Source organism: Rosa chinensis, chromosome 4, assembly GCF_002994745.2.
Source record: "Rosa chinensis cultivar Old Blush chromosome 4, RchiOBHm-V2, whole genome shotgun sequence".
Taxonomy (NCBI): Eukaryota; Viridiplantae; Streptophyta; class Magnoliopsida; order Rosales; family Rosaceae; genus Rosa; species Rosa chinensis.
Genome location: NC_037091.1, coordinates 62,987,037 through 63,058,478, shown reverse-complemented (window position 1 = coordinate 63,058,478; position 71,442 = coordinate 62,987,037). Strand labels below are relative to the sequence as shown.

General features: G+C 37.2%; 5 protein-coding genes and 2 long non-coding RNA genes across 9 annotated transcripts; 1 reads left to right on the top strand and 6 right to left on the bottom strand.

Moving 5' to 3' along the window:
• Window positions 1-404: 404 nt before the first annotated feature.
• LOC112198402 (U-box domain-containing protein 11) lies at window positions 405-3,048 on the bottom strand. The gene is made up of 4 exons (XM_024339516.2): window positions 2,604-3,048; window positions 2,303-2,419; window positions 1,801-2,178; window positions 405-1,698 (listed from the first exon to the last, which is right to left on the bottom strand). The coding sequence occupies exons 1-4, from the start codon at window positions 2,919-2,921 to the stop codon at window positions 628-630; spliced, it is 1,884 nt and encodes a 627-aa protein (XP_024195284.1). The 5' UTR covers window positions 2,922-3,048; the 3' UTR covers window positions 405-627.
• A 21,331-nt stretch (window positions 3,049-24,379) lies between these two features.
• On the bottom strand, window positions 24,380-26,176 carry LOC112200080 (transcription repressor MYB6). Its single transcript, XM_024341094.2, has 3 exons — window positions 25,894-26,176; window positions 25,559-25,688; window positions 24,380-25,359 (listed from the first exon to the last, which is right to left on the bottom strand). The coding sequence occupies exons 1-3, from the start codon at window positions 26,021-26,023 to the stop codon at window positions 24,828-24,830; spliced, it is 792 nt and encodes a 263-aa protein (XP_024196862.1). The 5' UTR covers window positions 26,024-26,176; the 3' UTR covers window positions 24,380-24,827.
• Window positions 26,177-37,438: 11,262 nt separating this feature from the next.
• LOC112198155 (uncharacterized lipoprotein syc1174_c) lies at window positions 37,439-42,348 on the bottom strand. Of its 2 annotated transcripts, none has more exons than XM_024339223.2 (10): window positions 42,093-42,347; window positions 41,845-41,973; window positions 41,609-41,725; window positions 41,394-41,522; window positions 40,823-40,999; window positions 40,041-40,181; window positions 39,743-39,925; window positions 39,538-39,609; window positions 38,510-38,679; window positions 37,439-37,814 (listed from the first exon to the last, which is right to left on the bottom strand). In XM_024339223.2, the coding sequence occupies exons 1-9, from the start codon at window positions 42,213-42,215 to the stop codon at window positions 38,518-38,520; spliced, it is 1,233 nt and encodes a 410-aa protein (XP_024194991.1). In that variant the 5' UTR covers window positions 42,216-42,347; the 3' UTR covers window positions 37,439-37,814; window positions 38,510-38,517. The 2 variants fall into 2 exon arrangements, with proteins under 2 accessions (XP_024194991.1, XP_040374788.1); XM_040518854.1 differs by lacking the exon at window positions 37,439-37,814 and adding an exon at window positions 37,860-38,372 and having other exon boundaries at window positions 42,093-42,348.
• Window positions 42,349-43,729: 1,381 nt separating this feature from the next.
• Window positions 43,730-45,125, top strand: LOC112199742. Its single transcript, XM_024340716.1, has 3 exons — window positions 43,730-44,340; window positions 44,441-44,516; window positions 45,012-45,125. Exons 1-3 carry the CDS (start codon window positions 43,730-43,732, stop codon window positions 45,123-45,125), a joined length of 801 nt encoding a protein of 266 aa, XP_024196484.1.
• A 655-nt stretch (window positions 45,126-45,780) lies between these two features.
• LOC112198368 (multicopper oxidase LPR1) lies at window positions 45,781-49,243 on the bottom strand. Its single transcript, XM_024339476.2, has 4 exons — window positions 48,779-49,243; window positions 46,552-48,015; window positions 46,114-46,191; window positions 45,781-46,024 (listed from the first exon to the last, which is right to left on the bottom strand). The coding sequence occupies exons 1-3, from the start codon at window positions 49,004-49,006 to the stop codon at window positions 46,138-46,140; spliced, it is 1,746 nt and encodes a 581-aa protein (XP_024195244.1). The 5' UTR covers window positions 49,007-49,243; the 3' UTR covers window positions 45,781-46,024; window positions 46,114-46,137.
• A 14,656-nt stretch (window positions 49,244-63,899) lies between these two features.
• Window positions 63,900-64,468, bottom strand: LOC121052421. Its single transcript, XR_005809009.1, has 2 exons — window positions 64,423-64,468; window positions 63,900-64,211 (listed from the first exon to the last, which is right to left on the bottom strand). It is a non-coding gene; the product is annotated as an uncharacterized LOC121052421 (long non-coding RNA).
• Window positions 64,469-65,207: 739 nt separating this feature from the next.
• LOC121052420 lies at window positions 65,208-66,319 on the bottom strand. Of its 2 annotated transcripts, XR_005809008.1 has the most exons (4): window positions 66,085-66,319; window positions 65,899-65,990; window positions 65,603-65,729; window positions 65,208-65,506 (listed from the first exon to the last, which is right to left on the bottom strand). It is a non-coding gene; the product is annotated as an uncharacterized LOC121052420 (long non-coding RNA). The 2 variants fall into 2 exon arrangements; XR_005809007.1 differs by having other exon boundaries at window positions 65,899-66,319.
• Window positions 66,320-71,442: the final 5,123 nt, after the last annotated feature.

The window sequence follows — 71,442 nt, the reverse complement described above, 5'->3', positions numbered from 1 at the left end:
ACCCTATTACTAAACAAAAGCGAGGTGCATAATACATAGCGTTTGCTTTTAAGTTGTGGCCAACCATAGGAACAGGGTTGACAGTTTTAGGTATTAACTTCTTTTTAGACGATGTAGATGGTCGCTATCTTAAAGATAAGGATTTGATACCCCAAGTTCAACGAACAACAGCATCCATAATCAACAGGATTTTGAATATTGTCAGAGTACAGTTGTAAACGTGATCATCTTAGTGTCCTTTCCTCTACCTTATGAGATGTAAACAAAACTAGGAGAAAAATGAATAGCATATGATTACAGCAAAGAAACTCTGTCTATGAACCGGAAATTCAATTATCCATAGAGATTTGGATTACCGACAGAAAGGAATACGAAAGCACGTCTTGCGAGTGAAAGTAAAAGAATGATACAGCAAAACAATGTATTAAATTAAATGAGCATATTTCACTCTTAAAAGAAGGAAGAAACGAATATACAAAGCATTGAGATCGATTGACTTATTCATCTCAACCTCGTATTCTCAGTTTCACACCACAAAAAGGAACAGTGGAACATTCATTGAGAAAAAAATTGGAGGAACATTGATTAACAATTTGGAAATCAATGGCATTACCACTACCCGTGTTATTATAGCTGCTGCAACTTCCGAAGATGCTCCAGCAATGAACTAGCCTTCCTTTTGGCCCTCTCTGTTCCGCTCTTAGTGAGCTCTGTCAAGGGTATGACTGCACCAAGCCTACTTAGGCAGGCAAGGTTCTCGGTCTCTCTCTTGCACAATGCAAGCAAAATGGCAGATGCGTTCTCTTTGTTTCGAGGCAGGCCTGTCCGCAAAAGGTCTATCAAAACAGGGATTGTGCCGGCCTTTACTATAGTAACTTTTGCCTCTTGATGGTTAGCAAGAACTGACATAATGGTCAGTGCTTCATCAACCATGCAATTGCTTGAATCAGTTAGCATCTTTAGTAAAGCTGTAATTATCCCTGCTCTGATAGCTCTGCCCTTGTTGCCCTGATAAATGCACAAATTGAACAGCGCTGTTGCAGCATCCTTCCTCCCTCTTGTGCTCCCATTTTGAAGCAATTCCACCAAAGCTGAAATTGCTCCCGATGCACCTATAATTATTTTGTTCTCATCGGCAAGCGACAAACTAAAAATGGTCGCTGCTGCGTTCTCTCGAGCCTCCATGCTTCCAGCTCTGAGGACTTGGACAATAGAAGGAACAGCACCCGCAAGCATTATAAGCCCCTTGTTGTTTTCATATATAGAGAGGTTGAGAATGGAAGTCACTGCATTCTCTTGTGTTAAGCCATCTTCTACTGTTAAGAGATTGACCAATACCGGAATAGCGCCCGCTTCTGCAATTAGTATTCGGTTATCAGTACTTCTTTTGGACAGTGACCTAATTTCCGCTGCAGCTGATCTCTGCTCCTCAATTGATCGACCTGCAAGCTTGCTTACCAGAGCTCGAATTGTCGCTATGTCCCCACTAATGTCACGAAAGGATCCATCACTCTTCTTGAGTTTACCATTTGTTAATCCTGTCAGCTGCTCGATGTTGTTGTCAATACACCACTGAGCAACTAGACTTCTCAAGACATAATTTGGAGTCAGTGTCAAATTTTGAAGTTTTTGCTGAGTTTTTGGACATGTTGTATTTCCGCAGTCTATCCATCTCTGTATGTAAGATCTCTCGTATGTCTGCAGAACCAAGCATGCCAAAGATTGTTGAGTTTTGGGAATAAATCAAACTACCAAAGGCAAAGCTAGAACTTTGAGACAATCAATTCGCATCTAGCATACCTGACCAGTGGCCACAATAACAGGATCTCTCATGAGTTCCAAAGATATTGGGCATATAAAATCAGGGATGACAGTGGCGTCAGACTTCTTGTTCATATCTTCCTCACCATCAACATGAGTCTCATTTGTTGAGCAGACTGAAGGCGCCTCTGCCGCACAGGAGTTGCTCATCCTTTGCGATTTATGAACCAGATCATCAGCACTAAAGCTCTTGGGAAGACTGTCTATCATCTTTGAACTACTATTGTTCTCTATAACATGCACCCATTTTCCAGACTCTACCAGAGACTGAGGTAGACCATAAAAAGACATTTTCCTCGTATTCAAGGTCCCATATCTTTCTATGGCTCTTCTCAATTGTGCTCTAACCAATGCAACCTACCATATTTACCAAGAAACAATTTTTACTCAGAAATTATTTCTTGAATTTTGTCAGTGAAAAGGATAGCTCAGCCTAGTAAATGTAGTCAAAACAAGATCCTAGTGAATCAGTCAGTCTTACCTGTTCTTCAACTTCCTCTGATATTTCGAACTGATCATACGGTATTTCACCCAACGCCTTCTCCAATCTCCACGTCGCGCATTGAAAATGGAAGCTTATCCTCTTGCTAGCTTCATCCTGATCATAAATCAATTCAAAACATAAAGATTTCAGCCACAACTACATTTAGCTAACAACTGCAAAAATCGACTGCAACATAAACCGAAAACTAACAATTCAGCCAGCTATTAAGAAGAAAAAGTACATTCCCGTTGTGGTGCACAAAAAGCCAATCATATTGAACCAGAGAGAATAGACTTACGGCGAGCACAGGAGCGTCACAATTGGAATTGAAGCTAGTGGCCACCAATACAAGCCGCTTCGCGGCCTGAAGCGCCGTGACGAGATCGGAAACCCACGGCTGTGTGGAGCAGGAAGAAGAAGTGGAAGCATCCAAGGGTGGAAATTCGAGTCCTTTGAAGTTCCTAATCTCCTCGAACAAATGCGTCAGCAGCGCGATCCGCCGCACCAGATCGGTGCAGTCCTTCCTGAAGGCGCCGCCAACTCCTCCGCCGGCGGACTTTCCAGCGCCGACGACGTCGTTGACGAGTTGCAGAAGCTCCGACGCGCAGCCGGCCATGGGTGGCTGGTGCGGGGGTTTCACGTCTGGAGAAGAAGGGGAGTGACAATGCCCGTGGTGGTCATGGGATTATGAGACTGAAGCAGAAGAAGAAGAAGACAGAAAAACAAGAGGAAATAAACAGTTTGGAATTAAAAAAAAAAAAAAAAAAAAAAAAAAAAAAAAAAAAGGAGGACGAAGACGACGACGATCTGTAACAATGCGGCGGAAAAGACGGTTGTGCCCCCTTTGGGTTGTGAGCTGGCCTGCAAGCCTGGAAAGGCCGGGCATTATCCCCCGGCCGTATTATTATGTTATTATATTCTGCAAAAAATATTGTGCGCCTCAGAAAGGTAGGCTTTTTTTTTTTTTTTTTTTTTTTGAGAAATAAATAAATTGTGGCACCGTTTTTTTAAGTGGGCCGTGAGTAATAATAAAATTTATTCATTTTCTTGTGCTAGGAGCCTAGTGGATTGAAATAAGAAGATGATGATGATTGGCCCGAGTTGTTTGTGGAAGGCACCAAAGTTTTAGCACATTGTGGAGTACGAAACAGAGGAATCATGTGTTGATTTTTTACATTAGTTGAGCAATATTAGTGTGTATGTGTATAATGGGGGCGGATTCGTAGCCACTTAAATTATAATTCGGATTATACTCCAAATCTTGTCTATTAAATTTAATAACAATCAACGGTTGAGATTAAAGATAATTTTTTTTTAATAAAACAATATATAATATCAATTCAAATAATTATGCATTAATATTTTTCTTTCTCTCTCTCATACTTTAAATTCTTCGTAATTAATATCTTTCATAAACTACCTCGTTTTGGAATATCCAATAATTATCAAAACTAGGAATTTAAGCAACATACGGACCTAACATAAAATTCTTCTTCTTCTTCTCCTCCTCCACGAGGAGTTGAACTCTTTATCAATGAAGCATATTGTGAAAAATTCTGACCTAGTTGGTGACCATCTCTTCCTTATTGGCTTCTTACAAACAACTATTATTCCACTTGGTCATACTTTCGTTACTTCCCATATATTTTATTGTGCCGCTAGGATGCTATGGGCTTCTGATGATGGAAGTTCATAACAGTTGATTGCTTCCTTGTGAATGAAAAGTATGAAACGTTTTACTGGGTTAAGCAATGACCCTTTGTAAAAATAAAAATAAAAATAAATTCAGCAACAAACGTTTATACGCACTAATGATCGTCAAGATCAGTTAAATTGATTTAAATTGATATGTACTGATAGTATGATGAACTTGATTGTGCTATGTCAAATTTTTTTTTTAAATAGAAATTGATATTATTAGGATCAATATCCGGCATTCAGCCAATGGCTAGAGTCTAGTTGTACTTACAAAAAGATACCCAGCAAGAAAATCCGAAAACCCTAATCTGAGCTAAGCAAACTCATTACAAGTCAATGATAGGCTCGCTATAATTAGCGAACTTATAAACAAAGAAACTCCATGTCTTCTAGGGCAAAATTATTCACTAGCCTCCCATTAGTCAATCATGCAATTGTGGTACCAGCAAAAAACCACTTCCTAGCCAACAAATATATAGGAGCACCTCTTTATCCATAAGCTCGCTTGAAAAACACCAATCACATCCAAAATAATTACCAACTCTGAAAGAAGTCATGATCCGAATAAATTGACACTTGAAGACTATAAGTAGCCCTAAACATGCCCAAGTAGGTCTAAAACTCTTGGGTCGGGCCCACCTAAGTCTAAGTAACAAGTGAGGGTGGCAAGGCACCCTCCTTGATAACCCATAAGCTAGGCCCAGCTAGCCCAAGCTCATAATCAAACCTAGAACCCCAGGCCCAACTCCAAGCCCAGGAAGCCGCTCTGAGCAACCTCATCGGCGTTGTAAGTTCCAGCGGCCGGCTTCTCCACAAGGCCATATCCGCTCTGCTGTATCCACGCAAACCGGTCCACCAATCAGACTGGCAACAACCGATCTGTCCCAATTTGCTCAACCTCGAGTCGGTCAAAGCCTTCCCCGCCAACACCAAATCTGACCAAGCGCCAAACACAGATCGCCCAGCCACCGACACAACCACACCGCCGCGCTACCCTCGATCTATATCACGTCGATCATGTCAAACTGGCAGATCGAATCTGCTCCCCGACGCCACTAACAGACACTCCTCCGCCTTCGATCAGAGATCGGACCGGCCGACCAAACACACAACCACGCCCTAGATTGCCCTAACCTGCGACAAGAAGCCTTGTCGTCTCTAGAACCGCCTGCAACTGGGGAAGCTCTGGTCGCCGCACACTTCTAAACCCTAGGGTTTCTTGACATTGGAATATCCAAAATATTATGTTTTACTTCCTTACTGTCTAATCCTTGTGCTCTGTCAATTTGATGAGGAAATTAAAAGTGAGAAAGAGGTGTAGAAGAGATTGAAACTCAATCAATTTCCATCGTGCTCTGTCAAAGACTTCATCTAGATCAATTTTTTTTCTTTCCTCTGCAGTAGTTGAGTTTCAAACTTTCAATAGGAAAACAATTAATCTGTTAATTATATTCCAAATCAGAGTAGTTTTCATTTAATTTGATTATGTCTTACATAATTAGATTATATAAATTAATTCTATAAAAAAAAAAAAGATAATGATTTATTCTTTAGGACTCATCTCAACCGTTAATTGTTATTAAATTTAATGGACAAGATTTGGAGTATAATCCTAACTATAATTTTTTTTTTTAAAGAATCCTAACTATAATTTAGGGTGCCACGGATCCTCCCATGCATGTATAATTTATTTGATTTTTGCCTTATTAAATTAGTAATTTAAAAAATAGAGTTCATAACTGTATCAAAGTGAAATGCTCAATCCTACACTCATATTATTTAGAGAATAAAAAAAACATAACACTTGAACTTCGAGAATTAGAATTTGGGAGGTTCTAGTTAGACCTCCAAATTTAATATTTGGACCTCCATTTTTTTTAATTTTTATTAGATTTTGTCAACTTATATGAAATGACAAATAAGGATTTATAATATATATATATATATATTCAAACACATATTATTCTTGCCTCCAGGACAAACCTCTTCAATTTTTCTGTTTACTTGCAAAGTATATATATTCTTCCTCCATCATCTTCCTTTTTACTCTTTCTGTTTTCATTTAAAGAGAGAAAAAAGATGACGCCAAAACATTAACCCATGTTATTATTGAATCCCAAATATGATTGCAAGAACAACCCAATCCAATTGGAGTACCATCGACCGAAAAAAAAAAAAAAATTGTAGTTCCAAATTCATGGAATCATGGCTATAGTCTCCAAACCCACCTTACAAACAGAGACTTTTAAGATTCCAAATTCAAAGGTCCTTCTGACCTTCTCCAAATTGTACAAGAACAAAAATTACATCTTGAGAGACTACCTGATGAATTCTACTTCCGTCTTTCAAACTCCAACCCCATAGTTGGGAAATACATAAATAAAGAGGACATATCGACTTCCATAATCATTGAGTCAGATGAATATTTTGGTTAGAGAATGGTGGAAGATGATGATATAGAATATAGGTTTTAATAAAAGGATGGTAAAAAGGTTGTGGGTGGAGATCTAAGATTAACTTGCTTAGACCAAATTTCCATTCGATTGAGATCACTTGTTTCAACTTCACGTTATTGTATGTAGGTCATGATTATCAATAAAAAAATTTCTTCATGTTAGTTGTGTAAAGGTGTTTTGGTAAAATTAAGGAGGTCTAATTAGCTAAATAAGTATTCAAAAAAGTGATTTGGAGGTTTAATAAGTAGGAGAGGTCCAAATATCAAATTTGGAGGTCTAAATAAAACAACCCTTAGAATTTTCCTCTATCCAAAGAAAAGTTTATATCTTTAGACAATAAGCTAGTTGTTTTTTGAGCCACAACATTACTTAATTTATAAGGCACCACAAAGTCAAAATATATTTGACAAACAAATAAACATGGAATAGGTAAAAGTGAAATGCATCATTAATTACTATGAGCAAATTCCTAAATAAATTGATATGTGTGTTGTTTTATTTTTATGATTAAAATAAGATAAATTTTGCGATACATTATGTTATAAGAGCATTTTTAGCAGACTCTCTATTTTGGCTCCTTAGCTATTTTGGAGAGCATGTTTAGCTTTTTATCTATTTTAGCAGCTGCACCAGACTCCTAATATCTTTTAGCTATCTCACTCCTAAATATAGAGAGCGGGATGAGGCTCTCTATAATTTAAAACATTCATTTTAAGTTATTTTATGTAATTTATAAATACATTTAACTATGGGAGCTTCTATTCATACCTCCAAAATTGGCTTTTGGACCTCTTTATTTTTTCAAGTGATAGTTGACTTTGTCAACTCATGTCAAATTACCAATAAAGACACAAAAGGAAAAAAAAAAAAAAAGTATTTTCCCTTTTAGAGGTATGAAATCAAAAAATGGTCATCCTCATGCCATTTTTTCCCTTTTGTTTTTGTTATGGTCTTCATCCTTATCAAGCAGCGGAGAAATCAACAGACCCGTTCCTTACTTTACAGTTCCTAGAGTCAATTTCGGATATGCAATATTCTCTAACCTATTGAAGGGGGGTTTCAGCTTAGTTGTATCAAGAGTAAAATAATATTGTGCAATGTTCAAAAATTGATGGAGGTCCAACTACCGATTTTGGTACTATATGAATCGAACACTCTAAAAAAAAAAGTTTTTATTGATATTATTGGATGATGGGCATTATGGGAAAATTAGGGATATGTAGATAGCATATTGGTTATTTGTAAAATGAAGTTGAAGGTCTATTAAGTGGGGAGGTCTAAATACCAATTTTGGAGGTATGAATAGAAGCTCCCTTTAACTATTTAATATTCATTTAAAAAATAATATAAATTCAAAACTAGCTAAAATAGATAGTATTGATGCAGACGTAATTCTAAAGTGGCTAGCTAAAATGACTTTTTAGCTACTTTAGCTAAAATAACTTTTTAGCTACTTTAGCTAAAATAACTTTTTAGCATTTTAGCTACTTTAGCTAAAATTTGACTCAAAAATGACTATCATTATTAAAGATGCTCTAAACCGGTGTATGATTGAAAGTCTCAAGCTAGATTACCGGGCGAGTTCTGAGTTGAGTATGACCTTGACAAACATGAGTTGTTTGCCGGCTGATTAATAATTAGCCTTTGCTTAAAATTAGGGCTGTCAATTCCGACACGACCCGATAACACGACTCGAAACCCGCACGAAATAAAGCGGGTTGAACCCGCACGATTAAAAAGCGGGTCAGCCATGGGTCAACCCGCCATGACCCATTTAATAAATGGGTCGGCCACAGGTCAACCCGCCAACACGAAGTGAACCCGTATAACCCGATTATGCTATATTTTATCTTGAAATTTTAGACGTTGGGAGTATTTGATCATAGGATTAGACAATTTGAAATATTTTTCTTTATAATTATTGGATTTAATTATTTATGAATTATATATAATTATTTATATTCTTTGTCTTGTGGAGTTTTTAGCAAATTTAATCAATTTATGCATTTTTTTAGTTAAATTGGTCGCATTGTTAACCCTTAAATGAGTCATTTTGTCAAACACAACACAACCTATTTATTAAATGGGTTAAGCGGGTTGGAAACGGGTAACCCGTTTAATAAATGGGTTGGGTTTGGGTTTAAATTTTTGACACGATTATTAAATGGGTTGGGTTTGGGTTTGTATCTTGCAACACGATAAATACCTTGACCCGACACGAACCCAACCCGACACGACCCATTGACAGCCCTACTTAAAATACAAAATAAATTAAGCAACCAATAAGCTTATGAGAAAAAGTAGGATTAACTAATGGAGTTCCCCCAATTTATAATTAACGAACGACGTGAAGCCATATGGGCCGCTCTACTAGAAGAAATTCTATTCAATTATTCATATCTTGCCAAGTTAGGTTAAGTTGTCATTTGACATTCTTTCTCTTTGGCCTTACTTTCTTCATAAACACTTAAATTATGGCACTAATTTACTAATTAATACTTAATCACAAGTGGTAATGTTTTGAAGAGTGAATTGTAACTTAGAAAAATAGGATATATATATATATATATATATATATATATATATATATATATATATAGATAGAGTCCGGATCAAGGGACACATTATTTGACACAAATTTTTACACTTACTTTTATCCCTTAGATCTTAGTTGATCTAATGGTTGTTATTAAATGTGAGTATGATTTGGCAAGTGACATGGTAATAATATTATTTTGCAAATCAAAGAAAAAGTTTTACTTGAAGTTGAACTGCAGAAGAAGAATAACAAAGGATAGCAAGAATCTCAGGATTCATTGAGAAATTAATAGCACAAATCTTAAATCAAAATTGCACAGTAAAAAAAAAAGAAAAAAAAAACAAATTCCTGAACACTACACCATCAATACTCTATTAATTCCATATATGAACATCGCCAACCAGCAAAAATGCATGCAGTAGAAATAGAAATTCAAAAAACCCTCATTCTCAGAACACCCAAGCTGGGTTCATGTCAAAGACATGTGTTCCCCTCCAAATAAAAACACAACCTCTTCAAAAAAAAAAAACACCAAATCTGAGGTCATATCAAATTAAAAATCCACATCTCTTTACAAAAAAAAAATACCCAAGATCATCTTCTTCTTGAAGAAAGGGAAAAGAAGAGTTTATATATGGATGTAGTTCATACAAATCATAGTATTTGATTCCTTCCTATATATTCTAAAAGCAAAGAATTAGGATTTGCTTAGATCCCTAATCTCACTGCAAAGATATTAACTTGATCGATTGGTTTGCCCATTGGTTAAGGCATTCAATTAAGAAGATTGATTTGGTTATTTAAAAAGAAAGATTAGATGTGGATTTTGAATTTCATATGACCTCAGATTGGTGTTTTTATTTTATTTGGTTATTTAAAAAGAAAGACTAGAACACCTCTTTGCCATGAACATGGGTTTTTCTTTTTCTCATTGAAGAACACCCATGTTCTTCTGGAGGTGGATCACAACATTTTTCTTTGATTTTCTTTATATAAAAAAAATTGTTTAACTAAATTTATTTATCTTTTTGGTTGGACAATAATTTTATTGCCATGTCACTTGCCAAATCTTACTCACAATTAATAACAACCATTTGATCAATTTAGATCTAAAGAATAAAATCAAGTGTAAAAAATTGTGTCAAATAATGTGTCCCTTGATCCGGTTAACAATACATAGAGGTAGATATAGAAGGGTATGTACGTTGTATCCATGCAAAGAATGAACGAGGTGAAGCCAGATGTTCTGCTCTACGGCATTTATAGTTTTAAATTTTACTATATTTTGTATCTAACTAAAAGTTATAATTACCATCGACTATAATTACCATCGACTATAAATTGAGATTGGAAATTGGTCTACTCATTTCATTCCATAACCCCTTTATATAGGGAGAGAATTACAATGGAAAGAACAATTACAATGATGACATTAACTACTGATTGGTTCGTAATTCATGCTGATTGATGTTAATCGGTAATTGCTTGATTCCCTCTCCGTCAATCACTTTGACGAAGGCACACAATATGTTTTTCCTTTAACACTCCCCCTTGTGCCAAGTCAAAGACGAAATGGTGCATGAGTTGTTGCCTCACTAAAAACCTTGCCAAGTAACAATAAAAACCCTGTGGGACAAAAATACACCTTGGTCGAAGGAAAAGAGCACAACGCACCTTTTACATTTGAGTATGACATGTGTGTGTGAGACTCCCCCTGACGTCTACACCTCCCCCTGATACTTACATTAATCTAGGGAGCTTGGAAAGTCTTCGCATTCCTATGCTTTTCACATGTTTCTCAAATGTGTCCTTAGGCAATGATTGGTGAACAAATCTGCCACATTCTCCTCAGACCTTACTTGATTCATTTGAATCTTGAGGAGAGTCTGTTGTTGCTGATTGTAGGACAACTTTGGCGATATGTGTTTTGTGTTATCACCCTTAATATAACCTAGCTTCATCTGTTCGATGCAAGCTGCATTGTGTTCGTAAATGCAAGTAGGCTCTTCAGTGGTAGAACTCAAACCACTAGTCCCTCGAATATGTGCAATGATAGTTCTTAATCATACACACTCAAGAACCGCCTCATGTAGAACAATGATCTCTGAGTGGTTCGAGGAGGTAGCCACAAAGGTTTGCTTGGTTGATCTCCAAGATATCGCCGTGTTCCCATTGGTAAATACATAACCAGTTTGGGAACGATATGTGGGTCAGATACGTATCCAACATCAGCAAAACAATTCAAAACGTCATTTGGCGTTTTAGTATAGTGAGTGGTGTTTTCGCCATCAACATTTCCTTTAGGGATTGCAGTTCCATCTGCAGTCCCTCTTGTCTCTCTGTAGGGAAAGAACAGTCCCAAGTCAATGGTTCCTTTTAGGTATCAAAAATGTTCTTGATACCATTACAGTGACGCTGCGTTGGCGCTGAGCTAAATCTAGCTAACAAGTTCACTGAGAATGTAATGTCTGGTCGAGTAAATTGGACTAAGTACAATGATGCGCCTATTGCACTTAGATAGGGAATTTCAGCTCCCAACACTTGTTCGTCATCTTCCTTTGGACGAAATGGATCTTTCCTTGCATCCAAACTTCAACCGATCATGGGAGTGCTAGCAGGATGTGCTTTGTCCATGTTATATCGCCTGACTTTTGGACATATGCAGACTGGTGGATTAATATTCCACAAACTCGGTGTTCTAGTTCAAGACCTAGATAGAATCGAGTGTTCCCAAGATCCTTCATCTCAAATTCGGATTTCAAGTACCTCGCGGTTTCTCTTATTTCATCAAGAGTACCAGTTATGACATATTCTACTACAATTTGCAAATCCGGAACTTGTTTTCTTTATGAATACGCAGGGGCATAATTCATCGTTCTTATATCCCTTCCCAATCAAGTAGTCACTTAGACGGGTATACCACATCCGTCTGGATTGTTTCAATCCGTAAAGTGAGCGTTTCAACTTAATTGCAAACGCACTCTGTGGTTTAGAGCCACTTGACTTGGGTAATGTAAGGCCATTAGGCACTTTTCATATATATCTCTGAATCTAGATCCCCATAGAGATATGCAGTAACCACATCCATAAGCTGCATTTCCAGTCATTCGGAAATTACTAAGCTAACTAAGTAGCGGAACGTTATAACGTCCATTACGGGAGAGTATGTCTCCTCGTAGTCAATTCCAGGGCGTTGTGAGAAACCTTGCGCCACAAGGCGAGCCTTGTACCTCAGGACTTCATTCTTCTCATTACGCTTTCTGACAAAGACTCATTTATGTCCTACAGGCTTTACACTTGGTGGGGTTAGCACTACCTGACCAAATACCTGTCTCTTTGTCAGAGAATCTAATTCTACCTGGATTGATTTTTTCCATTTAGGCCAATCTGCTCTTTGTTGACATTTTTCAACAGAGCGTGGTTCGATATCATCGTGCTCTATGATTCCTTGAGCAATAGTATATATATCATCAATGTGTATGGAAGATCTTTCTATCAACTCATACGCACTCTCGTAATCCTTTGAGATTTCTTTGTTCTCTGGAATCATTTCAAACATCGGAGCGTCCTCCAGTATTGATTCATGGACATAACTATAATCAGAGACAATCTCATGAGAGGGATTCTATACATTGATGATTGGTTTGTGCCTTACTCACCCTCTTCTTCCTTGGGTGAGTGTCAATCGAACCAAGTGACCTCCCCCTCTTCCTTGGGGAGCCACGGCCTCAACCACACCTCCACTAAGTGCGGTTGCAGTGCCTCTATCTACGGCACCATGCCCCTTGTTGGGGACTTCTAACCTTGCAGGCACATTTGCAGCTGGTATATGTGATCTCGTCACTTTTACGATATCAGTAAACGCATCAGGCATCGAATCTGCTACGTTCTGAAGATCGATTATTCTTTTCACTTCACTTTCACTTTATGAAGTGCGAGGATCAAGATGAGACAGAGTGGGGACAAACCACGACAATTCCTGTCGTTCCCTTGGAAAATCCTTTTTCCTATCTCCCCCTAACGACGGGAAGACTGTCTCATCAAAGTGACAATCCGCAAATATAGCGGTAGAGAGATCGCCTGTCAAGGATTCCAAATAGCGGATAATTGTTGGGGATTCGTATCCAACATAAATACTTAATCGTTTCTGAGGACCCATTGTGGTGCGCTGTGGGGGCGCAATAGGCACATATACTGCTCAACCAAATATGCGTAAGTGTGAGGTGTCAGGCTCATATCCAGTTACCAACTGGTACGCAGAAAATGGTTGGCTAGCTGTGGGTCTTAGACGAATAAGTAAAGCTGCGTGCAATATTGCATAACCCCAGGCAAATATAGGCAGGTTGGGGCGCATTACCAATGCCCTAGCCACCATCTGTAGCCTTTCGATTGTGGCTTCTGCGAGACCATTTTGTGTATGCACATGGGGTACAGGATGCTCTACATCAATCCCGATAGACATGCAATAATCATCAAATGCTTTTGATGTAAACTCTAGCGTTATCAAGCCTTATAGACTTGATAAGGTGATCAGGGTGGTGAGCCCTTAAACGTATAATCTGTGCTAGGAGTTTTGCAAATGCAGCATTTCTTGTGGACAATAAAACGACATGTGACCAGTGTGTCGAAGCATCCACCAGAACCATAAAGTACTTGAATGGCCCGTATTCTGGATGGATAGGTCCACAGATATCTCCTTGTATCCTTTATAAGAATGGAATGTTTTGTTTTGTATCTTTAGCATAGGGAGGTCTCGATCCTGTTTTTGCTAAAGAGCAGGCTTTGCAAAACGAGTGATGTGCCTTTGAGATAGTCAATGAGGCATAATGGGAGGGAGGTAGTGCTTCTGGTACTTCAGAAGGTAATGGCTGCATTTGAGCCATACTAGAACCGATACCTTGCAGTGTGGCGGATTCTTCTCCTATTTTTCACTCGAAAGAAGGGATGTCCGTGTGAGTTCTTTAAAAATACGGATCATCATGTCACGACCTCGGTGCCATAGGCGGTCATGCAAAAGCCTGTATGAGTCAGGGTCCCACATTTCATTGTTGGTGACAATATAGGATTCAATGATCCAAATTGTAGTGAGGTACAGTCCACTAGATTGACTCATAAGTTTCTCTAAAATGTGTTTCCTTCCACATTCATTAGAGTTAATATCAAGGTATTCAGTTCCATTCTCACGGTGTGTTGTTACATGATAACCGTTGGCACAAATATCTTTGAAACTTAACAAGGTTTGATCAGCTCTAGGTGCATATAGAGCGTCTGTGACTTGAAATGTTGCGCCATTAGGCAGCAAAAATTTGGCAGTTCCTCGCCCTTTTATTAGTTGTGATAATCCAATCATCGTAGTCAGAGAAATTATAGGCTATTAGTTCAATGAATAATTGCCTATTTCTTAATATTGTGTGGGTAGTCCCACTATCAATTAAGCACTCAAGTTCTCCTCCATTCATTCCTACAAATAAATGGGAGGTATTTAGAAAATATAACTCATATTCTTTAGAGTATTTCTATTTGCGTAGAATGATATTCTTTTCATTCTAATAATTTTTCTCTAGATGTATTGCTTTACATCTTTATAGTGCTATGTCGAACCATGTAAATATGTGTATAGAAAATAAATTTGAATAAATTCAGTGCTTCAGAATAAAATTTGAAATTTATTAATAAGCCAACGATAATCAAATCAAGGTCTTGTTCAGAAATCTTATTCATCAATCCATGATTGAAAATAAACTTTAAGACCAAACAATAGTCTAATTAAAAATGAGGCATCATGCCTTCACAACTGTTTTTGGAAAATAAAATGAATAAAGCAGATCAGTCAAGATTGAGAGCATCCATTGACTTAGCAAGTTCCTCTTTGCCATTGGAGTCTGCAACTGTAAGGTTGACGTCTAGGTCATGACCTCCTTCTTCCATATAGTGAGCCACTTGTTCTTTAGACTCTCTATACCTCTTGTAATTGGCTGCTACTCTGTTGTTTGCTTGGCAGTTCTTATACCAATGCCCAATGAATCCACACCTATAGCATGGTTCATTGTCAACTCTTTCCTTTTGCATCTTGTTTCCATGATCCCCATGTCCCTTTCCACGTGGTGCATGGTTGCCATGTGGGTAGGGATCAGCACGTCTAAACCCCCTTGCATTGGAGTTATTTCCACCTTTCATTTTTCCATAATTAGCCTCGGAAATTTTCTTTGTCCCAGTGGGTCTGGCATTATTATTCAAGAGAATCTTATTTTGTTTCTCAGCCACTTGCAGTAGGCTTATCAACTTATTGAAAGTTGTGATTCTTTTGTTGTCATAATCCAACTGATACTGGTTCGCTAGTATAAAAGCTGAATTAGGAAAGGTGGTAAGAGTCTTGTAGATCATATCATCTTCTGTGATTTCCCTTCCACAGAAATTGAGACGTGCCTGTAAGCGCAACATGTCCTTGTTGAAGTCATTGACCTTTTTATAGTCAAGCAAGCGGATTCCATTCCACTGAATAGCTAGTTCTGGGAGTAAAGTGTCATGAATGTTCCCAAAACGTCCCTTAAGGGCATCCCACAGTTCTTTGGGTGTCTTCAACTGGAGGTATTCCCAGCGTAGGCTAGGATCAATATGTCGCCTCAGAAACATTAAGGCATCTGCTTTCACCTTATTAGATAGTTCATCATCTTTGGGGTAAGTAATGGTGGCAGTGTAGTCTTTTGCCACAAAGGCAGTTTCTACGTCGGAAACCCAACGGTGGTACTCAAGTCCGTCTGAGTCCAAAATGTCAAACTCAGGTCGAGTTGGATAAGCCATCTACATAAACAAGAGAGAAGAAATAAATTACGCAGTCATAAAGACATCCACGTGAATTATTTTCCAAACGTATGAATTAGATTTCAAGACCAAGATTCGTAATGGTCACACATTTTTTTTCGATGCTACGTGAAAATGCATTATCACGGTAAGTATGCATGTATAATACTCATGAATTTTCATTATCATGGCAAAATGGAGTTTATATGTTGTATAGCATTCTAAACAAGTAATAATCATAGTACGTAATAAATAATAAAAACATAGCATATATTAAAATAAATTACATGGCATGCTCAAATTTCACAAATATATACCAAAATATATGTTACACATAATAATAATAATATATCATGCGTAAAATAAGCAATAACATAACATAAAGGCATGCTTAGGAATATATAATAGTAAATAAAATTCACAAAACATGCTCACAATAAAATATTTATGGCATGTTCAATATAAAGTATAAACTATAGCATAATTAAAACATGCTTATAATTATGTAAAACATAAATAACAAAACATGCTTAAAAAGGTCAAAATTATCTAACTAAACATGCTCAAAAGTTCTAATTATAAATAATGAAAATATGCCATAGTATGAAAATAAATAAAAGAGAACATACTTGGTCACGAGAAAATAAAACAATCCTAGCGCACGCGCGTGTTGATGCAGGCGTGCGTAGCGATGTTTTTGGGGTTGAGAAAAACTTGGCTGCAGCTTCCTTTTTTTCAACAGTGGGCCTTGTTTTTTTTTTCTTTTGCTTTTTTTTTTTTTTTTTTGGCTGGGCTGCAGAGCCCCTTTTTTTTCATTTACCACTTTTTTTTCTTGGGCCGGGTCCTGTTCTTTGGGCCGGGTCACATTGTTTTTTTTTTTTTTGATCGTCTTCTTCATTCTGGTTTTCTTTTCTTTCTCTCTCTTCACGTCTTCTTCTTCCTACAGGGTCTTTGTTTGCAGGTTGGCTAGCTGGCGAAAGATGAGGCCGGCTGTGGGATCGAGTGGGAAATCCGCCGGTCGAGATGGAGGCCGGTCTGGACGGGATTGTGTTGCACAGCTCGCGGCTTGGTGCGCTGGGATCGGTCGACGGCTGGGATTGGGATTGGTCGGCGGCTGGGATTGGGCAGCAGCTAGGCGGGATCTGCGCAGCGGTTGCTAGGCTCGGTGTGGGATCCGCGCAAGCGGGTTGTGAGGCCGGAGAGGCAAAGGTGAGCGGCCGCGCTGGGCAGGGTTGACCGGCGAGGTGCAGCAGCGAGGCGGAGGCCGGTGCAACAGTGAGGTGGAGGCCGGTGCTGCGACGGTGGAGAGAACCTAGATGGGTGGAGGTGGGTGGGCTAGGTGCCGCTGGTGAGGTGAGACCGGGCTGTGGCTGTCTAGATCAATATGTTGGGTGCCGAGAGCAATTTGCTCTTGGCTGTGGGATGCAGCAGAGAGGTGGGCTAGGATGGAGGCCGGTGGGACGTGCAAGGCAGAGGTGCTGCTTTGTGAGAGCAGCTGGGATCGAGTACTGCTGGGATAGAGGCCGATCGACTGCAATGGAGGTCGATCCGATATTTTTTTTTTTTTTTTTTTGTAGCGGTAGAAAAGAAGAAAAAACTAGGGTTTTTTTTTCTCTACGAAAAGAAATTAGAAAGCTAAGGTTTTTTCTTGGCTATTTGCTCTGAGCGTGCTGATAACGTGTTGAAGTAAATTGAGATTGGAAATTGGTCTACTCATTTCATTCCATAACCCCTTTATATAGGGAGAGAATTACAATGGAAAGAACAATTACAATGATGACATTAACTACTGATTGGTTCGTAATTCATGTTGATTGATGTTAATCGGTAATTGCTTGATTCCCTCTCCGTCAATCACTTTGACGAAGGCACACAATATGTTTTTCCTTTAACAATTTGACAATTTTCACCTAACTATACATATAATATATTTCGATTTAAATAAAGAGATATGGCTGCTTCAGGCATTTCATTCTGTAACCTCTCAAGTTATGAAGATATAAGTATTTCTGATACACACACACACCCCATAGAACACTAATTAAGTTAACGTTTGGCGTAACAGCTCAAGGTGTCTTACACTTGACCAACATTTTGTGAGGACTACTAGAAGTCTAAAAATGATAAGAGTTTTCTTAATGAAATAATAATACATACTTTTTTCCGATCTAATGTTGCTTATTATTCCTAATCAAACCCATCGAATGAAATCTATAAACAGAAAGAATATCATAACACACGTTCCTTAAGACCTTAACACACCCAAATTCATAAATATATCATAAATCTAATTCAGTAATTCATAATCATAATCAAGAAAAATTCTACTCCATCAAGAATGTGGGCATCCACTTAATTTGTAAGGGTGATCGAGGAAAGGATATATGATATGAGATCTATTGTAGCTAGGAAAGATTGAATAGATCAACAACCAGCTATCTGTCCAAATATATTTCTTGGTCATGAACGTTTCTTTTCTTGTGGATTACATTTCTGTAATTACAACATTTGATATGGTTCTACTTCAACTTGTTTATATATTTAGACAAATACGACATTTTCGAGCTGTTGAATATTATCCTGACGTGGTTTCAACATATATGCCACTGTTTACTTAATTGATTTGTTTGGACGGCCATTGGTTAGATCCCTGAGACAGGGATTTCTTGTTGGTGTTTGAAACGCGCACACACATATATAGCACAATATTCCAGATTATATACATCATCAGTTCACCCATGCACGTCACAAAATTGGAATCCAAATCCAAACAAATGGACGAACAATTTTTTTGTTTTTGTTGAAAACTCGACCAAGCAAATGAATTAATTTATTTAATAAAAAGAAAGTTACAAAGAGAAATGAGGTAGAACAGTCTTAAAAAACGCAGCTAACCAGAAATATATGCATTTGATGTTAATCTAGCTGTAACGTCTTCTTCTAGCTTGTTAATTTATCAAACCAGAAATATATGCTAATTGGATTATACTTAACCGTGTATTTACTCCTGTCTTCTCTGTTTTGCTCAATAATTCGATACAACAGAGTGACGGACCCCTCTTTTCTGGTTTGGATCTCACTGAAAAGAAAACAAAAATAGATTTTAACTCATCATAGTATCTGGCATATATATGTATCTGGTAACCTCCAAAGTTGCTTGGGATTGAAGAAATATATTTGAGGAGAGATGACTTGGCTGTGTTGGTGGAGACTTTGTCAGTTGGACTGGCTCGTCCGACGTCCCGATAAACTAAACAATAATTTGCACTTTTGCAGGGCTAATTTATGGAATAACCGTATAAAAACTTTATTTTACAATGTGTTACTGTGGAAATCTCTTGGTCACTTGATTAAGATTTCTCAACACACTGGTTGCTCTTAGCTTGGCACCCAGACTCGGGCCTTGAAATACAATATTGGGCTAAACTACTTAAAGTTTAAAATAGATAGCCAATCCATGATATGGACTTATGGGCCAAAGTCCATATCATGGATTGGCTATCTACTTAAAGTTCAAAATAAATAGTCAATTCAAGATATGGACTTTGGCTCATAAGTTTTTCGAAAAGCTGAATCAGGTTATAAGGAATCACCCCTAAAACAACATATGCCTAACATATCAAAATTATAAGAATGTAGAGTTGTCAAATGGAGGGCATCATTCTAGCCTGCAATGTCTAGAGCATAGCCAGTAGCTGCAATCGGATCTATCTGCGATAAAGTTGGCTTCTCTCAAGATGTGCTTGAAAGTGATGGTATGTAATTGAGTTGCCAAATGCAAGATATCACGAACCAAATTCCTGATTCTCCAAAGAACAACAATGTTTTTATTCATACTATCTGTAAGAATTTTAGAATCTCCTTCCACTTCAATGTTCAAATATCCTTGAATGAGAGCAGCATGTTAACCGACACATAGTGGCGCCATAGCTTCAGTACAAAGAACACGGCAATCAGAGGATCACCATTGTCATTTCTGATAATGAAGCCTGCAGCACCTTGTTTGTCATTGTTTAGAGCACCATCAAAGTTTAATTTCACGTAATTTTGTGGAGGATGTGTCCATTTAATTGTTCAAACTGGTCTTGAGGAAAGTGTGTATGTTATTGACTTATAAGTTTGGACGCAATTGCCAATATATATATATATCTATACTATTATTAAGAGAAGAGGCTTTGTTAGCCAAAATTAAAAATTTTGACAGATTTAACCCTGAAAGATTAAAAAACTTTGACAACAAATTAAATCACAAGGGTAAATAGGACAATTATAAAATAGATTTTATTAAGAAAATTGAAAAGAAATTATCCCACAACCTCCCATTTTCTCTCCCACTATTTTCTCTCTGCAATAACTACCCACTAAATCTATTTTCTTTTGCAGATAACTTTTTTTTTTACAATTAAAATTTTTCTTACACATGCAGAGCATGTGATTGGAGACTAATATATATATATATATATATATATATATATATATATATATATATATATATATATATAGTTGAGTGTCCCCTGTATTCAAGCCAAACTGATGGGACTAGTTAATATCGTACAAGTAAAGATCTAATTACATACAAAAACGTTAAAAACGAGTAGTGCTAGGGATCCTAAAACTTTGTACCAAAATTACTTACCAAATGACATGGCACATGCCATATCATCAATTTCTTTGGAATTTCTGTTGACATGGATTTCCTTGTTGGATATAAAATATATTTCATGTTTTTTTTTTAAGAATTAAGAAAACTTATATTAAATAAAAGTCACAATTAAACAAAATACCAAATTAATTTAGAAAATGAATAGATGTAGTTGTTATAGCAATCTGGCTCTCTGTAACCTTGATACCCAGATCAAAATATATATTAGAAGAAAAAAAAACAATTCCCACATGAAAGATTATAATTGGGTCTTTGATGTTTGAGTTTTGAATCGATCTCTGCGAGTTTTCATAATGTCTTTCTTTATTTCTTTCTTACCTAAACCTTTTGCAGGTTAATGAGGCCTTGAAACCATGGCTTATTCAGGTCGTCATTGGTTAAATAGAACTGAGCATGGATGAGATCAACTAGCTTGTCCATAAATTGAGAATGCTGATGAATAATAGACTTCAAATAAAGAATTGGATAAGAATCAATATTGGTCTCTCTATCTATTTTATTCTTCATCCTTTTCCTCATTTAAGCAAGATGAAGCCAATAACAAATAACATTGGTTGCTCTTCACGAGAAGCAATGTAATTATATTTGTAATTGCTTTGATTTTTGTAAAACATTAGGGTTTTGATAATATACAAAATATTTTCTCAAAAACATTCTTTTTTTAAATTGGAAATAAATAAATCCATGTCATTAAAATTTATGGAATGATATTGATGAAGTGTTGTATGCCACATCATTTGGTACTCAATTTTGGTATAAATATTTGGTGTCTCAAGCATTTTCCTAAAAAGAGATATTGATCAAATTACTGAATCTTACACATCTCAAGTAATTTTCATATTAGTTAATCTGATTCGCGATTGATCCGTGTTCGATACAGTACTTAACGAGAATATATATATATATATATATATATATATATATATATATATATATATGCCAATCACTTATTCTACTGGATCTTACGGAGCCAGTTCCTGTCATAAATGACACGACCGGGTCTGAGCATAGAGTGGATTCTCTTCAAAACGAACCGGCATATATGAATAAGTCACATTTGATCAATAATCCGATGATTATAAATAGTTTCGTTTTGCATCATCCCACCAAAAGTTGCAAGTAATTCATGAACTCATTAGAGTTTGTAAACGCAGTTTGGGGTATCCGTTTTTGGTTTGACTTTTTCAGAACTGCAGAGTGTGGAAAGTAGGTTGAACAGTTGAAGAGTTTAAGGAGCAGATTGCTTCTAATCGAACATTAATACTTTATTCATTAATTATAACGCATAGATCTTAATCAAATTTAGGATTTCTTTAGCAATTAACAAAGCAATTCAGGTTGAAGTTGAGTAAGAGAATGGTTTCGTTGTCTTCAATCTCGAAGAATAAGGAAATTAGTCAGGTTATTGCTTTCATATCACAGAAACACAACGTGTTATATACAGGGTCAGTACTAACAAATTAAATAATCAAAGAAAGACTAGCTAGCTATTTGACTTTAGATGGTTTGAGCAAGAAGAAGGGCATTGACATGCAAATGTGCGTTCAAGGCTTCAACTATTTCCGGGCTTAAAAGAGAATGGTGGTTGAGTTAGAACGAACTGCATCTTTGTTCAAAGTTCAAACCCTATTTTTGTTGAGCAACAGCATACGCATGGCCCACTTTAAGTACTCTTTTTCTGCAGTAAGAGGTGAGGAATTTAACCAAAAAGATCTCCTTACCATCAGCAGTAAATTAACCACTCAGTAATTTTTTATCTGTTGACGTTTGATCTCTGCTGTTAACTCTGTGGCTTTTTAGATTTATAATTTGTTTCGAGCCACTAGATTCAAATAACTCACAAGCACCCGTTGATATTGAGAGAATAGTAGGTACTTTGTACCCCCAATAGATAGACGGATGGAAGCGCCACTAGAGGGCAGACACGTACCCATTTCCTGGTACACTTTGCGCTATCCCCAGTTCCCCACACTAAAATGGTTTTTCTGGATCAACAAACATTAATTCGTTTGAATTGGAACTGGAATTGGATCGAGACACGTACGATAGATGAGACGTCAGTACGTTGCTTTCACTTTTCAAACTTCAATGTACACCAAACCAGTGAGGCCCAATGTACATGCCCGGCTATGCCAGTAGGCCGGCTGGGTTACCCCAGCAGAAGAGAGCAACTGGTCGTACGTTAAGCAGCGCAAATAGACAACGTAAGAGACGATCGATCAAACATTTTTCTTATTTCAATCTCTATAATATCTTCATCTTGATGCAAGTACCTTCATGTTGACAGAGTTGGGCCAATAATATATACGGCCATTCATTTCAATATTCGGATCGAGACTCCCAGACCAAAAAGATGAAGACCGACCCACATACGGCTAATAGGTCAATATCATCGTCATCATCAATGTATTACGCACTGAGGGATTGGTTCATTTGTAGGCGCCAGTAGATGGGTCTGGTGCAGATTAATTAATCTGTGTCATTCATCATTTCTGCAACCGTCATAACCGCCCTTCCAACCTCAATGGTCAAAACCCTAAACTCGTGCAGAAGTTTCAGAACCTGTTCACCCTTACGAGCGGAGCCACCTAAGAATATCAATTCCTGTGAAGTTTCTTGACCGAGCTATCAATCAAGAATAAGGAAAAGTCTAACTGAGCTGGGCATTAATTAGTTCGCACTAAACATAACTGATACTACCTGAGCTTGGGACTCGGGAATTTACTATACCCTGACTGTTAGTTCCAGGCGTCGATCATATTGAATGGTAGATATCATATCTCTATGCCAATCAGTATCGATCACACATAAAATCTGGTGCATTTAAAGGTTCAATCCCTCTCCAATGTTGGATCATGTCATGCATGTGACACAGCCATATATATACGCTATATGGTGATCTGATGTTGGTCGGGTAGCCTAATGCGCAGTTGCGCATACAACTATTCCATGTATAATCCTGCATATTGATCGTTCAAAAAAAGGAGTTAATTAATTAGCTTGATCACCCAACAAAATGACCTTCCATATTTAGCAATTCATGCAGATCCGGGTGCTGTCTGGTTGTTTTGCAAGATCTCGTTTAGTTTCAGAGAGCGAATCAAACAAATATGTAGTCTATTTTAATATCGCTAATTTTAGAAACAAATTTATACACAAATAGACTCTAAATGGTACTCTAATTTTTTAGTTATCATACTTGACAAAAAAAAAAAAATTTAGTTATCATAAAAATGGCTAAAAGTTAAAGTATACAGATCAATTATATTTGAATAGTTGTAAAAATTTTGCTCCAATCATGCTCGAAGAATGCACTAGTTGCCAAAATGAAAGTGATTTTTTTTTCTTATTTATAATTTTATATAAATCGACAAAGTCAAATTTCACTTGAAAAAAAAAAAAATTCCAAATCCAAATGTCAATGTTAAAGATGTAAATAGTAATACCCAATCTCAAATAGTTCAATGTTAAGTTATTCAGCTATTTGTTAACTTTCCTAGAATTTGAGCTGATGCCATTACAAATTTAGGACATCATGATGTTGCTTCTCCTATGTCTTGGAGCGATACGGTTTCAAGTGAGGCTTCCAGAGCCTTAATATTTGACATTGTGAATATTGGTTGCCTAAGAGGCTTCATTCTTTAAGTAATTTTCTTTTCCATCAAAAAAAAAAAAAAAAAAAAAAAACTTTCTGAGAATTTGATCACAACATGTTATGGGCATCATAGAGTGATTTGTTTCGTATTACCTTACTAGTGGGTTTAATTCCTAGCTTCTAGCTAGAGCAATCTCTGCATGTACAAGGATGCACGCTGGTTATGTATATATGGTTGCTAAGATTAGTTACTTTAATTGGCAATGTAAAATTACAAATTACAAGAATTAATATAATTAAAACAGATCAAAGACAGATCATGTAAAAGATCTAAAGAGAGAACTAAATTACAGGACTTGTTTATGTAATAATTCACAAATTTACATATATAGCTAATGCATTTTATTAACCACGTGTACCATATAAATGTTTAATTTCTACTATTCGAGGATATGAATATCCACATGATGCGCGGCTAGCTAAGTCTTCAAACACCTTGACCTAATTGGGGTCTGGATAAATATCATGCTTAATCATCTCAGGCTAAATGTCCACAAATGGGGCTTCCAATATTGTTGAATTGTGCCCTGAACAAGCTAGCTAGCAGGCTTTCTTCAAATTTAGGCCATGATGATCTTCCTCTCATCGATAAAATACATCGCTGGCTTTAATCTCCAGCCAGAATTAGTGCTTAAATATTGTGGAAATCCTCCACATAATTGGATAAATTAATTACCAGCTAGCTAGCTAGTCGATGGAAGAATGGAAGGTTATCTGAAGAGAGGAAGCGTGGTAGATGAGGCAAATATTGCTGACTTGGTCCCAATCAACATTTCAGGGGGGTCACTAATGTTGAGATGAGGACGATGAATTGGCTCATTAAGCTCCTTTATGAGATATTGATGATCATCATTAGGTGAAGAGAAATTAGGAGCACTGAGATGGACAGTGAGATCAAGGTTTAAGTCAGGCAGGTGATGACCGCCACAAGAAGAGTCATCCTCCAAGCAACTTCTGCCATCCGATACTTGCTCGCAATTTTGATCATCACCACGCGAACTTTTGGACTCTATCACTACTGGCTCATGATTAAAATTATTGATACCAGAACCAGCTGGTGATTTTAGTGTTTGTGGTGGGCTTTGATGATGATTATGAGGCCGAGGGAGGAGAGTGTTGGTTGGTCGATGGTTGTTTGGATCTATACCCATGTTCATAAGCTTTCTTCTCAAATGCGAGTTCCAGTAGTTCTTCACTTCATTGTCTGTACGTCCCGGCAATCTTCCAGCAATAAGCGACCACCTAAATTGAATCATTTTGCGACCAATCATGAATAAAACCTCTTAATTAGAACTACTCCAAGCCATGTAGAAAAGCCACATATGGTTCTTCTATGTATAAATCATTTTTATTAATTTTAATTAATTGTCATGTACTTATTATATTGTGAAGCAGCTAGCAAATGTAAACATACAAAAATATGTCCATATATGGCTCTTACCGATTGCCTAGGAGTGCATGAAGTTTAATGATGAGGTCTTCTTCATCTTCAGCAAACTTGCCTCTTTTAAGGTCTGGCCGTAGATAGTTTATCCACCGAAGTCTGCAACTTTTACCGCATCGAAGAAGGCCTGAATTTGCAAATTCCAAAAGACTGGCAATTAGTACATGAGAAGAAGATTAATAAAGGACAAAATTAGCAACGTTCTTGATATTATTTCCTCTTGATATGTAGTTATTTAGTAAAGAAGACCCAAAAAAAAAAAAAAACCTATAATTTCTATATTCTGCAATCTCTTTCCTTGCATATCTTTACGTTTAAATGTATATATTTACCTGCGGCTTGAGGGAGGGTACGCCAACAACCCTCACCATGTTTGCGAATGTAATCGATGAGCTTCTGATCTTCTTGTTTCGACCAAGCTCCTTTGTTCGTGTCTTGCTTGTCGCAGCAGGGTTTCCTCATGATTGTCTATAACCAAGTTATCAAATTTACGAAGAAATTAGCTAGCTAGCTCTAGAAATAGAAGGATGCATATGATTCAGTAATTCAGAGAGAGACAGACATGGGGGCCGATAAGCTAGAATGGATTGGGTTTAGTATTGAGATGAGGAAACTGAGGTTTATATGATTGGCTGGATTGGTAGGTGTTCAAATAGTTAGCCGGAAAAGAAAAAGGTTGACTTTTTAAGGACCAGTTGGACCGGTGGTTCGGCAATGCGTCAGTGTGCGTGATCGGTCAGTGAGCAGAGAGCACTGTCCTAGGGTTTGACATCTTTATGCGAAGAAAAGGTAGACATGATTAAATTCAGCCTTTGATTATTTCCATGGATAACAAAAGTCGTTAATTTCACTACTACTAGAAATGTAGAATGAGGAAATTTACAAACTTTGAGGTATACAGAATCTAGCCTATAGGTAAAATTTTGTCCTAGAAATTTTGTCCTAAAATTTTGTCCTAGAAAGTAGAAAATTTTGTCCAGTTGGGATACCTAAACAAATAAAATATATATATATATATATATATATATACACACACAGGGCCCTTCTAGTGAGAGATCCTTTTTTTAAATCTTTTCTAGGGATAGGGCATTTGACCAACTTTTCCATCATATTTTCGCATCTCAATCGTTCAGTTTTTAGGTCCTAATGTGTAGATCATTTTTGCAAATTTTCAGCCAAATTGATTATAGTTAAGGTATTCAAAATGACGATTTAAGATTATAAGTATGAACGGTTCAAGTTTGACAGATTTGGTTCGTCCATTGATTTAATTTAGTTTAATACCTTAACGATCACCATTTTGATTGAAAATTTGCAGAAATGATCTACACATTAGGACCTAAAAACTGAACGGTTGAGATGATGAAATGTGATCAAAAAGTTGGTCTAATACCCTATCCCTAGAAAAGACCAAAAAAATAGATCCCTTAGTGGAATCTCTCTCTCTCTCTCTCTCTCTCTCTCTCTTTCTCTCTCTCTCTCTCTCTCTCTCTCTCTCTCTCTCTCTCTCTCTCTCTCTCTCTCTATATATATATATATATATATATTTTTTTTTTTTACAGGATCACACGGTTTCTCAAAAACTTTCTAGGCCTAGAAACTAATTCGTACCGGGAGATCATGTCAAAACGCTTCCTCCCCAATGACCACTGAGAATAGATTGGGATTTAACTCCAATCAGCGTCAGTGGGATTCGAACTCAAGTGTCACGGTTCTGCAACTGGAGACTCTTACCAACTCGACCATGTGTGATGGTTATATATACATATGTACTGAGTAGCTTTGATCATTTTCTTAAGTACTAAAGAAGATAAGGAGAGAACTATGAGAAACCTCAATCTCTCAGATGTTCCACATTTGAAACGAGTAAAACTAGCACGGGTGATTAGTAGTCTTTTTTATTTTCAATACCAAATAAACCTGTCATTTGCTTGGATGGCTATCTGAAACTAAACTTTATTAATTCATTGTCAGTTAATTAAGGTTTACATAACCCCTTCAGGATTAATAAGTGAGGAATAATGAAAATAAATGACCAAGTATATTTATAAATACAAGTCTAAAATCTAGAAGAGCCGCCACCCTTTCTCTCTAGAAAACCTAGGGTTAGGGTTTCGGTACTCTTTGCTTTCTGTCAACAAGATGAGCTCTGTTGATGCCATGGCTGCTAGACTAGCCTCCTCCTTTGCCATCGCTAAGGGTAAGAGACAGATCGATATGGGTCCGACTCAGGGCCAGGCTTTGAGACAATCCAATGTTTTCTTAGAGGGGAAGCTTCTCACCGCTCGGGAGTATAAGAGCAAATCTTTTATGGGGATGTTCTGCAATGCATGGAGAAATCAATGGATCGCTGCAAGTAGAGGAAGCTAAGGGACAGAGGGTGCTGTTTATGCTGTCGGATCCTGCATATAGGGTTAGCGTTTGGCGCGGAGCATCGTGGGGCTACAACCATGCTCTGGTGGCTCCCGCCTTCTATGATGGGATCATGTCAGTGGAGAAGGTTCCTTTGACTATGACATCATACTGGATTACCCTGAAAAGGATCCCGCCAGCCTTCCGCTCTGAAAGGGTCATGACAATGATCAGAAACACTTTGGGGGACTTTCAATAAATTGACAAGAACGCCAAGAAGGTTGGGAAGCTTCGGATCCTTGTCGAAATACCATTGAACAAGCCTTTGCCATTCAAACGTTGGTATTGGGTGGAAGATGAGGTTGAATTTGTTTGTAGATTCAGGTACGACAAACTCTTCGGCCGGTGCTCAACATGTGGGTTGTAACTCACTTTGGATTGCCATGCTTGGGACCGGCGCTGGATGAGGATGATGATGAGGCTGAGCGAACAGTCCTGGGTTCGCAGCATACAGTTCCGGTGGTGCAGACTGATAATCTTCCTCTGCAGAATAACACGACAACGTCGTGTTCTGGGATTGTGGCTGGAAATGTTTCGGCGGCGATGTGAGCTAGGGTTTCGACACCAGGCCCATATCTAGTTTTTTGGACTCCAATGCCAGGTCAAGAGTCCTGAGGCACCGCTGAGTTCAATGCTCACAAAGCAAAAGAAACATGTGGTGGTGCGTGCTTTGCATAAGCCAGCCTTAACTCCAGAGAGAATCACGGGGATAGCATCGTGATAGAGAGGATGTTGTAACTGTGTCCCCTAAAAAACTGAAGCTCAATTTGGCAGTGGACAAGAGAAACTTGAACCTGGATTTAGAAAACCTTTGGTTGAATCCGATGGTGCAAGAGAGTACCAGGTCCCGTCATGGGAAGAAGAAAAGAGGGAGACTGTTTGGCAGTAAGAATAGGTCCCCTGCTGATGACAAGCAGCAGTCCTCTAAGCATGGGGAGGCTAGTGAGAAGAAGAAGTCTCCTAAGAAGCCAAAGCTGGCTAAGGGTAAAAGCTCCAACCTAAAAGGGAAGGAGTTGGTTATTGCTTAATTTTCTTTAGTGAGATTAAGCTTATGTAAGAGTGCATGGACCTCTATGAGTCTTCTATGATGTTTCTAGTTTCTTACTTGTACCACAATTGCGTGATTGGTAAAGGAGGGCTAGTTGAATGAGTTCATTTCCGTAGGGGGCGAGGTATATACATTCTTAGATAAGTTTGCTTAAAAGCGAGCGTCTCAGAGAGATTAATGATCTATTCTAGCTTAGTTTAGTTAGTTCGGTGTTTTTGCCGAGTTTACTTTTATAAGTTGTGGTAAACTCTAGTCTTTTGACTGTTGATCTAATGAAATCAACTTCTATTTCAAAAATAATAATAATAAAAATAAAAATAAACAAGTATATTTACTGAACCATTTTCCTATTTCTGCAGGAAAATGATTTGTCGTCTCAATGAGGCCTAAGATTTGTGGCCTCAATCTTAGGTGTCATGCCATGTCATCCACACACATCACCTATTTGTCAAATCATGTTATGTAATTCTTGAGAAAAAGACAATCTTATCATTTCAAAATCTAATGACTCTAAATTATTTTGGATTTTTTCTAAAGAAAAAAAATTGGCTTTTTTTTTTTCCGTTTCATTACACTCATTCTTAGATTTAAACAACATCAATCGAGAGTGCAAAAAAATTCATGTAATTCAGTCAATAGATTTGCACGTACGTTCGATTAATAGATTTGCATAACACATGTATATGAATTTAATCTTTGTTGGGTTCCTGCAAATTTTAGAAATATAACGTGAAATTTGATTGTATATATTCTTTTGTTCATTGTTTTCTCTTTATGTAGGTAGGGTTTAAACGTTAGATTTGAATTCATTATTTTTTGTTTGTTTTCCCCTTATATCTAGATTGTAGATATTAATTCATGGCTGCTAATGTGGGAATTTTTTCTTACCTCTTAATTTAGACATAAGTATTTTTCAAATTCAATTTATTAATGCTATTTTTTTTTGGATGAAATTAATCAATATTTGGAAAGAAAAGTTAAACGTCTATTTCTTGGCACATAATTCAATATATTAATATCATTTGGAAAGAAAAATTAAAGGAAAAAAATTTAACTAAATGAAGAAAAATATTGGTCAAAGAATCTATAGACATATCTCTTAAATTAATACATAATTAATAGCTGATTTTTTTCGTCATCTAATTAAATTCATTAATGTAATTAATGCACCCCCTAACATCTAAAAGGAAATGTAAAAGGGTAAAGTTGGTGTTGTCATAGTATGATGTGTCAAGATATGTGGAATTGAAAATAAAATTTGTATTTACTTACATGGCATGACACTTAGGATTTGAGGCCACAAATCTTAGGCCTCATTGAGGCCCCATATCATTGCCCTTTGCAGAAATTACTTTTGCAGCTCAAACTTGCCGCACATTATCATTTATAAGCAGTCGTACATGTGAATTACATTCTACAAAATTATTTATTCGATTAGGAAAGTGATAGTAGTTTTTTTCAAAAATAAATAGAAAATTAGGCTATCTAGTGTCGATCGGTTGCATGCAAAACAACATATAATCCCAAAGACATGAACCAACAACTTGGAAGTAAAAAACAAAGAATAAATAAAATCTGAGAGACGTAGAGTCGCCAATAGAAGAAGCAAGGCAGACCTCCATCCTAGGAACAACTACAAAAAACGATGATTCGTCATAAAAATAATTATAATATAGAAAAAAAGAAATCTAAATAAGTGAAATGTGGAGAAGCTAGCTAAGTTTTGTTGTCTGTGCCTCGAGCCCAAATCTCAAATATCATATGGCTTATTGGGAAGAACCAATTAATATGAATTAGGAGCCTTAGTGAATTATAGTATTGGATATTTGACTTCTCTCTCTCTCTCTGTTTTTTTTTTTTCTTGACTCAAACCACCAAAATGAGCAAAATTTATCTCATTTACCTCACAACAGATTTTTATTCCCATATATACAATTAACAACAAATGACCATTGTGCCCTCATCTCAATTAATGAATTACAAGCACTGCCACTCTCTCTCTCTCGACTTCTGGCGCCGATTGACCGGGGCGACCTTGCCGACTTCCTCCATCGATCTTCTCCGATTCGACTCCCAATCTCCATGTAGATCCAGCAGATGTTGATCGAGGTTCATTCGCCGACGATCTCACCGACTTCCTCCATCGATCTTCTCTGATTCAACTTCCTATCTCAGCCACCATGAACAATGCCGATGTCTCCATGCACATCCAGTAGATGGTGAGGTTCATTCACCAAGAAGCCGAGGCAAAGGCCAACAAGATCCAGTTTCGATCGACTTATTGGGATCAAAACAGTAATTGAGGGACTGCAACTGGTGACGGGTCTGCAACCGGTGAAGAAAGGTGCAACGGTGGGTGCCCAGATCATTTTCTGGGTGCCCTAATCATTTTTTTTTTTTTTTAAGTAATGGGACAGAAGGAAAGAAAAAAAATTGAGTGTCTATTGGGAGGCAATAGACGTCTATTGTAGGGCTATAGACATTTTTTAATTGATATGATCTATTAGTTTTTTTTTTTAATCAAAGTTTTATTTATCTAATTTTAAGAAGATTAATTCTCATTCCAGTTACCGAAAGTTCTGTTAAGGGGCAATAGGCGTCTATTGGCGGGCAATAAACCTTTCCGGTGGCCTATGAAATCTTTGACAACCTCTTTGGGGACCTCCAGTGAGGTTTTCAAAGAAGTCCGGTGGACGGTGTCTGGATTCCGACGACCGATGACCGGAATCTGAAGATCGGTGACTGGAATCCGGCGACCGGTGACGGGGCTCCGGCGAAGTCTCCTATGGTTTCTAGACCTGTAAATGAACCGGATTTGGATCGGATTGACCTAAATCCAAACCCGTTTACTTAAAAAAAAAAAAATCGATTCAAACCCTTCTCCATTAACCCGGCGGATCATTGATAGCTCATTCCAAATCCGTATCCGCCGGATTAACAGATCACTAATCCGACCCGTTTATAATTTCAAATATTTTAAAATTTTAAATAGTAATATTAAATTTATATCATGATATCTCATAAGATATTAATATAATATTAAAACAACATGAAAAGTATCACCAAAAGTAGAATTACATTATCAAAATTCTTAATGTGTCTTGAAATCTTGGGTGATGGACTGTCCCTTAGATTTCTGCAAAAAAATTGTATTAGAAATTCTTCATATTATATATATATATATATATATTAAAAATAATATATTAATGAAAAATAATATTTTATTATTACGAAAACGGGCCGGATCATTAACAGATCGGATCTACCTAAATCCGTATTTGATCCGTTAAATAAACGGGTTAACAGATTCGGATCATTAATGGATCAACGGATCAAAATTTTCGATCCAAACCCGTCCAATAGCCACCGATTTGGAGTAGGTCCGAATCAAAATCTGGTCCATTTACAGGTCTAATGGTTTCTCTCTCTTCCATTCTCTCTCTAAGTAATAAAGAGGTGAGGGTAAAATAGTCTCAAAAAAAAAAAAAAAAACTTAATGGAGTATTAGGGAAGACTTCTTTAGACTATTTTGGGTAGGGGAGAATTAAAAAAACTTAATGGGGTAAGTGGGAAAAAAATCCATAGAAATAGGGTAAATGGAGAAAATATCTTTTTTTTATTTTTTATTTTTATTTTTGAGCAATGTGATATTTGACTTCTAATTGATCGCTTTCCCAGCAGTATATTTGATGAAGTTGATCGAGGCACTGAATACACTGAATGTTGTGTCTTTTTTTTTTTTGGGGGACAAAGAATGTTGTTGGCAAAGTTGTCATTATGTGTTTCTAGCTATGAAAATTGAATATAATAAAATCTTAACTTTAAAGAGTGCAAAATGACTTAAAGAATTAATGTCATTGACATTGTGGAAATTATTTTATGCACCGACGGTGCAAATGACCTAATACTTATAAGATGATCTTAACCATTGATATTTATAATTAATATTTTTATTAATAATCTAAGAGTATATTTAATATAATCTAACCATCTATTTATGTCGGTGCAAGTGCCTCTAAATTAGAAAATAATTGGTAAAGCGATATGACTTGAAAAAATTTGTCTTGAAATTCTATACTATGATATTCCTCATACATATATGTTAATCCATTTCAACTCTGATTATATTTGTATGGTAGTATTTGCATGCACCTGCAACTCATCACCCCTAACTGCAAGAAGCATGCACCTGCCAGTCTAAGGGGTGCTGTTGCATGCTACCAGTCCTTGACGTTCTTCATGTTCAATATCTGCTCAGAGCTAGTATGAAATTCTAGTATTCTATATATGGATAAGGATAAAGGATCAATCTGATCTCATAATGGTCCATGCTTTCCGTTCATAGTTATATATTATCGACTATATATATCAGCTCAACTTAATTATATATAGCTATATCTGTATCGCGCAAGCTGATAGATGTGGCGCTTCGAGCGGCCGGTTTTCTGGTATTGGGCAAAAGCCAAGCATGGATTGACCCTCGTATAGTCACTTCTAAGTTCTAATCCTTGTTTCTATTGCCAGAAAAAATATATATAATTCTCTATGTATATCTTTTGAAGTAGCAGATATATATTCGGCAGATCGAATAGAACAAAGCTAGACCAACAGCTACGCCAATGTATAGATTACCTTATTATACTGTCTATATACTATTTCAACTGCCCATCATTATTGGGAAAGAGGCTAGGGCTTCGTCTGTATAGTTCTATATTCCATCTTCAAATGTAGTTTAATTTCTCTAAGGGCATATATTGGGGAGGATTTAATGCACCGACATGCACTTGCACCGACATAAATGGATAGTTAGATTATATTAAATCCACTCTTAGGTTATTAATAAAAATATTAATTATAAATATCAAGGGTTGAGATCATCTTATAAGTGTTCGGTCATTTGCACCGCCGGTGCATAGAATAATTTCCAGGGCATATATACATAACAATTCCTACACAAATTTTTTTTTTTCTTTACTATCACTGGAAATGTCATGCGTGCATTTCATGAAAGTTATCATATATGGGGAAAAGTATTAATGAAAGAGGCCGGTAAGAGGTGTAATGTGCTTCGTTTTCATATCAGCTGATAAGGTGCGGTTTTGTTAGAGATAAGTGATGGTAGTTTTTTCGTTTAAATGAAACTAGGTTTTTGGTGTATGCACTACTCATTCTAGTAATGATAATTGTCGCCTTATTTAACAAAAAAAAAATTAACAAAAAAAACTACAAAGAGAACTCTTGTTTTTTTTTTTTAGATAGAAAGAGAACTCTCTTCATATAGTATGAAGTTATAATTTATCATTTTACATTAGTTTTTGATATTTGTTATTGATAGCGATGAATCGAAGGAATCGTTGGGTGAAGGGTCTACATTAATGTATACACCAAAATCACATATCTTGTGTTTTCATGAATCTCCAATTGATAGTGTTGCACAACACCAATCGCATATAAGATCTGGTTGTTTCATGAATCTCCATTGTTACTTTAAAAAGCAACCTAAGCTAGCTACTTCTCCTAAATTCATAACCAACGTACTATGTACTACAACTCTAAAAGAAAGCAAGGCGGTGAATTTGGCTTGAGCTGGTAGCTTCCTGCTGTAATGGAGCTGACATATATTTACTGTACGCAGGAGTTGCTGGAGAGGAAAGTAGGATATGGCCATGGGCAGTTGCTTTCTTTTTCTTAGTTACTGAAAAGAGAAGTATGACTAAAACTTGAGGAAAATTAATCAAACAAAATAAGGTGTATAAACAGAACGTGTGATTTTTTCACCTACTACGGATCCCATACTACCCCCCATAAACTGAAAATCCATAACCCCAATTGCTACGGGAATGACATTTAATTGACATGTGCCTGTTTAAACAGCCTTAGTTGATCCTGTATTTTTTGATAAGAATCAATACGATCCTTATAAGGTTCAAACAAATTCTATATAGGTTCTTTTTTTGTTTGTCCCCACCCTATTCCAATTTTAATGGGGTTTGAACACATAATTTTTGAAATAAAAAATCATTGTCTTACCATCCACTAAACACATATATCCAAATTCTATATAGAGTTTAAAATTAGTATTAGTATTAATGATGTATATGTAATGTGTATTAGGTTGCATGCGTTAGATATCAAAGGTGCCTTGGCTTCCACATGTACTTCTACTCCAACTGTTTATCATAAGTAAGCACCCACCGTCATGTCATGTATATTCAACGATCGAGCTAACCAGTTGTAGACTTGCTCGTGGAGTTTCTGTTCTTTTCTTGCTATAAAAGGAGAACCAAGGTGCACCGACAATCAACAGAAAATATATTACATTTACTACTATGATGGAAATAAAGGAAATTAAGCTAGGTTGGGAATTGCTACGTTACCCAAACTTCAACGACTTAGAGCGCGAGAGAGAGAGAGAGAGAGTAGAGAGAGTAGCTTGGTGAAACATATCTTGGTTAATAGGACGGCTATCAATAGCTAGCTAGCCTAATTATAATAATCGATCAAGAAATGACCAGAGCTGATAAAGTTTTTGACTTCAAAACATCAGACACGTAAACCTGGTAATCATTCATAAGACCCTGACTGGCAGAATTCCCTAGTACTTGATTAGCATGGGATTGGAGAGCTGTGCATATATGGCACTTTCCAGTTCCCTATAATTAGGTTAGGTAGCCCACCTCTGGTTGTGGATCGATGCCCCATTATATAATCTGAGAGTTTAGGAGCGCGCGTACGTATATTGCAATGACTTCACCGTAGTAATTATAAATAGATCAAGACTGCTGTATCTCATATTGTTACGTATATATATATCTATGTCTTTTACAGTACTAAAAGTCAATTCATGAAATTAACTACACACATTATATCCGTACACGGGAATAATGAAAACGTATATATGTACATATAAGTAGCCCTGTTCTTAGCTCTAATTGGACTTGGACTTCTTGATGAACAAGCATGTGCCTCTCGTGCAGGGATTGTTGTAGAAGTCAAACCGGAAGAAAGACGGTTAAGGCTGACTAGTTATGTTTGCAAAAATTGAGATAATACAGCAGTTAGTTTGCATAATATACGAGAAAATTGTTCGTTGTTGGAATCTTATGACCGACAATTTCTTTTGTTCGATCTTATAAAGCATAAGGACAGAGAAGTCTCACTTCCATTAAATACATTAACCTGCACAGACTCTTCTTTATTTTATCTGGACACCATTAACCTTCTTAAATTTACGTCAAGGAAAAGTTTAAGGAAAAAAATCACCTGGCATGGGTTTTTATTACTTAATGTTGAACTATAGCTATCAATGCAATGAGCTTAATTATGCTGCTAGAGAGAAGGGTGCATTTTCAAAATTCAGAACAGAAATTTAGAAAACTAATTGTTGACCTTACCATTTCGATCAATGGATCGATGTCCAGAATTTCCACAAGCCAGTCTTTGTTATATATATATACATACATACATATATATATATATATATATATATTTCTAGCTTAATTATGCTGCTAGAGAGAAGGGTGCATTTTCAAAATTCAGAACAGAAATTTAGAAAACTAATTGTTGACCTTACCATTTCGATCAATGGATCGATGTCCAGAATTTCCACAAGCCAGTCTTTGTTATATATATACACATACATATACATATATATATATATATATATATATTTCTATATATATATATATTTCTCAACATGCATCGAGCAATGAAAAGCTGTAACGCTATTTTTCCTGGCATTATTGCATCTACGTTGGTGAACCAATCTCAACTTGTTCTTCAAGGAAGGTGAACGGTTTGACGAAATTATAATATAATATATGATGCTTGCAAATCAACCCTACCAAACAAAGATAATATTTGTGTCAGTTGCCCATGTTATCTGAAGTCTGCATCACCAGTTCATCATTGATCATGCTTAATATAGTATAAGAACTTCCCAGAACCCGTTAATGACAATGATTAATTGGATCAAGTCACCGATCAGCACCTAATCAACATCTACTTTTCAACTTTATTTACATTTATATGTACATCAGAGAACTTTCCCTATTCAAATAAATCCAAAAAGTGGATAATCTTTCTTGAAACGTGCAGTATATAACTATATATAAGAGTTGAAATTGAGTATATTATTAACTCGTTCCAACATTAACAAGTTTTTTTCTTTTATTTATTTAAAAAAGATGATAAAAAGATTTCACTCCTACCCCTATGGTAACTCAAATCCATGACCTCAATCTTAAGTAGTGGGTTCCAACATTAACAAGTATTGTATGATTGATGAGTCTATTGTTTCTTATTTTGAGGTTGATCATAATGGAGATTCCTCATTTTCCTTTAGACCAGACAATCTTATTTCTCCAACAAAAAGGTTTCTCCCTTTATGGAACTGTAAGAGAGTGGATTATGAATAATTTTCTGAAATGTGTAGATCAAATCTTATAAATTCAAAACAAATCTGAAACAGTGTCACATCTCTATTCCTTGACTGAGCAATATTGGTTCAAGTCTAGCCGGCTGCTGGAGTTGTACAAAGTCGGCTAGCCGCTATTCACAATTCAAATTACCCTTAAAATAATAACATGCCAGAACGACAAATTAACAACTTTTGAATACATATATGTCACCAAATCAGTTTTTCAATTTTAAGTAGCCTTGCAAAACAACAACCCTTTTTTTGTCTTTCACTGACACACTGCCTGCCAGTTCATGAGGTTGTACGTTCTTATGGAAGCATGATTTTAGCATACTTATTGTTCCTAGGATCTCAAGGGTAACTGAGTTATATCCCTGCAAACAGTGAATAGATATAAGACAATAACGAGAGCAGTACAAGGAATATGTGTATATATCTATGGTTATATTTCAAGTTCATATCGGCATCACAATAATGTAAGCTTCCTGCTATTTCTGCTAGTCAAACAATACAAAAATTCAAGTAACAAACTCCAGCAAATGTATACATCTGACCAAATAGAAAGTACCAAATCTGTGAATCAACATAAGACAAGCAATCTGACCGCCAAAAACAATAGAAGAAGAAAAAAACATAAAACCAGCATTGACTTGTAGTTATAAGTTTCCATCAGGATTTCAGATCAGAAAACAGAAGAAAGAACATTCAATCAACCTAACTATGATTCGATTTTATACTGGTAGTGCTTATCCACATCCAATGGCACTTGTTTCAACTCTGCATTTATAAGAGTATTCAATTGGCAAAAGGTCTCAAGTGGATTCAACAACTCACCAAGTTTTATCCAATCCACCTACTGGAAAATCATCACTGACTTTAGAAGATGAGTTATATGACTCGATTACAGACAGCACCTTGAATCCCTATACCAACTTTACAAGCACCGAATGACTCCTTTTCATTAATTCCTTACAGGTGATCAAACTAAAACAGAAATCTTGTAACATGTTTGTCATAAATGAAAGAATAATGTTAGGTGAAATGTAGTTGAGAAAAAGATTTTCCACACCTCTTCAATCAGCCATTTGTTGTGGCACTTTGAACGGCATAACCATTAGCAGGCAATAGAGACACGCGTTGAAGACTGCTAATTCTATTTCTTCGTAGTGACTGCGGATTTACTCCAGCCTTGTGAGCTGCAACAACACCAATCGCTTCCCAATAGTTTGAGACATTGATCTGCAGAAAGGTTTCAACTTAATCAGAAAACGAGTGCTAAGAATTGAAGTTGTCATTTTCCTAATGGGTACGTTGGTCACTACCGTATAATTTTGTGTGGTGTTTAGGTTCCACTTAATCAGAAACCAAGTGCCTAAGTGTCAATTTCCCAGTGGGTTTGTTGGTCATTACTGTATAGAATAGTTGTTTGTGGTGTACTAGGGCTCCATCCATTCTCTCTCTCTCTCTCTCTCTCTCTCTCTCTCTCTACACACACACACACATACTGTTTTTGGCATGAAACACATCAGAGCCTCAGACTATAAAAGTTACATGAAACACAATGTGATTATTCCAAATTCAGCTGTCTTTTCCTTCAAATGATACTTGCAGAAAAATATTAAATATTCAGCCTCATCACTTTAGAAAATGAATTTCAGAATATATCTTCTGCATGAAAGTACATATTATAAAAGAAAAAGAGACCAACGAAAACTTTGGAAGAGATCTTTCATAGGGCCGGTAATCAGGGATCAACCATAGTTCACTAGCTAGAATGATTATGAAGATTAACAGGCCTCCACTCATTGGTGCACTAGAAGCTGAAATAGGGTGGGAATGAAAGCACTTGATTGATATATATGTTTAACCTTTGGGTAAGTTAGTTGAGAGACCAGTAATTACTAACAGACATGGTTCCACCAACTATTCAAGAAAAGAACGTGGTTGAGGTTTTTAGCAACTAAACAGAATAAATTCACTTAAATGTAGTGCAAGAGCCATAGAAATTATTTTCCTTCATTTAGTTAGCTCCCAAGTCCCAAAAGCCAAAAAGGGAGAAAAGTCAGAGAATTAATGTGAAAATATTTGGATACATACTGCTTCAATGCCAACTTTATCAGGTGTGTCATCAAGGACTGTTTCATTTTCCTCCACAGCAATTATAAGGGGCTGCAATGAAATCATTATTAGTAACAAGAAGGAACAAGTATCCCATGTCATCTGTCAAATAAGTTGTTTCCAAATTCAACCGGTGAATAGGGAGTGAGAGTATTTTAAGATAAACACATTTTCAATTGTGTACCTTATTGGCTTTGCTTTGTGCAAAAGCAAGAGCACCAGGTCCTCCACAAGCATCTATAGGAAGGATGACACTATCAACATCATTTGTCAGTATGCAACCATGCTCGGACTCAGAGTTCTTGACCAAGTATTGTGGTGCATTACTAAGGCCAGCAAGCACACAAGGCAAGAATGTGTATCCCAACTGTTGCACATAAAAACAGAGATAACTATTAAAACATCTACTAGCATAAGTTCAGATATGGTACTCTCAACTCTCTTACACAAATCAGTTCTAAGTTATGTAAAATTGTGCTAACCTCCTCAGCAGCTGATTTTGGGCATAAAGATGGGCTCAGAGATACAGGTAATAAAGCAGGAGCATGTGCACAAGGAATTTGGAATTCTTTCACTACTAGATGGCTTATAACTGCCTCAACTCCTGCCAATAGATCAATTCCCTGGAAAGGAAGGAGGCATGAAATGTGAATTTTATAGAAATCAGCTATATGCATTGATGAAACCACACAACCCAGAACTTCCACAGGCAATCTTTAATATCGCTTCAAGGACTAAACACTAAATAGCAATTTTGAAGCCAAGAGTTGTACAAAAATGAAACCACATATATGTGTTTTATGGAGAAAGAGAAATGGCTCAAGTACTGCCATGAACCGGTTAATAACCCATGGTTATTGCATCACAAAGTCGTGGACATATGCAGTTCAGACCTGATCAGAACCAAGAATAAGCTAGTACAGAATTGACTTTATGAAAACCGTCATATATTGCTCAAATTTAAGTAAGAAATAAAATGCTGCTGCTGGTCATTCTGACAGAAGAAGAATTAGCAGCACCAGCCCAAACTAATTTGGCAAATTATGAACTGATACAGGCATATTCTAGCAAAACAAATGTACCAGAAAAGAAAACAGAAAAACTTCAATTTGATTTGATTTTTTTTTTTTTTTTTGAATAATAAACTTCAATTTGATAAAGTACCAAATGGCAAAGAAGGGATTTCAACTATTCAGGAAAGTTCATCGTACACTAATCAGGACATGCCATTGTATGGTAATTAAGTAGAAAATAATTAGCATACCATCCCTTGTCGATAATCATCAGTGTCTTCAAAATCATCATCCGGGAAACGTCCAACAACTGCAACGGCATTTACTTGAGAGCGTTTGATTAAAGCCTGCACAGCCCTCAGTAGTGATTCAGGGTGCTTAATGCTCCCGGTTGATTGCCCACTTTTTGTATCAATCCACTTCTCTACCTGAAGAATTTGTTCCCTTAAACATCATGTAGTCAAATGAGGAAACTTCAGAACTCCAATTTCATGTGACCAAGTAGATTCAGAACTCTTAATATTGAGATAAAGTGCAGGCTTGGCAGCATAAGAAAGGTGAAACAGAGTAGAAACCAGAACTCTTCTCTACATCAATGCAGGGGATTTGGAACTACATGTCTAAACGTTTTGACTATAGCAATCTTGTTTCAATTACAGCAGCTTTGACTAGTAATCAGAAATGTGATGAAACAATGTGCCTACTGATTGCTCACTAGTTAATTGACTCACTAATTACACTACAATTGTGACCTAAAGTGTCAAAATTACGATCAAATACTATACAAATCAAAGCCTACTTTCATCAGGCAAACCTCTATACCTGCAAAGGAGTGTCAGTGACAACATATTCCACTACAGGCAAGCCAAGGGAAGCCCTTGCAGCATCAGCCACTTGCAAATGACGAACGCGAAGCTCTTCTTCCATTCCACAATCAAGAACCAACCCCACCTGCTCCACAATTCACTCCAACATAAGTAACCTATTCAATGTTTACACACCATCAATTTTAAACCTGTAACATATAAATTACACACCTTGTTCTGGTGAACAGGCTTCAGAGCCCATAAGCCTTGTGCGAATCGGTCGAGAGCATAACCTTCGACATACAAAGCATTAGGCATGGGCCAACAGAGCATTGCTGCATTCAGCACCTGTCCATTTATCCAACTCCAAATTTTTCACTAATTCTACTCACAACAACCTAAATTCTTTTCTTTCTTTCTTTTTTTTTTGGTCCTCACATATACATGGAATTGATAATGGAACTCACATTGGGATGAGTGATGAGACAATCGACGACGGAAGCGAGAGTGCGAGCCACCGGCAAGGCGTCGCCGGCGTATCCACCTATGGCGGCTCCGACTCCGGTAGGGACTATCATCACGCTAGTGTAGTCTCTCTTGATTACCGCATCGAAACAGACCAAAAAAAAAATTTACGCTTTCTCAGAATTCACTTCACAAATTCAACTTTAACAAAAAAAACGCAGAGAGAGAGAGAGAGACAGGTTTGACTGACCTTGAAGGAGTGTTTGGGAGTGAAGCATGAGACGCTTGTTTTAATGGACGGTCTGGATTTGAAGATACGGATGTCTTGGCCGGCCCTGAAGGAAGGGAATGGACGGCTCAGAAGGACCGTCATCTCCGGCCGTCGTCGACACAGCTCGGATGAAATCAAAGGCTTTATTCTATCCCATTCCCGCTGCGACTGCTTTTGCTCTCGAATTTAATCAGCTGATTAGACGGTTTAGCCCTCCCTTATCTTTGAAAACTACGATTTGGCCATTGCAATCGAGCGAGCGATACTAGGCACACTGAAATATCAAATCTTTTCCAAACCCGTGGGAACGGATCTGAGACTTTCGTTTGACAAACTAAAAAATCTTCACCTTTTTTTTATATTTTTTATTTTATTTTTCAAAGTTGGAAATTTAGAAAAATTATTAAATAAAATTTGGGTCTATATATTTGATGTCCATCACATTAGAGTAGCTCTTAAAAGTCATGCATAGGAGAAATTTCAATAAAAACACAATGTTTGACATAATTCTGTACACCATGAGTGTTCTCATGACATCTCCAAAATGTCAATCCATGTTAAGGCACTTATTCTTGAACTCTTGAGGTTGTGCATAATCCCGTATTAGATATTATGATTACAGTTGGTTTTAGTAAAGGAAAATAATAATGAAATAAAAAAGAGGATCTCGATTTAATAAAAAAAATAAAAAAAGGTAAAAGGACACTATAAATTGGCTCTTTACTAACAAAACCCTAAACCATAAACCAAAGTACCAAACGTGAAACATCAGAGACAAAAAGAAAAAGAAGATCTGCAGTAGGTAAGAAAAGCTGTGCTCCATTGTGATTTGTGACTATGAAAGCATATATATAGCTGAGCCAGGGTTTAATTAGTATGGAAAGCAGGTTAATTGCTGTGTGTTTATTGTTCATCACCAAAGGTTAATTTCTTCTCTGTACGTACGTGTGTGTTTTTTGTTTTTGTGAAAATTGCAGAAGAAGGCGATGGACGTATTACCTGACCTTGTAATCCATGAAATCCTGAAATAACTATCTACCAGACAAACCGTCCGGGCTAGCATTCTCTCCAAGCAATGGGAACGTGTTTGGTCTTCGGTCCCCGTATTAGATTTTGACGAGGATGAGAAAGAGCAACTTGGTGATGATGATGATGATGATGATCGATGATGGCAGCTATCTTAGACACAAAAAGTTCGTCGAATTTGTGACAATGGGTTTGAAGCGGCGTGAGAAAGATAAGTTGTTACATAAAATGAGGCTTCGCATGAGATATCCCTGTAGAGACAAAGAAAACTGTTGCTCAAATCTTTTGAATAAGTGTTGGAGATTTGAGATAGACAGAAATGTTAAAGAATTATACATGGCTAAAACATTTGGCAACGAATCATGTTTTAGCCTTCGAAATGCAGAATATTTGACTACTTTGAGTTTGGAGTTTGTGAAAGTCACCCTTCTGAATGCAGAATATTTGAGTTTGCACTATGCGAAAATCAGGAACTATGGTAATATAACCCTTCCGTATTTGAAGTCTATGTCCCTAAAACGTGTAGAAGTGGGGGACTTGCGATCCTTGCACTTAAATTCCCATTGTCCTTACATTGAGAATTTGTCGATATGGGGATGGTAGTCTGGTACAGCTTGTCAGCAAAAATTGAAATTTCGAGTTCAAGCCTCAAAGCCTTGGAAGTTATCAGTTTTGCGGAGCGCCGGACTAGGCTTCAAGTGGAAGCTATGAATCTTGAATCCCTTGGAGTTGGTGGTAAAGCGGATAAGGCGCGGTCTTGTTCTTGGTACGACATTGATTTTGCATCTTGTGGGCAGCTTAGGAATTTAGAGTTGTTTGGTGCAATCTTTAAAGGTGTATGTGTCAAAGAGTTCAGATCACGATTTCCACTTCTTGAGAGTTTGATCTTTTATAGTTGCTACTTTGGAGAACATATCGAGCTCGTTAGTCAGCATCTGAAACGCTTTGTTCTGGGCCGATGCAAGTCTATTAAGAATGCCATAATTGATACTCCAAATCTAAGATCATTTTGGTTCGATGGTCCGACAGACAAGTGTACCTTTTGTGTCGATGCTCCAAAGTTGTCCAAGACTACAATCATAACTGGTGACGATTGGTGGCCTTGGAATTATTCTATCTGTAACTTTCTTGCAAATTTGGCTTCCTCAGAAAAAGTGACTCTATATGCAGAGTATCCTCCGGTGTATATGTGTATTCAATTGTATATGCAGTCCCTAATTTTAATCAGTTTCCGATTTATATATATGTGGTATTTCAACTTGTTGATTTCCTGTTATTGTTGTGGTGCATTAATGGTTTAGGTTCTCATCATCACTCCTGATTCCTGAACAATATACTTATTGGCGTCCACCATTACCTAGTGTCAAGCATCTGGAGGTAATTATAAAGGGCCGGAACCAGATGGCTCCGGTAACAGATTATGCATTGAGGGACTCATTATACTGGATGGCACCTTCTGTGGAGACTCTCTCAGTAAACCAGAAATGGTTTAACCATTTCATACACGAGATTAATTCCAGGTGCTTTTTTAGTTTATGTTGCTGCCCGTTTTCAATCAGTTGCGTAACATACATATAGATATGACCGGTGTCCCCAAAATAATTTGTTCACGAATTTCAATTTTTTAATCGTTTGATTCTGACACTTCTCATTTCAGAAGTTGGTGCATTATCAGAACTAGCATGGTGGTAATATTTGCTAGTTAGAGACTGAAACTGAAACCTTATCACATCAAGATCCTCATTTCTTAATGTAGTAAATGTGTGTGTGTGTGTGTGTGTGATTGGCACATATGAGTTACATATTCAGATCTGTGCGTTAGCAAGCATCTTTTTGTACCATTTGGTCTCTAATATTATTCATTATTTGCAGTTTGAGGTTGCCCTGGATTTGAAAGAACCTAGCTGTGGGATGGCAACTTTAGGGGACGATCGAGGTGGTGGACTGGTGGTGTTCAATTTCTGCGTAGACAGAGCAATGTTTTGAAGACCGTATTGATCGATCTTTGACCGGACTACTTGAATCATTTGGAAGCGGTCATGAGAATATAAAACCCGGCCTATTGACATTGTCTTAATGTATGATACTACGATATGATCGATCTAGTGAGCTTTTCTTCTTGATGCTTCACTGGAACTGTCTGAGCTGTTCCATTCGAAAACCATATGTTGATCACTTTACTACTGGCTGCTATGAATCATATAGATGGGATGGTGACTACTGACTATAATGTGGCGTGCTCAAAAGTTTAGCTCTTTTGAAGGATGAATTGTGCGTCTTTACATATATGATAGGATATGGTTCGTGAGTTTTTCTTCTTGACTGAGAAGAAGGAAATTGAGAATTCCTAAACCGATTCTCAAGCTCAATATTCTTGCCACAAGGATTGATTCCCTTGGCAAAAAAAAAAAAAAAACAGAGGACCGTATCATCCATAGTTTGAAAACAGAGCCATCTGAATTATTCAAAGTACTATCACTTAATTCAATGGTATCAGTTGCGGCCAATTACTGATGTGAAAAAAGAAAAAATAATGCCAGTGTACGATTCAAAGTTTCAAACTACGTAGTTTACTTGCGTTGATGGGAATGTTTATAGTCTCATTTACTTGTTTGAAAAGAGAAGAAATATATACTAATTGTACTAATAATAATACCTTGAATGAATCACCTATGTACGAAAAACTTTTTTAAAATATCTATTTGCAACCTATATGATCGATTACATCTTTGCTTGCCAGAGTAACAGAGAAACAGAGTTTTATTGCTAATATTTGGACAACCTAATCAAGCATATTGTAAATTAAGTACGTTTTTAATACTTCTGTGACAAAAACACCACCTAGCTAGCTTGGAGTGGGAGTTCCTGATGGATTATTCAAAAATCTGCATAACAATGAAGAACTAGTCACAACTAAGCAAAAGAAAATAATTTAAACAGCAAACTAATCAGCAGATTAGGACTAATTAATTACCTATAATTTGACCGTGTCCAATTCTCAACGGACTATTTTCAATGGTCTCATCATCGCATTGTCTTCATGATCTAAGATCTGCACAATTAGTCCAAAAAACAATTTAATTAAATTCGAAACTGCTAATCACCATGATCGATTGCTATAACCTAAGAATCAAATAGAAGCATATCAGTTAGAGAATCAAACAAACAAAGCTAGCCATCCAAGTTTGAGTTTAGCATCTGTAGTTGGACTGTTCTGGACAGACACTAACCCAGGCTACCAGAACTTGTACAGGCTTTATTCAATATAAGATCTAGTATACCCGTGAACCCATACTCTACCATAAACACCCAAAAATAATTACGATGATGATCGACTTCTACCATATTTCGGAAAATTATACAATTATCGAAAGAAAAAGAAAAACTACCATGTGTGTCGTTGTATACTTACATGGCAATGGTATACGTAACCAGGCTCGGCAGTCGGGTCGAATTCATAGGATGCATTCGAATGTATGTAAGCAAATCTGACCAAAATTTTTGTCACAGCACTAGGTCTCATCTTGAAAACGTTCTTCCACCCCTTCTCGTGAGCAGGCACCTCCGTCTTGTTGCCACGTGCATACTTGCTTATCTGGCACTTGACAGCGTCGTTTAGCTTAGTCATGCAGTCTTTGAACTCCTCCATGCCCGCCTCCTCGAAGTCAGTCTGATCCAGTACAACAAACAACCCAAGGTGAATGTGCAGCGGGTGATTGTCCTCCGTCAGATTGATCACGTTCCAAATCTCCGTCGTCCCCGCTTTCGGGGTCTCGGTCGCCGGAGCCTCGTAGGGTTTGGCATTCAGATACAGATGCGTCGGCTCATCAATGTCGCTAGTGTACTCGTACATGGCGATGTAGCGAGTCTGCGAAGCACTGGATAAATCAGGAGCTGGGTAGTGGATAAGCTTCTCCGGAACACGCGACGTGTCAACCTCCGAGTGACCGAGAATCCAAAACTTCATGACCTTGCTGTTGGCTTCGTTGACCGGGTCGCCGGTGGGGTAAGGATACGCTGCGTCGTTGGCTAGGATGGCATTGTTAGTCTTTGACTCTGAAAAGTCAACTACCACGTCAGTGATCTCAGATGGCCCCACTAAAATGTCCCTGCTGGCAACAGGTTTTCCAAGGTACGCTGAGTCAGCTCCCACGTGGATGAATCTCAGCCCGTTTGTGAAGAAGAATTTGAAGAATCTTGCATTGCTGGCATTGATGATTCGGAACCTGTATTTACGACGTCGTACCGTCAATTTTGGCCATGCCTTTCCGTTTACAATAATCGCGTCGCCAAAGTACTCCGGCTGCCATTGTGGGTGTATGGAGGGATTGTTTCCTGTGGGATCCATGTATATCGAACCATCGGTGCTAAATGCACGATCGAAAACCACCAACGTACGATCAAATTCACCGTGAGGAAGTCCGAGCGGGCCCTCAACATCTGGATTCCGAATGATATAGGCCCCGAGCAAACCGGCCAAGAGGTTGACTCTGGTCAACCCCATGGCATGGTCATGATACCATAAGTTTCCGGGCTGTTGCTGATTAATGTAGCGATATGTTTTCTTTGACCAAGTGGGACCACGGTCTCCGAATTTCTTGGTGAACCATGCGTTTGCATTTCCGTCACTCTCGGGTTCACCGATGGTGCCGTGTAGGTGCACCACGGTAGGAATGCCCTTCTTGGTGGAAGCTACGGCTGTCGGAATGGTGGGGTCCCAAGGGAGGATGTGTTTGGTTGAATGGATATTGTTTTGCCACCTAATGAAGGTGGAAATCCCATGGAGGGCCTCGATTGTTGGACCAGGGACAGTTGCTGTGCGCTTGCTTGTACCGAAGGCGTACACCGTCGATGCCGGTAGGTCTCTGTGGAATTTCTGTAGAGGGAATTAAGAAATAGACTTTATTATGCTAATTATATGATTAGCAATGCCAGCTATGCACAATCAATTCCCTAATGGAATTAAATGATGATGACCATTTAAACCTTTTAAATGAACGGCCAAGAACTTAATAATATCTTAATTATTGTTCGGGCCCTCTTGAGTCTTGACTCGTGAATTGTATGGTGATATAGAATTTTTCTGCACATTCTATTTTCCGAGGCTGTGTCCTCTGAGATTTGGAGCTTTTTAGCTCAATCTCCGATAGTTCAACTAATCATAATAATATAAGCTTACTTAAGCTAAATTTTTTATACCATCTAATTCTCCGAAGCTGACTCTTCAATCTTGAATTAATTAAAAATATAAGCCCGTAAAAGAATAATCTCCCCATTAAACAGGGTTCCAGCTGATGTTTTCAAAAAGAAAAACTACATCTTAATTTTTATTATCATGGAAACCCAAAAGTAGTGGAATTTAAGTTCGAGTTGGTGTAATTTTGAACTACCCTCTGAGGGGATATGAAAGTTAGATCTACTTAGAGCAGAGAGAGCAGAGAGGCAGTCATGCCTCTCAAGCTCAGTCTGGCCAAATTAGTGTCCTAGATGTTATCTAAAGCAACAAAGTAGAAAAACTGAAACCATAGAAGGATCAAAAGAAAATAGTTCTGTACATAGGAAAAGCCAAAGGAATCAAAATATAATAATTAAATAGGTGAGATAAAATAAAGAGGGGGAGTGATTCTGGTTTTGCTTACCCATTTCTTCTCGTACATGCCAATCTTGAATGACCTGGGTTTTGGAACGCCATTGACAACCTCAAAGCCTTGGATTCTGGGCATGTTAGGTAGATCATCCACAAACATCTGCAACCTGGTCAGATTTACAAGCTTGTCTTCTGCCCATGAAGAATTCATAAACACCCCAAAAACCAGAAGAGCTGAAGCCAACAGAATTATCTGCATACTAACCATCTCTGGTTGCATGCAGAGAAAGAATGGGGTGGGGGAGAGAGAGGGTGTGAGAGAGATGTGTGCCTCTGTTTGATAGGTGATGATTTGTGGTCTTTATAGTGGAAAACTGATTAAAAGGACAGGATATATATGGTATTGAAAAATATCGAAGAAATTTAGCGAATGATTGAGGGCATTTTCTTGTAGGGTCTTGTCCGGATTCGATCTGTTCTGTCCAAATATCACCGTGTTTTATTTGTCTGATGAAGAAGGCAAGAGAATGTTCATTTTCAGTGGTTTCTTGTAATCCAAAAAATATAGAGAAATACGATGCTTCACTATGCATGAGATAATAAAAGAATCCATTTTTGTGAATAAAGCTAGCTAGCCAGCTAGCCTCCTTTTCGGCGGGGCTTGGGTAAAAACTGAAATTGCATATAAGGACATACCCAGCTTTCACATTAGGCATGCATGTATCACTATCTCTGTCAATATTACATCATTTTGAGGATCCCATGATTTAAGCATTTCGATTTATATACCAATACCTAATTTGCATTTGATCTAAGGCGAAATTTAATGACTTTGTAACATGTTGATCGCACGTACATATATGTGGGAGAGTGTGTTCTTTATAGCAATTTGGTTGTTGGATTTTCTAATTCTTATGTTGCACATATAATGTATGTGTATATCTGACTAGCCACACGTGCTTAGCGTAATTCAACTTCAATTGTACACATTGCAACTCAATTAATATTTAATAAATTGAGCAGTAGTAGATGCAATTGAAGTATCTCCATATCTTTTTTTATTAATTTTTTTTTATAAAATGGGGCAGATGCGGTTGCTCTCAAGCCTTGATTAATGAAATTGCATAATACAAGAGAGGGATGTAGAGCCTAAATCCCAGATTAAACAAGCATAAAGAGAATATCCTGAAATAATACCAGGATTATCTACAAAATTTATGTATTCTAAGAAGCATCAAATAGCAAAAAGTGCACGAATAACTACTCCATTTGCTTTGACATAGCGGTAACATACCGGAAAGATAATTCTATTATGAAGAAGCATCATTACAAATAGCACAGCTTTCTCCATATGAGACCCAAACCACCCAAATCGGATCGGGTCTAACTTATCCGATCTAAGCCCAGTGATTTACAGCGATGCTGTCGCCCGGTCATCACCCTCAGGCGATCTTCGATCCTGCAACACCTCCTCAAAACACCTACCATACATTCCATGCTCCTCCCTAAGGCAAGGCAACATCGGCCCCGACTTCCAGCCATTAACCTGTCACTGCCCATCGCTGTTAATTCCTCCAAGCGCTCTAGACAGCAGCATCGCGCCCCCGCAACCTTCTCTCAGACCGGGCCAAACACCACCGGACACATGGTCCTTTCTAGCCTGTCCGACGACGTCGCAGAGAGAGCGTGCCGTCAGACTAGGCAGCCACTCTTGCTAGACGATCAAATGTGTCGCCTAGGGTTTGAGAGAGAAGTTTCTCTACCTCCCGTCGACAATTTACCTTCAAGAATAATTTATTTTGGACACCAAGTAGTTTTTGTAGAATCTCCTGATCTTTATAGCTTACCTAGTACGGTTGTTATGATTTTATCAATGAAATTATTTCTATTTCTCTAAAAAAAAAATATACTATCAATTTTATCGTACATTGAATATTTGCCAATTTAATGAGATTCTTGATTGATTATGTTTCTATTTGGCCAATCGAATAGAAAATCTCAAAAACATAAGAGGAGAGAGGTTCTGAGCGCTCTCCAAAAACCCTACGTAGGCGGCGGGTTTTCAGATCGAGAGATCGCTCTCGTCCAGTAACAGCCCTAGCATAGACCTCGCCTATGCTACTTGGTCTACTGCTGAACGGGAATATGATGTTAACATCCAGGGAACTCTTGAGGGGGTGTTGCTTGGAGTTGTTTACTGGCTGTTTTGCTTCAGATTTTCGGTATGAAATCTCTAGGATGTGGTGGCCATGTGGTGATTGGAGGACCTTGTTTTGCTTCTTGGATCAATGACGGTGTGGGTTTTGGTTTTGAAATCTGCGGCGGCATGGATGGGAGGGAGCGGGATTGGGGCATGTTCATGACAACGTGGTTGTTACGGCATGGTTCGTGATGATCTAGGTCGTGGCGGTTGGATTCGGGGCAGAGGGGATCATGGCGGAACAGTGGTGGTGTTAGCATTGAAGCCACCCTCAAATGCAAGAGGTACAAGTTATAGAATAGGGGATTAAGTAAGTATGTCGAACCCACGAGGATTGGTAAATCTTTTCCTAACTAGGGAAGACCTAAGGAACTACTAGAAGAATATGCAAATGTACAATCACAAACAAAGGCTCACGAGTGAACCAAAGTTCATGGTGAGTATGTGCAAGATAGTGTGTAGAGATTTGATTTTGATTTTGAGATTGGTTTCTATTCAAATTGAAACAATAAAAGCAAGTAAAATAAACTAAGCTAAACTAAACAAGTTGTTATCAAATGGATGGGAGTTAGGGCATCGGGTTTCAACTTTTGCGTCCCGTGCAAGCATTAAAGCAATTTAATATGAATGATGCAAAGCTAATTGTCCAACTACCCTCTTAACATCCGGATAGAACTACTAATGCTTAAACCCCTTTCATTTTATTAACTCTAACCAGATAAGTTTAGAGCTTACTACCTAGAGACAAATTCAATTACCGGATAGGTCTCAATCCTTTGCCCCTAAATGCATAAAGCTTAGAGTTTAGGTAACCAAGCAAGCAAACCAATCCTATCTCTAAGTGATTTTAGTTCACTACCCTCACATGCACACATGGTGTGCTTTCATGCTCCCTTTTTGCCTAAAGGTAATCAATCTCTGGGAAAAACTTCATGTCATGGCAAACACATAACTCAAATTGATTAGGTCTAAGTAATGGATTCAACTATTGACTTAGCATGTGAGAATGACAACATGAATTTGCATCAATTTATAAACAAAAGTATCAATACAAGCAAGTTTGGTTAGGGCTTTCAACCCTAGTCCCAACTAGTTCACTACTCACACATAGCTAGATACACAAGCTCCAACATTCTATTAAACATCAAATTAATACATAAAGAGATAGGGAGTAAAGGGTGACTATTGATGATGCCCGAAGAGGTGGAGGAGATGAGTCTCCAAGAACATGATGTGGTGATAGTCACCTCCTTCTCCTTGCTCCAAGCTCTTGATATTGGTAAGAAAAGTAAAATTTGGAATCTCTAAGGTGAGTTGTGGTGTTGAATGGTGGAGAAAATGGAGGTTGTAGTGGTGGAAATGGAGCTTTTAGAGGTGGAGATAGTGATTTTAGTGGTGGAAATGGTGGTGTCTTCTCTAGAGAGAAAATAGATCTTGCATATGATGAAAATGATTGAATGGAGTCAAGAATTCTGAATAATTGGTTTTTGGCCTCTCTTTGATCAGCTATGTGTGTCCTCTTTGGTCCCAAAGTGTGAAAGAGATTCTCTTACACCATTGTCCCCCAAATGGTCCCAAATTGGCAGGGTGACAAAAGGACAAGGTGTAGGGAGATATTTGAATTTCAAGTGATGGAAGATTCTCACAACCATGGTCCTCCTTTGCTGGAGAAAGGACCCTCCATGAGTGGCGGCTAGCAAGAAAAGTTCACAGGAAAAATCGCCGGAAAAGTCGACTTGCAATTTTCTTCCAATCTCCGTGTCTTCTTCCCCTATCTTCAAATCTCCGCATTTCAAGCCTCATATAGTCATTTATTCTCAATGCAAGGTTTCCTACAAATAAAAGGAAATAGATTAAAAATGGTAAAATAGCATGGAAGACAAATCAATTTTCATAATTATGGGGCACAATTGCATAAGTAATTTGTGACTCAATAGGTGGCAGTGAGGGTCGGCAGAAACTGTAGCGATGGCCCCGGGTTGTTGGAGATGGAGGCTAGGTCTGGGCCAAGGCAAGCCTAATGGGCTTTGAGCGGGCCTTCTTTGGAAGTTGCTCTGGACTTTATTTTGGGCTAGGGTTTCTGCCCTAGGCTCATACCTATGTTATTTAGTTTATCTAATTACAATAATTTTCTTGTATTAGGAACCTATGCATTTGTATGTATTCTATGTATCTTTAATGCCTCTAGAGTAGTACCAAAGGAGGATTGATTACACGCATTTTTATCCATGTAATTATATCTAAAACACTATAATTAAGCTAACCTCAAGTCAATTATTATGTAATTAATTCATTTTTATTTATTTTATAGGAAATAAGTGGAGTTGCGAAATTGAGACAAACCGACGCAAGAAAATAGAGCAAATGAGGATTTTCTACTACATGACGGGAAAATCAACCATGAGTTGGTGCGATCAAGAAACGCGGAAGTGATTTGGGGAAAAAGAAAAGAAAAATAGCAAACTTAATTAATCATTAGTTTTAATTAATTAATGGGTAATTAAGTGTTGCATGTTTTAATGGGCAAAATGTCTTCTTTTGAGCTTATTTATGTGCTGCACGTGTAGCCCAATGCATGATGGCATGATGGTTTAATTAAACAAGTTTTCTTACTCTTTTCTGACATCCTCACCAACAAATGTTCATCAATTTATCAAGAAGCATCAAAATTTGAGTTTGGGTAAAAGTGAATAGCTATAAATCAAAACTTGTCATAATTGCTCTTCAGTAATTTGTGACTTGTTTTTTATACTTGTCACTTTTCTTTACCTTGCTCTCTTTAATTTATTGTAATTGATGTATATCGTTGTTGATTTGTTGATGGGTTGTATGTAGTCTATTAGGAAACTAGGGTTTGAGCCCTAGCATGGATTCAATATAATAAATATGTTTTGATTTATTAGTTTTCAATTTCGTATTTGGCATATGTTCTATTTTATAATATTAATTGGCTTAGATGCATGATTAAGAGCTTGATTAACTCTTGAATGTGTAGATGAGCATGTCTATAACGAATTAGGGAACCTAATCACTTCTCTAATTTATGGCTAGGACACTTGTTTAGAATATGGTTAGTTATAATATCAATTTCGATTGCCGTATTGGCTAACTTGGGAACCTTGATTCTAGGACTCTTCGCCTTTTGGTGCAACTAGAGGCCCTAACAAGGCTCTAGATTGTCCCAATTGAGTTTCTACGGCCCCTTAATCCGGAGTAAGAATACCCTTTAAAGAATCTAATGACCCATGAGCCTTGAAAAACCTTGGGTACTGTTCTTGAAGCCATTATGAATTGAATGATCATTGTCGGAACATACTTGTGCATTGAATCTGCCTAGGAGGATACCCTAGTGGCCTAGTTTCAATTTCTTACTTTTCTTTCCTTCATTTAATTTAGTTGTTAGTTAAAGCTTTAATTTAAATTCTTGCAATTTAGCTATTAGAAATTCAATTTACAATTTTAGGTGACAAATTCAACCCATTATAAATATTCATCACTAAGCTCGTAGCTTTGATTAGGTTTTGGTGAAAACCAAAGCCGAGCATTGCTAAGGCTTGGTGCCTTAGAGTAGCATTTTTATTTATTTTCTTTTTCTTTTATTTGCTTAGTGACTTTAGTTCCGACTACCCAAAGATTGTGGGTTTGCCACTAATCTCCGTGGTACGATAATTTTGGGCTTAATACTTTCCTATCTTGACATGATTCGTACGCTTGCGAGAGTTTATGCATCAAGTTAAGGATTCTCGCTATGTCTACGTATTTAATTGTCTAATGAGTGGGTCTATAGCTATGTACCACTGTGGGTACTACTACTATCTTCTTGTCTACTGCAGAAGAGTATGTAACGGCATATTCTGCCTTGTGATGCAATATATTGGCACCCGATTTTGGGTTAATTAAAAAAAAATTGAATAGAAAATCTCACAAAGAAAGAGTTTCATAAACACAACAATCATATATATATATGTGTGTGTGTGTGTGTGTTTATATATCAGCGCTTCTCCACTGCGGACATCCGCAGATTTTCTTAGGTACGGATTTTAGGTTTTGACGCACTTTTTGATCATATTTTCACATCTTAACCGTTCAGTTTTTAGGTCCTAATGTATAGATCACCTCTGCAAAATTTCAGCCAAATTGGTGATCATTAAGGCATCCAAAACTGAAATTTACAACAATGTACACTAACGGTTCCGGTTTGGCAGATTTAGTTCGTTCGTGTAAATCGCACTTTTGGATGCCTTAACGAACACCAATTTGGCTGAAATTTTGCAGAGGTGATCTATATATTAGGACCTAAAAACTGAACGGTTAAGATGTGAAAATATGATCGAAAAGTGGGTCAAAACTGGAAATCCGTACCTTTTTTCTTAGGTGCGGATATCCGCACCTGAGCAAAGTTATATATATATATATATGTCAAATGAGCATTTAAAAGCTCGATTAATCAAACACGTGTGTGTGTGTGTTCAAAAAATGAACTAAGATTTGGGCACCAACCTTGGTTGTTCTTATGGAGAATGATGAGACTAATATTAGGCCTTGTTTGGTTCACTAAATGGAAAGGTTGGGAAATGAAAGTTGATCATTTCCTCTGTTTGGCACATCCAAGGAAATGAACAACTTTTCTGCATGAAGGGAAAATATGGGGAAAAATGGATCCTCCTACACCCCATGGGATTCATTTTCCCTCATACAGTCCCTGCATTAATTGCACACTACTTACTTACTCTAAAGATTATTTAATGGTTGTTATTACCAAATTATCTAAGAAACTTTTAAATCTTGAATTGTTTATGTTTTAATAATAACGATATTATTGAAAATTTGATGTTACCTACTTTTCTATTCATGCACAAACCAAATATCGAAAATGAAAGTAAAATACATTTTGCGATTACTTTTCCGGTGTTTCCAAACATTGGTAAGGAAAAATTAGTGGGAAATTTATTTTTCAATGTTCATGGAAAAAACACTAATTTTCTTTCCGACAACCAAACGAGGCCTTAGGTCCATTCTAACATTTACAATAAAAAAATTTATATCTTTTTCTCAACCAATTACAATGAAGAAAATTCTACCCAAAACGCATACTAGTCTTGCCACTTTTTCTTGATAGAGGTTATTATTTTACAAACTTGTCAAATACACGAAGAATTACACGTGATTTGATAGACTAGTTTGAAAAAATAAGAACATCGACATGTTCTAAAGTCAGCATAGCTTTTCTAGCTAGATTTAAATGGTTGTTGTCCTCGTTGTAACTTTGCTAGCTGCATAGCATAATAACAGTGATTCGGAAACTGAGGAAGAGATTATGCCACATATATGTTTCACTAAAAATCAAGGAATAATGATAAGGCCAAGATAGCCAAAGTCAGTCTTCCCATTAATTTGTTTACATCACTTCTGTCTCGAGCTCAACATCGGTCCAGACTCCAGACAAAGCTACACGGGTTGAAAACCATCACATCGCCACAGGAGCTTCCCCACTTCGATTTGTCCATGGACATTATAGCAAGTAGTCTTTAATTGGCTTGATATTTTGCTCAACCACTTTGAATACTTCCGCACAATATTTCTAGGGCTTGAGTACTGCTTGAGGGATGTGTTTTATAGTTTCATGAAGTAGTGAAATTTTGGAGCCTGAATTTATTAGATTAAATAACTAGATGAGATACACAGTAAATTATTTGTAATCAAACTATTTTTTACTTTAAAATTTTAATACTCTAAAGTACCATAGAACTTTCAATTAATGATAATTTGTTTAATTAGTTATGACTAATCAATAATTATAGTAATTATGATGCCTCATTAAGTGGGCAGAGCACCATCACATTCGTAAAGGAACAGCCGAACAGGAAGAAAGTGGTGAATTTTTTGGAACTTAATTAATCAAAGGTCAAAAAGCTGAGTTAAAACTGTATTATGAAGATCACAACGAGATAGGTTAATATGAAAACCCTATTCTCTCTATTCTCTCTAGCAGCGCCTCCCCGTGCGCTCAATCTAACCCAGCCTCCTCTTGCCGGCCGGTTTCCAATATCAGGGCACCTCTGCCCTTCCATTGATCTATCTTTGCCAGATCTAACCCTTACTATTGACGATTATTATGGAGGCGGTCTTGTAGCCCTGTTAATTTGGGCTGGCAAAAGCCATGGCGGTGGTGAAAGGGTGGAACGCTTCATCCGCGATGGTGACCCGGTTTCCTCGTCCTGGTTGCCTCCTACAATTGCTGAGACCAGTGTGACGCCCATGTGGCTACAATTGAACATCCTCGAGGCTGCTGAGGGCACGCTACTAGTAAGCGGAGGAGCCAAAGGAACCATTTGGCTGCTGTGGAATACGGAGATATGCTTTACCGATGCCACTGGGTATGGCGGTGATCACTACAACAAAAATGCTAATTTGCGAGGAACAAATTTGTCGCTGAAAACTGAGATTTCCTCGCCGTAGTGTTTTCGCGAGGAAAATATTTTGGTCACCAGTTCCTCACGGTAGGGTGGTCAAGAAAAGTTTCCGCAAGAAAAATACTATTTCCTCGCCAATCCCTTTTCGCGATGAATATATTTTTTTCTCGCCGTTATTCTTTAGCTACAATTTTTTTCCTCGCCTAAACTCATACTTTTTTCTCACTAAAAAATTTGGAAGACCAGAAAATAGTCGTTAAATATATTTCCCGATAAAATAAATTTCATCGCTAAAGTATTATTTCCTCGCTAATGATATGTAAATAATTTAGAAATTATAAATAATAAAAAATTGAAAAAACATTTTCGTCGTTGTAGGTATCTTTTGGCAAGGAAGTCTTTCCTCACTATAAACAATCTTTAATGAGGAAATTTATTTTCTTCCTTATATGTATCTTGTACGAGAGAAAACTATTCCTCGCCAAAGGTACTCAATGACGAGGAAATTTACATTTGTTGATGTAGGTTATTTGGTGTATTCCTCGCCAAAGGTACTCAATGACGAGGAACTTTACATTTGTCGATATAGGTTATAAGGTTTATAGCGAGGAAATTTACTTTCATCGCGATAGATACTATATTCTATAGCGAGGAAATTTACTTTTTGTCGTTGTAAGTTGTATAACCTATAGCGATGAAATTTACTTTCATCGTCATACATATTATAATCTTTAACGAGGAAATTTATTTTTGTCGTCATAAGTTGTGTATTGTATAGCGATGAAATTTATTTTTGTCGTTATACATTCTATAGCCTATAGCGAGGAATTGAGTCCATCTTCTACAGAATTTTCGCATGGCTGATCAGTAGTTTGCACACAAGAGCGTTTACTCATTGCACTACCTGTTATTACACACACATGTTAAATTAACCAATATGAGTCAAATAAATAAGTTAAATCCAACTTTCTGTAAATATTGTTGTAGCAAAACAAAAATTGAAGTTTCAGACCAAAAAAATAAACAAAAATTGAAGAATTACCTGAAGTAGAACGGGATCCATTTGGGCATGGCTGATCAGTAGTTTGCACACGAGAGCGTTTACTCGGTGCATTACCTGTTGTTATACACCGAAGCCTTCTCTCTGTCCAACCAAAAAAGATCAGAGAACAGAACATAAAGTTGGAAAAAAAAATTATAGCCTAACTCTCTTGTTCTGTGAGTGGAAATTTCAATTCAGTTAAGTAATTAACGTACTACTTTGTTATACTTGACTCTTATTATATCTTTTACTTTAACTGGGTTACTTGGCAATTAGATTTAGCCTAAGATTGTAGTGGAGGCAAGTTTTCGTTGGTTTTTGTAACCTATATTTTGAATGAAGTTCTATTTTTTATTTCAGTCAGAACTTAAATCAAACAGTTGGTATGCATAGCTTACTAACCCAGAAAATGAAACAAGACCACAGAAGACCAAATTCCCAGAGAAGAGTCTACAATTTTCAATATGTCAATATGTCATTTATAAAAATAAAAATGTGTTTATAAAAATAAAAATGGGTTTAGGGTATCTTTATTCCAATTATCTTAACGGTTTTCATTGTGGATAGCTCCATGATATTTTGATCATACTTTAGCATAAACATAAACAATGCTTAAGCATATGAACAATGATTGAGTTTATGTAAAATAATGTAGTTTTTGGTTATCTTTTTTACGTGTTTTGCTATATTCTCAATAAGAAGATTTCTTGTTTAGAGGAGATATCCTGTTAAGATGGAGATATCTAGTTAAGGCAGAAATATTTAATCGAGGTGGAAATATTCGCTCGAGGCTGAAAAATCTGGTCGAGGTGGAAATATCTAGTTGAGGTGGGAATATCTGATCAAGGTGGAAATATCTAGTTGAGGTGGGAATATCTGATCAAGGTAGAAATATTCGGTCAAGGCGTGAATATCTAATCAAGGAGGAAACAACTTGTAGAGGAGGATCTCGATAGGATGAAACTCTTTAAGGAGAATTTGAGTGACGAGAGATTTGCTCAAGGAAAAATCCGAATGAGGTACAATCTCTTTGAGATACAATCTATTCGAGGCATAATCCCTTCAAACAATAATTCTCTCGAGTGAATTGGAATGAGGCAGAATCAGTCAGCGAATTATTAGCTATCTTGATTCGAAACCCTTATATATATATTTATATATATATATATATATTTATATATATATATAGACACATACATATACATATATATATATATATATATGTGTGTGTGTGTGCACACACACACACACAAGGCCCTTCTAGTGTAAATCGAATGATCCAAGCCTGTCCATATAAAACGGGCCTTGCGGGCTTTTTCGGGACAGGCCTTGTGGGCTTTATTTATAATAAATATTTAAAGACACTAATTTTTTTATAAATCTATATTTATATATCATACATTTCAAAGAGCAACCTCTATCAATTCAAAGAAAATGGGAAAACCGACCGTTGGATGTGATTATTACAATAAATTATGCTTGTGGTTAAAAATTTAGTCAATTTCACCATAGTTTCGAACCCGATCGGATTGGTCAACCGTAGTCATTTGTATGTTTTCTTGGTTGACCGATGGAGTGACGACCGCGAAACGTGCTTATTTTTTTACATCACGTTTGTAAATATTTCATCGATGGATGTGCGTGGACATAAGATAAAAATTTCAATTTTAATTACAAATACATTGGTCTAGACCAATTTTCCTCCTAAGGTTGTATAACTTATACATTGCATTTTAATTGTTGAGGTTCATTCTAAAGCAAATATGAAGTGGAAAATGAATTTGGAGAAACCAACTGCTCGCTGGAGAGATTGTAATGTTTTATGGTGGTTGTAAAAATTTCAGCCAATTTGGTTCTCGTTTCGAATTCGATCAACTAGGTCAAACTTAGTTACTCTTATAAAACTATATTTATATCATATACACTCTAAAGAGCAACCTCTATCAATTCAAAGAAAATGGAAAAACCAACCGTTGGATATGATTATTACAATAAATTATGAGTGTGGTAAAAAATTTAGCCAATTTCACCTTATCTTAGAATCCGATCGAATTGGTCAACCGTCATTCTCAGTAATTCAGCGAAGTTAGGTGTTATGCACAACAGTTTCTGTGTTGCAGATTCTCATTCAAGTTGAACTGCCTTCACTTACATTGCCATAACTCCTTCTAGAAAAGTCGGAATCGCAAACCGTAAAATTCCTTAGAAACTAGACACACGAGGCTTTTCGTGAATATAGGGTACAGCTCCTAATTCCATCCGAGAAGTTCCCAGTAATTCATCAAAGTTAGGTGTTCTGCACAACAGTTTCTGTGTTATTTATATAATATTTTTTATTTGCGGGCTTTTACGGGCCGGATTTCAAACCCCTAAACCAAGCCCGGCCCTCTAGCCACCAGGCCGGGCCTATGGCGAGCTTTTTTTACTGGCCGGGCCGGGCTTTTGGCCCTCCAGGCCAGCGGGCCTCCATCGACCCACTTGATCCGCGGGCTTTTTGATGAGGCCTAATTTTGGCATGCTCCGTTCAGTTCTTCAGATCTTACAATCTCATCTTCATGGAAGAAAAAGGAAACAATAGGATGTAAGCTGCTATGAGAGAAACCTTATGTTAGGGTTTGGTCGTCATCTATTTATAATATTGGTATTGGTTTTTGTTTTTGTTTTATGTTTTATTTTTTTATTTTTATTTTTTTTTCCTGTGCCAAGCCAAAAAAGAATATGGTTGGCTTTTTTTTAGTACCGCCAATTCCCCCTTAATTATAATTTTTTTCCCACCAAAATCTACAACGACGAAATCGTTATTTCCTTGATAATTGCTTCTTTTTTACGAGGAAATAGTTCTCGTAAAAGATGGACTTTTAGCGAGGAAATCATACTTTTGTCGCCATTGAATTTGACAGGTTTTACATGATTTTCCGCCAAACAAATAACGACGAAATCATTATTTCCTTCCTAATGATTTCTTTTGTCGAGGAAATAGTTCCTCATAAAAGATGGACTTTAGCGAGGAAACCATACTTTTTGTGGCCATTGAATTTGGCGGGTTGGACACAATTTTCCGCCAAAATCATAACGATGAAATTGTTATTTCCTCCCTAATTGCTTCTTTTGACGAGGAAATAGTTCCTCGTAAAAGACAGACTTTTAGCGAGGAAACTATACTTTTGTTGCCATTGAATTTGGAGGGTTTTACATAATTTTCGGCCAAACAAATAACGACGAAATCGTTACTTCCTCCCTAATTGCTTCTTTTGACGAGGAAATAGTTCCTCATAAAAGACGGACTTTTAGCGAGGAAACTATACTTTTGTTGCCATTGAATTTGGAGGGTTTTACATAATTTTCCGCCAAACAAATAACGACGAAATCGTTATTTCCTCCCTAATTGCTTCTTTTGACGAGGAAATAGTTCCTCGTAAAAGACGGACTTTTAGCGAGGAAACCATACTTTTGTCGCTCTTGAATTTGGTGGGTTTTACATAATTTTCTGCCAAACAAATAACGACGAAATTCTTATTTCCTCCCTAATTGCTTCTTTTGACGAGGAAACAGTTCCTCGTAAAAGACAAACTTTTAGCGAGGAAACCATACTTTTGTCGCCCTTGAATTTGGCGGATTTTAGATAATTTTTCGCCAAATAAATAACGACAAAATCGTTATTTCCTCCCTAATTGCTTCTTTTTACATAATTTTCCGCCAAAGTAATAATGACGAAATCATTATTTCCTCATTGAATATTGTTTTCGTGATGAAAACATTCCTCACCCAAGTTTCATATTTCCTCGCTAATAACATGATGATTTAGAAGACCAAATTATGGTCACCTTTAGTGATGAACTAAAATATTCATCGTAGAAAGTGGTGTATAGTGAGGAAAATATGTTTCTCACAGAAAACCTAATGACATTTAGTGAGGAGTCGAAATATTCCTCGTAAAAAGTGACATTTATTGAGAAAAATAAATTCCTCGCAAAAAACTTAGTCGCTAAAAAGCCTTTCTGTTGTAGTGGATGTTCATCTCGGCCCGGAGACCAATGCAAAGGATGGAGGAGAGTCACTACAAGCAGGTGACGGAGATGCCGTGGTGAGACTGTTGATGTCGGCGCAGATGGATGCTGGTGGCAGAATCTCATGGGCTCGGGCTCTGGTGCATAATTGGATCTGGGTGTCCAGATCAATATGGCAGGCGGTCTGCCGCTTTTGGGCTCCTATCCGTACCTAACTCTTGATGGTTTTGACGGCGAAGACGGAGGAATTACCGTCGACTATGTCAGTGTTCAAATCATGGCTGGTTGAATGGTCGTCGGCAACTCTGATGGCAGGGAAAGCATGCTGGTGGGTCCTTGGGAGTCTTGGGCCACTGGTTGCGACTGCAGCTCTGCAATCAAGTTTTGGGCCGAGATCTCTTGGGTCCAGAATGAGTATTGGGTCTTTGAACCCATTTTTAAATTAGTTTTGTTTTTAACTAACCTATTACTATGCGAGATTCGTTCATAGTTATAGGCTTGCTTTGAATAAGTGAGCATGGGTATTGTCAAATGATCGGACCTAATCTATGCATCGCTATGATTTTACCACAAACTCTTTATCTACCCAGAGATGGTAGAGAGAGGATATGTAATAGTCCTTTCTGGCTTGAGTAATATTAATATATCGACATGATATTCTCAAAAAAAAAAAAAAAAAAGGTCAGAAAGCTGTGTAAAATGGACCAAATTAAGACTTTTCCGAGCAGCATGGCCGTATGGGTATCTCCACCTGCCAGCTTTAGAATTCTTGTACTTTGGGGAGTGAGCGAGGATTGTTATGCCACTAATTATCATCATTACATTTTATTGTTTCCCTTTGTGCGGAATTCACATTACAAATTTACAAGTTTATTTATTTGAGTGGGAAAAGATATATATGAGAGCACAACTGCACAACTAGCTACATATATTAAGCACTCTTTTGGATGTGGATTTCCCGAGTGTGAAGCACTTGCTGAGTCGAGGTTGTGAGTAAGCCAGTGCCGCCAAGCTGGTAAACTATTAAAAAATAGCTTAATTACAACTTAGTTGATAATAAGAGCTTTATATGGGTCTCCACGATAATACATTACCAGATGAAATCCAAAGTTGCAGCCTTGCAGGTACTAGGCACCACTTTGAAGATATTCTATCAAGTTAGTCATCATCAACCACATACACTTTTGATTTTATACTAATAGCTTTCGTACTAGATGAATTTCTTTTTTTGAAGATCCACTAATCAAAATTTTGGAGAGAGGTAGTATGTGTCAAATACCTCACGTTTGTCATACACACAACGTTTAAAGATTTTTCATAAAAAATGTAGTATTAAATTATTAGAGCGTCACATAAACTTATTGATAAGTAGTTTGATATCAAACTAGAAAAATAACCCGTGCGATGTTGCGGAGAAAAAAATTGTAATATTTCTTGTTTATTTAATAAGAATTTTGTAGTTGAGTGTGGTTTGGTTAATAAAAATAACTTAGCTATGTTGAAATGAAATGAAAGATAGGCGAAATTAAATGAAGCAAAATTATTTATGAGTTAGGTTACATTGTGTCTACTCGGTTCTAGAAGCTGCATTCTATATGCAATATATGTAAAAACCATTCACTCGTCACAAAATGGTAGATGTGACTTCAGTACAAAAGATTGCCATATAGGTGGAGGCAATCTCCCCACTTTGAGTATCCGACAACTTCACATGCTTTGCTCTTTTCATTTCACCGTTGCATTCTCTTGCTTGTAGGAAGAAAAATTATCAAGTCCCTTAATGATGGTTATATGCTTCGTATGCATTTCAATTTCTCTGCAAGCTAGAGATGGTAGCTGATCAAAATTTATTCCCTCACATAAATGTCGAAATGGTAGCTGTAGATAACTATTGTTGTGCAATTACGACAAAAGAGATTAAAGTTCTTTTGTAACTTCAACACTCTTTAACTCTATGCTACTCCATCCTTCCAACAAATCACAACTTTAAATTATGAATTTACTGCTAACTAAACAATTACAAAAGTAACAGACCTTCAACCCCTTGTTATGTGTTGGGAAGGAGCAATGAGCAATGAGCAATGAGCACTGAGCTAAAAAAGAAGAAAAAGAAAAGTAGAGGATGAGTAATTTAAGCATTAAAGAAGCAAAAGGGCAATGCGACTATTTTCATATGAAAGGAGGCAAAAGGCTGAAAAATACTCATCAACACCTCCAAGCAATCTTGTACGTGTGATGCTCTTCTCCAGAAGGAAAAGAGGCAAAAGCTTTAGTCCACAGCCTCCCTTTATACTTATGAACAGATTGTGATACTCAAAAGCTTTAAGTGCTCTTCTGTTTTTCCATTTCTATGTTGAAAACCAACTTGAATCAAACCTCAAGTTGTTTCAAAACCATATATAAGGATTGATCAAAAGTTTCTATAATCTTACTAACAGGTTGATATCCAATCAAGTAGAATACTCTACCAATTTCAGAGCCTAAAAAATAAAACTGAAATTCTGAAACTTGAAAACCTACATTACCTATTTTCATGTGAATATTAAATCCTCATCTGAAACTCCTCCACGTAGTACCACACATTACACAGTTCTTCAACTCTATGCCGCTACCTTCCCTAAAGAATTTGCAATTCACCTAAACCACTATACCTATGCTAAACTGAGCATTACAGGGAGGGGGTGGACTAAAGCTTTCTCATATGCCTATGCAATAGAAATTCACGCAAGCATGAAGGGTCATTTCCCTGAATTTGCACATTATACCAAAAATGGTGTTACATTAGGTTAGATTATACTGAAGTTCAAGTTGTCTCATGTGAATACACAAATCTGTCTTTAATCATTTACCGATCATGCAAATAGAGTCTTTGATAATTGCAAAAATATTTACATAATCATTTAATTAATCTTATAACAGATGATAGCTATTTTGACATATTTAGCATGATGTCTCCAAGTTTCAAGGCTTTGGTCTGGTATCATATAATTGAAAGGCGTGCTCGTACTAAATAGAAAATTTGGTTGATACCTTTGTGAGAAATGACTAGAACTTTGGGAATTTTGAGGGGTCCATGAGTTCTTGGAACACCATTTTTGCCATCATGAATCCAAGACATCTGGGCAACATGGATAAAACAAAGTAAACATTCAAGTTTGGTAGAGGTATTGATAAATTTTTTTCTTAAATATCTCTTGTTATCTTCAAATCATACCTGGTATTATAAGCAATCATCTTTAGTCTATCCATGTTACTTGAGCGCTTGTAAGTGCTCCTTCCACAATAGGTCAATATTATTGAAAACTAAGAACCATTCAGCGTCCTTCATTCTCGTTGATAGTCTGATGCACAAAAGAAATATATTATCAAGCCTACTTTGTAGACCAGTCATTGCAAAATACAGCAGTCATTGTCACAAACATATCACTTTAAATGGGCTGACATCTAATAGTACTAAATTATCCTAAAAACTTATTATACCAACTCTTTTTTGAAAATATGCTTGATTACCTTGAAGATAGAGGCAGTCCTGCAAATCGTCATAACTTGAACATTCGCTCCTCAACTCATCCAGTGTCAAATCATTCAATAGATAATAACATCTAAAGCCACAACAATAACTTGTCAGTGAAAAAAGAGAGCTAAAATAAAGGAAGAGATCCACCGTATTACATATATTACAAACATCAAGGCAACCTTAATCAAACAAAAACACAACTTATGTTCCTCAATCACTTTGTTTTAGTACTTCCTTTTTCCTTCTTCAATTCCCAGAAGCTCCAAATTTATCTACACTACATAGCTTCTCCACGCTCACAAAACTCTTCAATCAAACACATGTACATCATGTCCCAATAGAAATCACAAGGCGAAAGAGAAAGAGAGACTGCATCGGTTTCCAATCTTCATTCTTGCTAGCATAGGAAGGCATCTAACAGTGAAACAAATCGTTTAAGCTATCAATACCAGACTGATGAATTGAAAAATGTGAGCAGAAATGGATTTACCTTTCGAGGTAATTGTGGAAGAAGAAGAGCGAAGGCTCGGTGAGAATGGAGGGTTTGCCATTCTCGTTAGTGAGAGGGAGAGTTGAGCCCTCCCTATCACTGTCTCCACCTTTCTTTGGATCATGCATAGGCTGCCACGACCTCCCCACATCTCTCTAGATCAAACATGCTCTGCGACGACAGAAGCAAGGTTGCAGACTGCCGGGTCAAGAGGACATTCCGGTAAAAGCGCACATAGGGCAAACAATTGAAAAATCAGAGAGAATGCAGGGACACAAAAGTCAGGTCACTGTTCTGAAGCTACAATATCACAAACCTTCCTTTAGTATAGTTATAAGGGAAAATGGTCAGTACGATACCTGAACTTTTCCTTCTTATAACTTTTGGTACCTTAACTTAAAAAAATATCAATACGGTACTGAAGTTCTCAGCCTGACCGAAGATTGGTACCTAGAGTCGTTAGGTCCGTTATAGAAGTTGTCAGCTGGCAATTTTGAACTTAGAGCCAAAAAGATGGGGTTCTTTGGATATGTAACTTAAAGATATTGTGTGTGTGTGTGTGGGGTGGGGGGGGGGGGGGTCCTCTATTTTTTAAGATGAGTCTGTAATGTGTGTGCAGTTGAAGTCATGGAGGTGAAATTTCAAGGTGATTTAAATGAGATTTCTTCTGGGTCTACTAGAGTGAAGATAAGAAGATCACAGAGAGAGAGAGAGAGAGAGCTTTCTCTTTAATTTCCAGATTTGCAAAGCAATGGCTAGAAGCCTCTATTGATGCTGGAAAGAAATTATCACAATGAGCAATGTAATATCTAGTTATCTACTGATGCAGCCACCTCTTTTAAGGTGCACTCATTTCAATATTCTTATGTTGAATTCACTCAATTATGCTCATCTCCATGAGGTCTTCCAATTCATCGAAAAATTCTCTTCATTGTATCATGGATTGTGCAACATGTTCTGGTTCTCCCAATACCCGTATCCAATCTAGAAAGCACAATGACAACAGGGCACGGGTACTGGATAACCATCTCCCATAATTCCTTATAGGTATTCGGAAGTGGACTTTGTGTTGCGATGAATCCACATTCCCCAGCTATTGGAATTTGATGACGTCATTATCACCATCAACATCACAATCGACCTGGGATCTCTTGGTGTTAGGCACTTCAAGTTAAATTTGTGATCTTGTATAAGAAATTGACAGGTAAAGAAGACAAGAAAGGAGAGAGAGGAAAAATAGCTTCCTGTATATCAGACTCGTGCAAAACAACATCAAACAGACCTTGATCTGGAAATGCCCCATTTGAGATGAAATTTCATATTAACAATCAGAGATCAAACATAAAAGATTCAAGTTATCAATCAAAGATGATATTTCAGATTAACGAAGAGGATTTTCATTTCTTTTTGGGATTGATTATGAAATTGCAACTCAATTAATGCTGTGTCTCTGTCAAGAAGGACCCGACCCGGATTCTTGATCGTTCTTGTCAGCCTTGGAATGAGATTCGACGCTACCGGCTCCAGCACCGGAAACAGAATCTTGATGCTTCTCGACTTCATATATGATTTACAGAAGTGAGAGGGGGGGGGGAGAAGAAGAAGAGGAAGTAGCTAGAAAGAGTGTACGTAATGGACTAGAATCGAATTCAAAGAAGATAGAGAGAGGATTTGAAGCTAAAAATTAACTTGGCTACACATTCTCTTTCTTGCTGGACTAGAATCGATTTCAAAGAAGAGAGAGAGAGAGATACTTGGAAGAAAAAAAAAATTAAGGCATGAAAGGACGAAAATACCCCTAAAAATTGCCACCAGGCCGATGCTGTAACGAACCTAACAGTTCTAGGTACCAATCCTCGGTCGGGCTGAGAATCTCAGGTACTGTATTGATATTTTTTTAAGTCCAGGTACCAAAAGTTATAAGAAAGAAAATCTATTAGAGAAAGCAATGAGGATGAACTTGGCTACACATTCTCTTTCTTGCTGGACTAGAATCGATTTCAAAGAAGAGAGAGAGAGATGCTTAGAAGAAAAAAAAAAAAATAAGGCATGAAAGGACGAAAATACCCCTAAAAATTGCCACCTGGCCGATGCCTTAACGGACCTAACAGTTCTAGGTAGCAATCCTCGGTCGCGCTGAGAATCTCAGGTACCGTATTGATATTTTTAAAGTTCAGGTACCAAAAATTATAAGAAAGAAAAGTTCGGGTATCGTACGGACCATTTTTCCTACTTAAAATAATTATAGAGCGACTCAAACAATTATGCATTGTTATGACTTTAAGAGAATGGATGGCTTTTGCTTTTGCCCACTATAGTATGTAACCAAATAACAATATTGTAGATATTTGTTGAGCAATTGCTTTAACTAAAAGCACATAAATATCGAATGGTATCTCCACTCTAAAATGGACCAAACTCAAAAGTGGATGGGGTCTCCTACCATACATAGAAAATTTAAAGCTACAGTGAAGCTACTTAGGGAAAAGTTGCTTTGGTTCTTTTCTTTTATCTTCCCCCATATGATTGAGGCTTAATTTTTCTTCATAATTATTGATATCATTCAATTATTTTTTTCGTATTTTCTCACTACGGAAGAAAGAAGATGAACTTAATTGAATGGAAGAACAAAGACGCTCCATTTCTTAAAGATTTTTTCTTAAATTATGGCTTCTTTATTTCTAAAATATCTTATGTTGCATTAAATGTCCCTATATAACCACCCCAATTCCGTAACTTCACCCCGCCGCAACGCACCTCAAATCAGCCGTCACACACCGCATGAATCTCACCTATCTCTGGAAATGTGACTTATTCAGTGAAAACTTAACAATACTATTTTATTGGGAAAATCGTCCGTACAGTATCTGACTTTTTCCCCATTCTAAACTTCAGTACCTCACGTTTAAAAATATCAAAACGGTACCTGAGATTTCGACCTCGACCAAAGATCGATACCTGGAGCTGTTAGCTCTGTTACGGAAACTGATAGCTGAAAGATATTTTCGTCTTTTCATGTCTTAATCCCTTATTTTTTCTATCAAAACATTTTTTTTCTCTCTCCCTACTGTTCCTCCCTCTCTCTCTCTCTCTCATTCCCATTCAGACCCAGCAAACCCAGAATTCGCTCTCTCTCTCTGAAACCCAGCAAACCCAGAATTCTCTCTCTCGTCCCTAGATTCATTAGAGGAACCTCAACAACAGAATGTACAAGGAAGGGAAAACAATGAACCCGCAGTGACCACAACACCTCATAATTCCAATTTCGGCAATTCTCCTCCAAACTGAAATTCAAGTATATAGCCAGGTAGAGCTCGACAAGGGGAACAAGTTTGATACCTCAGTCAAAACCAAACTTTGCCGGAAAATAGAGTAAACTTGCCAGAAAACTCAGAAACTTTTTCTCCTCGATTCTGTCTCTTGGCTCATTATATGAATGAACAAATACCATGAATATATAGGTCGTCACATCGAGAGGATCCTTCTGATATAGGTGCAAGACCACGACGGGGCCGGAATAAGAAAAACCCGTTGGAGAAGCCACCACCTTCTCTCCTTTGATTCTCTGTCATCGGACATTGTTTGACAAAACCAAAAGCACAAGGATGGCGGCGACACCGAGACGAAGAAAAATAGGCCGGTCTGAAGTCTGAAAGTGGCCGAAAAAAGGAGAAACAGCCGGGTCACCGTCGCTGATATTCGGGTCGGCACGGACCCGACCTGGGTCTTGATCTATAGGTTTCTTCAACGGTCAAGATCTTCTGCCATTTGAAATCAATGATCTAGATGTAGCCAACTTGAAAATTTAATTTTTAATTATATTTATGGATATTACCAAATTTCAAAAATCATTAAAAATAGCTCTGGTCTCTGAAAAATCCTTCAAGAATTCCTACGAACTCATAATAACATCTAGTTTAATCCTACGAGCTCGAAAGATAAATTTTGATAAACCAAAAATTTTAATAATTTTCAAAACTAAAAATAGTTTAAACTAATAGAAAAAAAATGTTGTTTTTTTTTTTAATAAAAAAAACTAAAGAAAACAAAAATTAAAGGGTAAATTGGTCATTTGATTATCAAAATATGCTAGCCGTCCGTTTTTGTAAGGGAGCTAACGACACTAGGTATCGATCTTCGATCGGGGTCGAAACCTCAGGTACCGTTCTGATATTTTCTGAACGTGAGGTACTGACGTTTAGAATGAGGAAAAGGTCTGGTACTATACGGTCGATTTTCCTTATTTTATTTTAAGTAACTATAACATTGAGTATCATGGATGTGTGATAACTGTCCTAAAAACATTTCATGATTTTCGGTCACATGTTGCCCGCAATTTTTTCACATTTTTTCTGTGTGACCCAATCCAATCCCACTCTTATTAGTTATTACTCGTGCCATTGATTATTGCACATCACAATTTCTGGTCAGACCTGCACTACTGTTGCCCTGCCATTGCAATATCCAAGAGTTGCAAGAGAGGGAAAGTTAGGCCTTCTCCAACCCATGGAGACTAAGGGCTAAAGGGCTATAATTTAGCCCAAATTATCTCCAACCCATGAGACTAGGGGCCAAAAGGCCAAAATAGAGGGCCAAAGGTGAGGTTGTAGTGCTAAATATAGCACTTTGAGTAGCCCTTTGCCCCTTTAAAAAAATGGATCAGATTGGTGGTGGCCCACAGGCTGCAGTTGATGCTGACGGGAGTATGATGTCAGCAACGGCTAGTTGCTGCTGACGTCAACTAGTCGTTGGGTGTTTTTTTTTTTTTTTTTTTTAGCCGTTGGCTATATAGCCGTTGTGCGAGAGAAAATTTGGAAAGGGATCAAAGATCCGGAAGAATCATCATGTCGGAATATATGTCTCGATAAAGAATGATACGTTCTCCTGTGGGCAACCGACATTTATAAGATGATCTTGTCCAACACCTCTGGAGTCTGCGAGGTCAAGCACCATGAATTTGACATTTGCTATGTGATTGAGTTTTCAAAGATTTCAATTTCTGATTTTAATAATTGTCAGGGTTGTCACTGATAAGTGTTTGCATTTT

Bases quoted from the DNA above. Each gene is read 5' to 3' on its own strand.
- LOC112198402 (XM_024339516.2), bottom strand. From the start codon at position 2,921: ATGGCCGGCTGCGCGTCGGAGCTTCTGCAACTCGTCAACGACGTCGTC. The intron at 2,420-2,603 runs GTAAGTCTATTC...ATTTATGATCAG, and splicing joins GTGACGCTCCTGTGCTCGCC to GATGAAGCTAGCAAGAGGAT. The intron at 1,699-1,800 runs GTATGCTAGATG...TTGGTTCTGCAG, and splicing joins TTATTGTGGCCACTGGTCAG to ACATACGAGAGATCTTACAT.
- LOC112200080 (XM_024341094.2), bottom strand. From the start codon at position 26,023: ATGAGGAAACCCTGCTGCGACAAGCAAGACACGAACAAAGGAGCTTGG. The intron at 25,689-25,893 runs GTAAATATATAC...TTGCAAATTCAG, and splicing joins TACCCTCCCTCAAGCCGCAG to GCCTTCTTCGATGCGGTAAA. The intron at 25,360-25,558 runs GTAAGAGCCATA...GATTCAATTTAG, and splicing joins CATGCACTCCTAGGCAATCG to GTGGTCGCTTATTGCTGGAA.
- LOC112198155 (XM_040518854.1), bottom strand. From the start codon at position 42,215: ATGACGGTCCTTCTGAGCCGTCCATTCCCTTCCTTCAGGGCCGGCCAA. The intron at 41,000-41,393 runs GTATAGAGGTTT...CAAATTCTTCAG, and splicing joins TCACTGACACTCCTTTGCAG to GTAGAGAAGTGGATTGATAC. The intron at 40,182-40,822 runs GTATGCTAATTA...CTTCCTTTCCAG, and splicing joins ATGATTATCGACAAGGGATG to GGAATTGATCTATTGGCAGG.
- LOC112199742 (XM_024340716.1), top strand. From the start codon at position 43,730: ATGGGGATGGTAGTCTGGTACAGCTTGTCAGCAAAAATTGAAATTTCG. The intron at 44,341-44,440 runs GTATATGCAGTC...TTAATGGTTTAG, and splicing joins GTGTATATGTGTATTCAATT to GTTCTCATCATCACTCCTGA. The intron at 44,517-45,011 runs GTAATTATAAAG...CATTATTTGCAG, and splicing joins CTAGTGTCAAGCATCTGGAG to TTTGAGGTTGCCCTGGATTT.
- LOC112198368 (XM_024339476.2), bottom strand. From the start codon at position 49,006: ATGCAACCAGAGATGGTTAGTATGCAGATAATTCTGTTGGCTTCAGCT. The intron at 48,016-48,778 runs GTAAGCAAAACC...TTCCCTCTACAG, and splicing joins GCATGTACGAGAAGAAATGG to AAATTCCACAGAGACCTACC. The intron at 46,192-46,551 runs GTAAGTATACAA...CTAATTGTGCAG, and splicing joins GTTACGTATACCATTGCCAT to ATCTTAGATCATGAAGACAA.